The sequence below is a fragment of the Somniosus microcephalus genome, chromosome 3, assembly GCF_052327205.1.
Source record: "Somniosus microcephalus isolate GS21.2 chromosome 3, FLI_Smic_1.0, whole genome shotgun sequence".
Taxonomy (NCBI): domain Eukaryota; kingdom Metazoa; phylum Chordata; class Chondrichthyes; order Squaliformes; family Somniosidae; genus Somniosus; species Somniosus microcephalus.
Window position 1 is genome coordinate 221,075,446 of NC_140989.1, and position 72,089 is coordinate 221,147,534.

Consider the following 72,089-nt stretch of genomic DNA (forward strand, 5'->3'; position numbering starts at 1 on the left):
GTTTTAATTTTAATTAATTGACCACTTACCTTGCAAAAAGCAGGCCTTATGCCTGCTTTTTAAAGTGTAAATCCTGCAGGCTTATCCTCCTGGGAAAACCTGTAAAAAAAACCTAAGTTCAAAGCGCAAGTGCAGCCTCTCCTGCACGCGTTCGACCTCTGAACCTCTTCGTTCAGAGGATCGGAAGTGCAGGTTTCCCGCGCATGCGCAGTGCATGCAGGAAACTGGCAATTCCATTCGGCCTACGTGTGAGTACCCCATGCGTACTCACCCGGGGAGAGCCGAATTTCTGGGCCAGTGGCCCAGAACTTCGGGTCTCCATGGGTGAGAAGAAAGGGTTACTCACCCGTAAGCCCAGTGGAAGTGCCGGTTTTGTGCATGCTCTGCACATGCGCGGGAAACTGGCACTTCTGTTCCCCTGAAAGAAGGGGTTGAGAGGTGGAACGCATACGCAGGAAAACAGAAATAACAACAGAAAATGCTGGAAAAACTCAGCAGGTCAGGCAACATCCGTGGAGAGAAATTTGAGTTGACGTTTCGGGTTTGACCCTTCTTCAAAACTGGAGAGAAAAGGAACTGGATCGAAGGCAGGGCTGCGATCGGACAAAAGAATAAAAGAAGTAAAAGAGATTAGAAGCTAGACGAGATGGTAATAGGCTGGGATTAGGTGTAAAGTGTACTGGCAGGGCAAAAGATAGCTGCCAGGTGTGAGAGAGAAACAAAAGGAAAGGGGGGGGGAGGAAAGGAGTGGAAAAATATAAGTAAAAATGAAATAGGGGCCGAGGTTATGATCTGAAATTGTTGAACTCGATATTGAGACCGGAAGGCTGCAGAGTGCCTAATCGGAAGATGAGGTGCTGTTCCTCGAGTTTACGTTGAGCAGGAAAACAGCGTGTGCGCATCGAACTTACATTTTTTTTGCAGGTTTTTCCGAGAGGGTAAGTCTCCAGCAGTTACACTTTTAAAAAGCAAGCGCAAAGCCTGCTTTTTACAAGGTAAGTGGTGAATTAAGTAAAATTAAAAAACATTTCCACAGATTTATTATTTTTAAATACTTTAAAGAAAGGTAAGTTTATTTTTAGCCCCGTTAGAAAATATAATTCATTTTTTCAAAAATTTAAATTATTGGGCCAGAAATTGGTGAATGGGGCTTGCCGCGCGTGCAAGCCCCGTATATGCACTTACCCCGCGCTACTGCCGATCAGCTCCAGGGACGCCTGGACTTGGTGTTTGAAAAAGAAGAATCCCGGGCAGCGTATGACGTCACGCCGCCCAGGAGTGCAGCCAGCGCGAAGCCAGGAGCGTGCAGTGCAAGTGAGACACGCCCCTTGAGGTCTCAGTTTCACTGGACACGCCCCCAATGTTTCTGTCAAGCTGCTAAGCATTTTTACATGCAAAGCAGCAGTTTAAATAGGTTTTTGGAAGTTTTTTGAAGATTTTGGTAACTTTTATAAACTTTTTTAAATGTTTACATTATTTTGAGTAATCTGAAGTAGTTTTAAAGAGAATTAATGCAATTTAAAGACTTTTAAAAGCCCTAAAAGAATTTTTTTAATTCCATTTATTTATTTAGCAATGTCGTCGTCATACGTGTCTTCACACTGTTCCCTTTGGGGAACTGTATGAAGTGGTGGAAGGATTTATGGCCATGATTAACGCTCATTCCGTGACCGTAACCATCTTTGAACCAGGCATTAGGGCGGTTAGTCCTATGGCGGGAGGGTTTTACGGGCTCCCACAAGCTATACAAGGAGGGGGGGCCACCCACACCCACGGACGCAAATATCCCACTGGATGTCAACCCAGAATTTAGAGCCGGAGCTCCGACTCCACTTGCCGGGACTGTCTGGAGCGGGGTTCGAAACCCTACCCTGATCTGGCCCAGCGGCGGGGATCCTACCGCTATGACAAAGGCCCAATCCGATTAGCAACGTGAAATGGCAGCATAGGGCTCCAGTCACGGGGAGGGAAAAGGCGCAGGAAACGTATGGGTGTCACCTTTTGTGCGGAGTGGGCCTTTTGCGTAGCAGTAAGCATCCCCGCCGCTGGGCCAGAAGGAGTAGGGTTTTGAACCCCACTCCAGACAGTCCCGGCAACTGGAGTCGGAGCTCCAACTTTAAATTCTGGGTGGACATCCAGCGGGATACTTGCGTCCGTGGGTGTTGGTGGCACCCCCCCCTCAGATGGGTTGTGGGAGCCCGTAAAACCCTCCCGCCATAGGACTAACCACACTAATGGCTGGTTCAAAGATGGTTACGGTCACGGAATGAGCGTTAATCACGGCCATAAATCCTTCCACCACTTCATACAGTTCCCCAAAGGGAACAGTGTGAGGATACGTACGATGATGACCTCTTGCGCAATGCACCTCCTTGGACCCTCAGTCGCAGATGCGAGGGGGCAAGTCGTGCAATTGTTAAATTTTTCATTTTATTGACATGTAAAATGTTGGCCCAGTAATTCCCTTCCAAATGCGCGAGTACGGTCGGGGTACTTACGCATCTGGCTGGATGAAATGCCGGTTTTCAGCATGCACAATGCATGTGGGGAAAACCGGCATTTCCTGTCCTCTGAACGAAGGGGTTCAGAGGCAGAACGCATGCGACTGCACAGGCAGCGCGTGCGCAGTATAATTCGCCGCTTTCATTAATGCTTTCAGTGAGGTCAAGTCATTACAACTTACACATGAAAAAAGCATGGGTACAGTTGCTCCAGAGGCTGCGGAGGAAGATATTTATTATCGTGGAGCTTCTGAAAGTATGTATGTCTGTATATATTCCTTTGCGTGTTATGTATATATTCCTTTACTTATGTGTATGAATGTATTATTTAATTATGACTTTCAGAGAAAGTAACTTATTGGAAAATCATAATTAAAAACATACATTCATACACATTAGTAAAGGAATATAAAATATACATACATATACGTAAAGGAATATATGTGGGCATACATACATAACTCATTCTCACATTCCATTCACACAGCCACAATTGCTCCTTCTACCTACCGTTCTGAAAACCCTTAAAAAAAAAAATTTAAACTTTAAAACTTACTTAAAATTTCTTAAAATAACTTCCCTCCCTTTCCCAAACAAAAATATTGCATTTCAGAAGCTCCACGATAAAATATATCTTCCTCCGCAGCCAATGAACAACTTTACACTTGCTTTTTTCAAGTGTAACTTCTAAGGACTTACCCTCACTGAATCCATCATTGAAATCCACAAAGTTCACTGCGCAAGCGCTGCCTGTGCAGTCGCACGCGCTGTGAATAGACCTCGGGTCTGGAAATGCCGGCGTTCCCCGCATGCGCTGTTCCTGCTGAACGCCGGCATTTCCAACGGCCAGATGCGTGAGTACCCCGACCGTACTCACGCTTCTGGCCGCAAATTTCTGGCCCATTGTTTAAAATAGCTATTTCATGTAAATTATAGGTATTTTAAAAATGTGATGTTTTTAAAAAAAAATATTTGAAGATTTAGTGATGTTTTGGGGCTTATAGTATTTATAGGTTTGACAGCTCTTCCTGTCAAATTTATGAATGAAGCATTCCCTGCTACCATTGGCTCTCCATGGCCCACGTGATCCCAGGGGACGCATCGAACTAACTGCGCCCCTGGGATACGCAAACACTGCGCGCCGGCAGTTGGAGGAAGCCCAGGATCGGAATCCCACGTGGGCCCACAGATCAACAGCCGGCACGCTAGGTAAGTGCAGGTCGGGGGCTTGCACCCGCGGGAAGCCCCCGACCCGAATTTCTGGGCAACGTGTGTTTTGGAACAGTGTGCAAACAGTGTGTGTTGGAGCAATGTGTAAACAGTGTGTTTTGGAACAGTGTGTAAACAGTGGGAGAAATTCGGTATCGCCCCGTTTGGGGCGTAAGTATTGGCCGGGCGCAAATTATCGCCACCTACTGGTAAATTGGCCTCCTTCACCCCAGGAGGTGCTTGGAACGCTAAAACAGGCGCTGCACGACTGTCTCAAGGTGCTAAGCCGGATGAGCGAGGCGCTACCTCCGAGGGCGGGTGCAGCGCAGGTGCGGCCAGTTAGCGATTGCACAGAGACACGCTGGCGCTGGTCAGCTCTTAAAGGGGAGGGTCGATCTTGAATTGCAGCCACACCCTGCACATCGGAGCCCTGAATCTCGGCCTGGACAAGACCTGTTGCCACATACTTAAACCAAGGACCATGGAGAGGGCCAGGGTGCGAGCGCAGCGGTTCAGCGAGGGGGCCTTGGAGGTTCTGGTTGGCCCGGTGGAGCGCAGGCGATCTCTCCTGTACCCGGACAGTGGCAGGAGGCCGCTGCCCAGCGATTATCGAAAAGCTTGGAGGGAGGTGGCTCACAGAGTGACCTCCAGCAGCATGGTGCCTAGGACCCCTGTGCAATGCAGAAAGAAGTTCAACGACCTCACTCGGGTCGTCAGGGTGAGTGCCCTTTACAGAATCCTCTTCATCCCTGCATGTCAACCTCACTTTATGGCCAAAGGGTCCTGAAAGCCCCAATGCCCAGCCCTCATCCAACACCTATGGCCCTTTCAGGAAACTCACATGCACATTCAGCACTTTACACACTGTAAGGGCTATTCGATCATGGGAAGCAGTGCAGCCAAGATCAGGGCTGCACACTGTAAGGGCTATTCAATCATGGGAGGCAGTGCAGCCAAGATCAGGGCTGCACACTGTAAGGGCTATTCGACCATGGGAGGCAGTGCAGCCAAGATCAGGGCTTCACACTGTAAGGGCTATTTGACCATGGGAGGCAGTGCAGCCAAGATCAGGACTGCAAACTGTAAGGGCTATTCAACCATGGGAGGCAGTGCAGACAAGATCAGGGCTGCACACTGTAAGGGCTATTCGACCATGGGAGGCATTGCAGCCAAGATCAGGGCTGCACACTGTACTCAGAGCCCGACCTTTCTCTTGCAGGGCAAGCTGGCGCATAACAGGAGGCAGCAGCAATGGACCAGGGGAGGCCGGCCTCACCTTCAAGCCCTGACCGATCTGGAGCAGCGAGTCCAATGGATTATGGCAGGCCGGATGATTGGCCCTGTCGCCACTGGAGATGCCAACCCCGTTATGGACAACAATGGTAAGGTCATCACCTTTTTGACCTCTCTCCTTCCACTTGTTCCTCACACCAGCATCCTTTGCCACTTTCGAGCCAAATCAGTACATTGCAGCACTCATGCCTCCCTCGCTGCCACCCTGTCCTCATGCTAAAGCCACTCTTGTACCTCCCTGCTTTCAGATGCTGATTTGCCAGGTGAGGAGGCGGGCCCTCAAGCTGCCACTGTGAGTGATTCTGAAGGCGACGACGAGGAGGAAGTTGGACCATCAGTGCCACCCTCAGCCGAGGCAGCCCATGGCCATAATGGGGACACGTCTTCCCTGGAGGGGAGCAGGGGGGAATGGTCTGAGGAGGGTGAAGCTCCGGGGCCCAGCGGGCTGCAGCAATGCGAGGGGGGTAGGGAAGCTTGGCGGCACTTCTCCCTGGAGGGAGAGTCTGGCCTCGAGTCCTGCTACAGTGAGCGCAGAAGAGGTTCAGCTCCTCACTGAAATGAGCGCCCAGGCGGAGCACTGGCACACTGAGCTCATGGCTGCAGTGGCAAGGATGCCAGATTCCATTGAGTCACTGGCAAGGAGTGTCCAGGACTTCGGCGCAGCACAGGCAAGGAGTCTCCAGAACTTCGGCGCAGCAGAGGCAAGGATTGTCCAGGACGTCGGCGCAGCTAAGGCGGCTGCCACGCAATTGCTTAGTGCTGCAATGCAGCCAGTACAGAGTGCATAGAAGCAGTGTGTATAGGAACAGACGGCATAGTAACAGAGTTTATAGCAACAGAGTGTATTGGAACAGTGTGCATAGGAAATGAGTGTATAGGAACAGTGTGTATAGTAACAGAGTGTATAGTGACCGAGTGTATATGAACAGTGTGTATAGTAGCATCTTGTATAGGAGCAGAGTGTATAGGAGCAGAGTGTATAGGAGCAGAGTGTATAGGAACTGAGTGTATAGGAACAGAGTGTATAGGAACAGAGTGTATAGGAGCAGTGTTTATAGGAATAGACTGCATAGTAACAGAGTGCATCGCAGCAGAGTGTATCAGAACTGAATGTATAGGAACAGAGTGCATAGGAGCAGTGTTTATAGGAACAGACTGCATAGTAACAGAGTGTATCGGAACAGAGTGCATAGTAACACAGTGTATAGGAACAGCATGTATAGGAATAGTGTGTATAGTAACAGTGGGTATAAGAGCAGAATGTACAGGAAAAGAGTGTGTAGGAACAGTGTGTAAAGGAACAGTGTGTATAGGAACAGTGTGTATAGAAACAGATTGTATAGGAACAGATTGTATAGTAACAGAGTGTATAGGAACAGTGTGTGTAGGAGCAGTGTGTATAGGAACAGTGTGCAATGCAACAGTGTGTATAGGAACAGAGTTTATAGGAACAGTGTGTATAGGAGCAGTGTGTGTAGGAGCAGTGTGTATAGGAACAGTGTGCATCGTAACAGTGTGTATAGGAACAGAGTTTATACGAAAAGTGTGTATAAGAACAGTGTGTATAAGGTGCAGTATGTATAGGAACAGACTGCATAGTAACAGTGTATCGGTAAAGAGTGTATCGGAACAGAGTTTATCAGAACTAGGTGTATAAGAACAGAGTTTAATGGAACAGTGTATATAGGAACAGTGTGTATCGGAACAGTGTGTATAGGAGCAGTGTATATAGTAACAGAGTGTATAGGAACAGTGTAGTTAGGAACAGAGAGTATAGGAACAGTATTTATAGGTACAGTGTGTATAGGAACAGTGTGTAATGTCCGTGTGTAATTGAGACACGGACTGCAGAAGTTGGTTATAACAGGTGTTTACTGAATGGAGACAAAACTGAAACTACTATACAAAGTTACTGCACAGGCTTATATACAGGGGTGGTCACTACTGGTACTGCAGTATACAGGGGCTGCAGAATATAGTTCCTTCTTCAAGGTACATACACTACAATTCCTCCCCTTTTAGCTAAACAGTACATAACATTCGATTAATAATTAAATAACATATTTACAATTACAGTTGCTATATACATTAGCTGAAGTTAATCAATTATAAATTCAGTCTTTGAGGAGCCTTCCTGATTCTGTCCGGATAACGCCTCTTTGGGGTATCAGGTTCTTCTGGCAAAGTTGATTCGGGATCAACGTCATTGTTTGGTTCGTCTGCTTCCAATATCACCGATTCTGAGGTAGATGCAATTGGTACTTTGGTTTCATCACCAGGTGTATAGGATCGTGGTGTAGATTTGATGTTTTCCAGTGACTCTAGAATCTGGTCAGCATGGCGTCTTACAATGCTCTCTCCAACGTCCACGGTATACATTAGAGGTCCTTGCCGTGTGCAGATCATTCCTGGCTGCCATTTCTCTGTGTGGTAGTCCCGGGCCAAAACTGGTTGACCTATCTTGAAACTCCTGGTTGGCCTTTCATTCATATTCTGAAACTGCCTGTTCTCCACATCTCTTCTGATGTTTGGCTTAACCAAATCCAAGCGGCATCTTAGTCTTCGATTGAAGAATATCATGGCTGGAGTTTGGTTGGTAACCGCATGTGTCGCATTCCGGTAGGCAAATAAGAAGTTATCCACCTTGTGTTGTAGGGGTATGTCTTCATTACACATTGCCTTGATAGCCTTCTTGAATGTTTGAACGAACCTCTCAGCCAATCCATTGGTGGCTGGATGATATGGGGCGGATGTGTAATGCTTAACACCATTGTTCTTTAAGAACCTCCGGAACTCTTCAGACACAAACTGTGGTCCATTGTCGGAGCAAATCTGTTCAGGCAGCCCATTTCTGGCGAATATGGTTCGTAAGACTGTGATAGTTTTTTCTGTGGTGGCTGAGGACATTTTCATTACCTCTGCATCCACCGCAATTAAAAACATCGAGTCCATAAATGGACCAGCAAAATCAATGTGTACCCTTTGCCATGGAGATGAGGGCCACTCCTATGGATGTAGAGGGGCTTGTGGTGGGGCGTTTTGGACCTTCTGGCATCCTGTACAGCTCTTGGTCATCTCTTCGATTTCTCTATCGATTCCCGGCCACCACACAAACGCTCTGGCTAAGTTCTTCATTTTTACCCCTCCCAGATGACCCTCATGAAGCTCATTGAGCACTCTATCCTTCAATTTGGGTGGGATTACTACTCTGGATCCACACATCAAGGTTCCTCTGCACACTGACAGCTGTTCTCTTCTCGGTGAGAATGCTGGCAACAGTGGTTCGCCATGTGCTGGCCATCCCTTCACTGTTAAATCATAGACCCTGGAGAGTGTCGGGCCATTTCGTGTTTCCTTTTCTATGTTTGCATTCATCACAGGTAGACATTCGACTATGGTCGAGTGGAATATCTCCACAGGATCCACTGCAGGTGCTTCTTCCACCGTCGGCAACGGTAGGCGCGACAATCCATCAGCATTCCCATGCTGTTTAGTTCCTTTGTTCTCGATGTCATATTGGTGTGCCCCTAGGAAAAGGGACCACCTCTGTAGCCGTTGTGCTGTCATTATCGGGACGCCCTTCTTAGGGTTGAAAATGGAGACAAGAGGTTGATGATCAGTTAGTAGAGTAAATTTCTGTCCGTGCAGGTAGTGATTGAACTTCTTCACCCCCCACACCAGGCTGAGGGCCTCTCTGTCAATCTGGGCGTAGTTACGCTCGGCTGCAGTTAACGAGCGTGACGCAAAAGCTATCGGCCTCTCTGAACCATCAAGGGATTTATGTGACAGTACCGCTCCAACGCCGTAGGGAGACGCATCACACGCCAGTCTTATCGGTAGTGATGGGTTGTAGTGAGCCAATACTTCTCTTGAAGTGATCAGGCCTTTAGTCTTCTGAAAGGCCCGCTTACATTCATCGCTCCATTTCCATGCTACTCCAGTTTGTAGCAGGGCGTTCAGTGGGTGCAGAATTGTGGACAGGTTCGGCAAAAACTTATGGTAGTAATTCACCAATCCAAGGAATGACCTCAGTTGCGACACATTTTCAGGCGTTGGAGCCTTAACTACCGCTTCAATTTTGTCAGGGGACTTATGTAACCCCTCTTCATCAATCACGTGGCCACAATACGATATTTGTTTCTTAAAAAACTCGCACTTGGGGTGATTGGCTCGTAGCCCATGTTCTCTTAGTCCAGTGAGCACCTGCTCTAGGTTGGCAAGGTGTTCACTGTCATTTTCACCTGTCACTAGGATGTCGTCCAAGTAACACTGAGTCCCCGGAATCCCTTGCAGGACTTGTTCCATCACTCTTTGCCATATAGCCGGAGCTGATGCTACTCCGAATACCAGTCGATTATACTGGTAAAGACCTTTGTGAGTGTTTATCAACTAAATGCATACTTTGGGTCAGTCTTTACGAAGGAAGACACAAAAAACCTCCCTGGGATATCGGGAAAAATAGGGACATTGGCAAAGGAGGAACTGACGCAAATCAATATCTCTAAGGATATGGTGTTAAGGAAGCTAAAGGGATTGAAGGTGGACAAATCCCCAGGGCCTGATAACATGCATCCTAGGGTACTGAAGGAGGTGGCCCTAGAGATAGCGGATGCACTAAGGATGATTTTTCAGAATTCATTAGACTCGGGAACAGTGCCGATGGATTGGAGGGTAGCTAACGTTACCCCACTATTCAAAAAGGGGGGTAGGGAAAAAGCAGGTAATTACAGACCTGTAAGCCTTACATCAGTTGTGGGCAAAATGCTGGAGTCCATCATTAAGGATGAAATAGCGGAGCACTTAGCAAATGGGGACAGGATAGGACAGAGTCAACATGGATTTACAAAGGGTAAATCGTGCTTGACTAATCTATTGGAATTTTTTGAGGGAGTAACTGGTAGAATAGATGGGGGAGAGCCAGTAGATGTGGTGTACCTGGACTTCCAAAAGGCCTTCGATAAGGTCCCACATAAAAGATTAGCATGGAAAATTGAGGCTCATGGGATAAAGGGGAAAGTTTTGGCGTGGATAGGGAACTGGCTGTCAGATAGAAAACAGAGAGTTGGAATAAACGGCTCATTTTCTGAATGGCAGGCAGTAACAAGTGGGGTACCACAGGGATCTGTCCTGGGCCCCCAGCTGTTCACAATTTACATTAATGACCTGGATCAGGGAGTCGGATGCAGCATTTCCAAATTTGCAGACGACACTAAACTAGGAGGGGGGGTGGGCTCAGAGGAAGAGACCAGGAAGCTCCAGAGCGATTTGGACAGACTGGGCGATTGGGCGGATAAATGGCAGATGCACTATAATGTGGACAAGTGCGAAGTTATCCACCTTGGGTGCAGGAACGGGAGGGCAAATTATTATTTAAATGGCAATAGATTGGGAGAGGGGGAAGTACAGAGAGACCTGGGTGTTCTTGTACACCAGTCACTGAAGGCGAGCATGCAGGTGCAACAGGCGGTCAAGAAGGCAAACGGTATGCTGGCCTTCATAGCAAAAGGGTTAGAATACAGGAACAGGGATACCTTGCTGCAGCTGTACAGGGCACTGGTGAGACCACACCTCGAGTACTGTGTACAGTTTTGGTCGCCTCATCTGAGGAAGGATGTTCTTGCCATGGAGGGGGTGCAGCGGCGATTCACCAGGCTGATACCAGGAATGGCGGGAATGACCTATGAGGAGAGACTATGTAGTTTAGGGATGTACACACTGGAGTTTAGAAGATTGAGAGGGGACCTCATAGAAGTGTATAAAATTCTGACAGGTCTAGACAGACTGGATGCAGAAGGAATGTTTCCCTTGGCGGGTGAGAACAGAACTAGAGGACATAATTTAAGGATAAGGGCTAAACCATTTAGGACAGAGATGAGGGGGAATTTCTTCACTCAGAGAGTGGTGAACCTGTGGAACTCATTGCCACAGAGGGCAGTGTACGCCAGCTCATTAAATATATTTAAGAGGGAATTAGATATATTTCTACGGGCAAAAGGGGTTAAGGGTTACGGAGAGAAGGCGGGGACGGGATACTGAATTAAAAGATCAGCCATGATCTCATCGAATGGCGGAGCAGGCACGAAGGGCCGAATGGCCTACTCCTGCTCCTATCTTCTATGTATCTATGTATCTATGTATCACTCTTTGCCATATAGCCGGAGCTGATGCTACTCCGAATACCAGTCGATTATACTGGTAAAGACCTTTGTGAGTGTTTATCGTGAGATATTTCCTAGAGGATTCTTCAACCTCCATCTGCAAATATGCTTGCGCTAGGTCAATTTTTGTAAAACGTTTCCCTCCAGATAGTGAGGCGAAAATATCTTCTATCCTCGGGATACTGTACTGTGTGAAGGACTGGGTTCACAGTCACCTTGAAGTCCCCACAGATGCGAACCTTCCTTGGCTCCTCAGACTTATTGTTTAACATTTTCTTCATGACAGGAACGATGGGTGTCGCCCACTCACTCCAGTCTACCTTAGATAACACGCCTGCATTCTCCAGATTCTCCAGCTCTGCCTCGACGGCTGGGCGAATTGCATACGGTACCGGTCTTGCTTTGAAAAACTTGGGAATTGCATTCTCTTCTATTTTTATCGAGGCGGTTATGCCTTTAAGAGTTCCCAGTCCTTGTTGAAATACCTCTTTAGCGTTAGCTAAGATTTTTGACAATCGTCCAGGTGTGACGTCGTCATCCTTTTTACCAGCCACAGTCAGTGCCTGAATGGAGTGCCAGTCTAAACTTATCTTTCTGATCCATTCACGTCCCAATAACGGTGGTCCACCATCTTGCAGTGTGTACAGATACAATTTCTGTATTTCCTTGCCGTTGTATCCGACAGGCACCCTTATTTTCCCTCTGGGGTATACTTTCTGCCCCGTATATGTCTTCAAGACAATGGATGTGTCTTTCAAGGGTATGTGTGAGAATAACCACTCATAGTCTCGTCGATTCATGATGGTCAGGGCTGATCCTGTATCCAATTCCATTTTGACTTGGGACCCTGCTATCGTGAGGGTGACCCAAATGGTTCGGTGATCCTCTTTTGCAATTACATTGTGTAGTTTGAGACAGCTTAGTCTCTTGTTCCGGGATTCACTATCGCTCTTCTGGTCTTCGGAACTACTGTCCGTCATCTTTTGTACTTTCCTGTACTTTTCCTTAGTAGTTTTTTTGTTGTCGTTAGTCTTCTTCCCGGACCTGCAAACTCATGCAATGTGTCCCATCTTTCCACATTGTCTGCATGTTTTGTCCTTGGACCAGCAATCCTTCTGGTCATGGGTTGTTCTACCGCAGCGATAGCATTTTTCAAATCCCCATGTCATTTCATGGGTGCCGTATTCCTGTGGCTTTTGCTGTATTTCTACAACTCCCCTTGCTGCTGCTTCGTACAATACTGCCACGCTGAAAGCCTTATCTAGCGTCAGCTCTTTCTCTGAGAGTAACCTCTTCTGGGTTCCTTCACTCAGGAGTCCACAGACAAATTTGTCCCGTAGGGTATCTGCCAGTCCTGCTCTGAACTGGCAGTGCTTTGATAGCTTGCGTAGTTCCGTAAGGTAATCAGCATTGCTCTCATCTTTATGCTGATTTCTCTTGTGGAATTTATATCTTTCTGCTATCAGCAGCGGTGTAGGATTTAGGTGTTCCTGTAGGATATCAACAATTTCGTTAAAACTCTTCTCCATCGGTTTGACTGGAGTGATCAGGTTCCGCAATAGGCCGTATGTTCTTGCGCCCATTAAGTTTAGTAGTACCGATGCCTTTTTCTCATCGGCTACTTCATTTGCCTTGCAATATACTTCGACTCTTTCCACATACGTGGTCCAGTCTTCTATTGCATTATCGAAGGCAGTGATATTGCCAGTCTTCGGCATCTTGGAGATCTAAGATGGCGCCTCCCGCACTTTGCCTTCTTCCCCGATTGAACAAAATGGCGCCTCCCGCGCTTTGCCTTCTTCCCCGCTGGATTAAGATGGCGCCTCCCACACTTTCTGCCTTTTCCGCTGCTGCCAGCGCTGTTGCTGGCATTTTTATGCCTTGATGGTGACGCCCTATGGTCTTCGCGTGCTTCCCCCTTTGCTGCTGCCAACGCCGCTCTCCGCAGTCCCCGTGGCAAACTGCAGCTCCTCGTGGCTTTCTGCGCTTCTAATTTCTTTTTCTTTTATTTTAATTACTGTTCCCGTCGTCAGAGCAGACCCTATGGGACACTTTCCTCCCTCTTCTCGGGTCTGTATGCTGCCCGGCTTCGTAGCACCGGCCGCGCCCTGTGTGCTCCACCCTCTCTCTCTCTCTCCTCTTCCCGACAACACTGCTCGGCCCCATTGAAAAGCCACCCGATCGAGCTCTAGCCCGCCGCAGCCCAGGAAGGATCAGTGTACTACCTGCCACCAGCCTGATTAGCTGGAACACCATAGACTGGATAACCAAGCCCAGCTCTCGACAGCCTCTCCTGCAAATCTTCGAATTCGATGAATCAGAGGGGGGTTGCCCACGGTCGACGCCTGTTTCTTCTGTTTGTTTTGTTTTTCGTTTTGGATTTCTTCCTTCTGGCTTCGACCTCTAATAACTTCGCTTCAGCGATGGATCCCCGTGAGGTGGTGCAGAACTGTAGGTAAGTTCGGATCTGTTCGTCGCCAATGTAATGTCCGTGTGTAATTGAGACACGGACTGCAGAAGTTGGTTATAACAGGTGTTTACTGAATGGAGACAAAACTGGAACTACTATACAAAGTTACTGCACAGGCTTATATGCAGGGGTGGTCACTACTGGTACTGCAGTATACAGGGGCTGCAGAATATAGTTCCTTCTTCAAGGTACATACACTACACAGTGTGTATAGGAACAGAGTGTATAGGAGCCGTGTTTATAGGAACAGAGTGTATTGGAAGAGAGTGTATAGGAACAGTGTGTGTAGGAACAGAGTGTATAGGAATAGTGTGTATAGGAACATTGTGTATAGGAACAGTGCATATAGGATCAGAGTGTATAGTAGCAGTGTGTATAGTAACAGAGTTTATTGTAACAGTGTGTATAGGAACAGTGTGTATAGGAACAGTGTGTATAGGAACAGTGTTTATAGGAATAGTGTATAGGAGCAGTGTGTATAGGAACAGTGTGTATCGTAACTGCGTGTATGGGAGCAGAGTGTATAGGGACAGAGTATATAGGAAAAGAGTTTACAGGAGAAGTGTGTATAGGAACTGTGAGGGTGCTGGTTAGTTCCCTCAGTAACCCCTAGATGGCACTTTCACTTGTTTGTTTCCTTTTGCTAAATTGTTACGAGTTTACTTAACTGCCTTTTATCAGGTTTATTGGTTTCACCTGTTTTTGCTTGTATTTAAGCTCTGTGGTTTCTTCCCTCTGTGCTCAGTCTTGACAAGCCGTTCACCTAGTGGTAGCTTGTCTTGAGCTCCTATGTTTGTAACTGTTTACCTGTGTTATTCTAGTAAAGTACTTTTATTTAAGACTGCATACCTGCTTCTCGCCTCGTCTGTCTGCACTTGGGTCCAGAACCAGCCTCGCCCTGACAGGAACAGATTCTTTAAGAACAGAGTGTATAGTAACAGAATGTATAGGAACAGTGTGTATAGGAGCAGTGTGTATAGGAAGAGTGTATATTGTAACAGAGTGTATAGGAAAAGTGTGTATAGGAACAGTGTGTACAGGAACAGTGTGTATAGTGAGAGAGTGTATAGGAACAGAGTGTAAAGGATCAGTGTGTATATTAACAGGGTGTATATTAACAGTGTATAGTGACAGAGTGCTGTATAGTGACAGAGTGTATAGGAACGCAGTGTATAGGAACAGAGTGCAGAGTAATAGTTTGTATAGGAACAGTGTGTATAGGAGCAGAGTGCTTAGGAACAGAGAATATAGGATTAGAGTGTTTAGGAGAAGTGTGTATAGGAACAGAGTCTTTAGGAACAGTGTGTATAACAACAGAATGTATAGGAACAGCATGTATAGGAACAGTGTGTATAGGAACAGAGTGTTTTGGAACAGTGTATAGGAACAGAGGGTATAGAAGCAGTGTGTATAAGAACAGTGTGTATAGGGACAGTGTGTATAGGTACAGAGTGTATAGTAACAGTGTGTATAGGAGCAGAGTGTATAGGAACAGATTATATAGGATAAGAGTGTTTAGGAGAAGTGTGTATAGGAACAGAGTCTTTAGGAACAGAGTGTATAGTAACAGAATATATAGGAACAGTGTGTATAGGATGAGTCTGTATAGGAACAGTGTGTATAGTAACTGCGCGTATGGGAGCTGAGTGTATAGGGACAGAGTATACAGGAAAATAGTTTATAGAAGTGTTTATAGGAAACAGGAAAATAGTTTATAGAAGTGTTTATAGGAACATAGTCTTTAGGAACAGAGCGTATATTAATCGAATGTATAGGAACAGTGTGTTTAGGAACAGAGTGTATAGGAAAAGAGTGTATAGGAGCAGTGTGTATATGAAATGTATGTATAGGAACAAATTGTGTAGGAACAGTGGGTATAGGAACTGTGTGTATATTAACAGAGCGTATGGGAACAATGTGTATAGGAACAGTGTGTATAGGAACAAAGTGTACAGTGACAGACTGTATAGGAAACGTGAGTATAGGAGCAGTGTGTATAGGAACAAAGTTTATAGTAACAGACTGTACAGGAAAAGTGTGTATAGGAGCAGTGTGTATAGGAACAGTGTGTATAGTAACAATGTGTATAGGAGCAGAGTGTATAGGAACAGTGGGTATAGGAACAGTGTGTATAGAAACAATGTGTATAGTAACAATGTGTATAGGAGCAGAGTGTATAGGAACAGTGGGTATAGGAACAGTGTGTATAGAAACAGAGTGTATAGGAACAGTGGGTATAGGAACAGAGTTTATAGGAATAGTGTGTATAGGAACAATATTTATAGGAGCAGTGTTTATAGGAACAGTGTGTATAGGAACAGTGTATATTGGAACAGTGTGTATATTAGCAGTATGTATAGGAGCAGAGTGTATAGGAACAGTGTTTATAGTAACAGCGTGTGTAGGTACAGAAGTTATAGTAACAGAATGTATAGAAACAGTTTGTATAGGAACAGTGTGTATAGCAACAGCGTGTATAGAAACAGTGTATAGGAACAGTGTGTATAGGAACAGTGTGTATAGTAACAGAGTGTATAGGAACAGTGTGTACAGGAACAGTGTGTACAGGAACAGTGTGTACAGGAACAGTGTGTAGAGGAACAGTGTGTACAGGAACAGTGTGTATAGGAACAGAGTGTATAGTAAGATAGAGCATAGGAGCAGTGTGTATAGGAGCAGTGTATATAGGAGCAGAGCTCACAGGAACAGTGTGTATAGGAACAGAGTGTATAGTAAGATAGAGCATAGGAGCAGTGTGTATAGGAGCAGTGTATATAGGAGCAGAGCTCATAGGAACAGGGTGTATAGGAACAGTGGGGGAGAAATTGGGTGAGTAGCACCACCTGTTAGCGCCTAAAGAGGCAGTCAGTGGCTGTAGCGCCACTGGCTGCGTCTCCGGCGATATTCAGTAGGGGCGCTAATGGTGGTGTTAGGCATTAGCGCTGCGCCGCCACCGATGACATCATCGGTGTGCGCAGCGCCCCATTCGTGCCCCGTTTGCGATATTTGGTAGCGAACGCTGCAGTTGCACCGCTTGCTACCCGCGCCCGGTTCACGGGGCCTTACTGTGCCGGCAGCGGCGCAAGTTAAGGTGGAGGTGCGGGGCGGCCGCTTTTTCGGCGGCCGCCTGCCAGCACCTCCGTCCCCGGCCTCCAACCCCCCCCCCCCCCCGCGGCATTGCCGGCTGTTTCCCGAGAGCCCGGCACTTCTCCTTGGTGCCGGGCTCATTTGCCGGCACTCGCGAGCGGGGATCGCGCTGTTGCAGGCACCTCCCCCTTAACAGTGTGAGGAAGGCCTGCAGTACCGCAGCGTGCAGTGCCGCAGCGTGTGGCGCTGCGGCACGTTGCGCTGCGATAATCAGTTTCAGCGCCCTAAGAGGGGACGCGGAGCGCCTCGAGCCTCGCCCCGTCTCCCTTGAGGGGCACTGAAACTGAATTTTCTGGCGATCGGTATCACTCCGATCGCTGCGCTAAATCCTGCGCTCAGGCGACTTTTGCGCCACTTTGGCGCCCCAACCCAATTTCTAGGCCAGTGTGTATAGGAACAGAATGTATAGGAATAGGGTGTATAGGAACAGGGTGTATAGGAACAGGGTGTATAGGAACAGTGTGTATTGGAACAGTGTGTAAAGGAACAGATTGTATAGAACAGAAATTATAGTAAGAGAATGTATAGGCACATAGTGTATAGGAGCACTGTGTATTGGAAGCAAGTGTATAGGGACAGAGTTTATCGAACAGAGTGTATCGGAACAGTTTTTATAGGAACAGAGTGTATAGAAAACAGTGTGTATAGGAGCAGTGTGTATAGGAGCAGTGTGTATAGGAACAGAGTGTATAGGAACAGTGTGTATAGGAGCAGTGTGTATAGGAGCAGTGTGTATAGAACAGAGTGTATAGGAACAGTGTGTATAGGAGCAGTGTGTATAGGAACAGAGTGTATAGGAACAGAGTGTATAGGAACAGTGTGTATAGGAACAGTGCGCATAGTAACAGTGTGTATAGTAAGTGTGTATAGTAACAGTGTGTATAGGAACAGTGTGTATAGTAACAGTGTGTATAGGAACAGAGTGTATAGGAACAGAGTGTATAGGAACAGTGTGTATAGGAACAGTGTGTATAGTAACAGTGTGTATAGGAACAGTGTGTATAGTAACAGTGTGTATAGGAATAGAGTGTATAGGAACAGAGTGTATAGGAACAGTGTGTATAGGAGCAGTGTGTATAGGAGCAGTGTGTATAGGAACAGAGTGTATAGGAACAGTGTGTATAGGAGCAGTGTGTATAGGAACAGAGTGTATAGGAACAGAGTGTATAGGAACAGTGTGTATAGGAACAGTGCGCATAGTAACAGTGCGTATAGTAAGTGTGTATAGTAACAGTGTGTATAGGAACAGTGTGTATAGGAACAGAGTGTATAGGAACAGTGTGTATAGGAACAGTGTGTATAGTAACAGTGTGTATAGGAACAGTGTGTATAGGAACAGAGTGTATAGGAACAGTGTGTATAGTAACAGTGTGTATAGGAACAGTGTGTATAGTAACAGTGTGTATGGAACAGAGTGTATAGGAACAGAGTGTATAGGACCAGTGTTTATAGGAGCAGAGTTTATATGAACAGTGTGTACAGGAACTGTGTGTATAGGAGCAGTGTTTATAGGAAAAGTGTGTATAGGAACAGAGTGTGTTGGAAAAGTGGGTATAGGAACTGTGTGTATAGTAACAGAGTGTATATGAACAGTGTTTACAGGAACAGTGTGTATAGGAACAATGGCCCAGAAACTTGGCTCTCCTGGGTGAGTACGCATGGGGTACTCACCTGTAGGCCGAATGGAATTGCCGGTTTCCTGCATGCACTGCGCATGCGCGGGAAGCCGGCACTTCCGATCCTCTGAACGAAGAGATTCAGAGGTCGAACGCGCGTGCAGGCGAGGCTGCGTGTGCGCTTTGAACTTAGTTTTTTTTTTACAGGTTTTCCCAGGAGGGTAAGCCTGCAGGATTTACACATTCAAAAAGCAGGCGTAAGGCCTGCTTTTTGCAAGGTAAGTGTCAATTAATTAAAATTAAAACATTTTTTCCACAGGTTTATTATTTTTAAATACTTTAAAGCAAGGTAAGTGTATTTTTAGCCCTGTTATAATATAAAATTATTTTTTTCAAAATTTAAATTATTGTTTAAAATAGTTACTTAATGTAATTTATAGTTTATTTAAAAAGTGTGATGTTTTTAAAAATTTATTTGAAGGTTTACTGCTATTTTGGGCCCGTAGTATTTATAAGTTTTGACAGGTCTACCTGTCAATCTTATGAATGGGCTTTTCCCATTGGCTGCCCATGGCTCACGTGATCCCAGGGGATGCATCGCACTAACTACGCCCCTGGGACACGCAAGCACAGAGCGCTGGCAGCTGGGCCAGGCCCCGGAGTGGAATTCCATGGGGCCCTACAGCTCAACTGCCGGCGTGCAAGGTAAGTGCATGTCGGGGGCTTACACCCGCGGGAAGCCCCCGACCCGAATTTCTGGGCCAGTGTATATAGTGTGAGCTATGGGGGCAGTTTGTGGTGGATGGACGGTATGTGGCCACCAGATGGAGACAAAGTCCGCCTTTCACTCCAATTCAGGTGAAGGCCACACCCACCTCCAACACACCTGAGGCAAATCTACCCATTAGCTCAGGAGTTCAAAAGGCAAACTAGTGCATCCCTTCAGGGCCAGTACCTGAGGAGAAAGCCAAGACAGCTGTTGAAAACCAGCTTGCAGCTGCCACAGTGAGGTCTACTATTGAACCTGGGTGGAATATTGTTTAGTTCTGAGAGCCTGATATGATCCCTGGACTGGCTGAGAAAGATCCAGTGGTAAAGTAACCCTGGCTTATTGTTTTTTTGGAGGAAATTGATGTAAGGACTGCCTTCCTAACCACCCGGGGCGGGTGATGGTTTTGTTCTTCATTTTTCTTTTTTGAACATCATATGGTTTTTTGGATTTTGCCAGACGTGAAACTTTTTTCCCGTTTTCTAAAAATCAAACACAGCTAACTGCTATTTTTCATTTACCAATCTTGTGACTGTGCTTTTGTCCTCCACCGCTCCCCCCCCCCCCCCCCGCATCAACACAACCTTTGGTCTAGGTGGTGGTTGATCATAGTAGGAACAGAGTGTATATTAACAGTATGTATAGGAGCAGAGTGTATAGGAACAGTGTGTATAATAACAGTGTGTGTAGGAACAGAAATTATAGTAACAGTGTGTGTAGGAAGGGCGTGTGTCACAGCAGCGCGTGTGTGTCGGAGCAACACGTGTGTGTCGGAACTCAAGGACACTTCCTGTGTCCCTGACAACTACGTGTGCAGGAAGTGTATGCAGCTACTGACAGACCGCATTGCGGCGCTGGAGCTGCGATTGGATGCATACTGGAGCGTTCGCGATGCTGAGGACGTCGTGAATAGCATGTTTAGGGAGTTGGACACACTGCAGGTAAAGGTTGGAAAGGCAGAAAGGAAGTGGTGACCAACAGGCAGAGTACTAGGTGTAGGCAGGTAGTGCAGGGGTCCCTGTGGACATCCCCCTCTCAAACAGATACACCACTTTGAGTACTGTTGGGGGGGATGGCTTATCAGAGGAAGGCAGCAGCAGCCAACTTCCTGGCACCAGGAGTGGCTCTGCTGCACAGGACAGGAGGAAAAGGAGGGGTAGAGCTATAGTAATAGGGGGATTCTATTGTAAGGGGAATAGATAGGCGTTTCTGCGGCCGCAACCAAGACTCCAAGATAGTGTGTTGCCTCCTGGTGCAAGGGTCAAGGATGTCTGAGCGGCTGCAGAACATTTTGAAGGGGAGGGTGAACATCCAGTTGTCGTGGTGCATATAGGCACCAACGATATAGGTAAAAAGCGGGATGAGGTCCTAAAAGCTGGAATATAGGGAGTTAGGAGGTAAATTAAAAAACAGGACCTCAAAGGTAGTAATCTCAGGATTGCTACCAGTGCCACGTGCTAGTCTAGAGTAGAAATAGAAAGGATATTTCAGATGAATACTGTGGCTAGAGGAATGGTGCAAGGGGAGGGATTCAAGTTCCTAGGGACATTGGAACCGGTTCTGGGGGAGGTGGGACCATAACAAACCGGACGGTGTGCACCTGGGTAGGGCCTGGACCAGATGTCCTAGGGGGAGTGTTTGCTAGTGCTCTGGGGGAGGGTTTAAACTAAAATGGCAGGGGGTTGGGAACCTGAGCAGGGAGACAGAGGAAAGGGAAACAAGGATAAAAGCAAAAGACAGGAAGGAGAAAAACAAAAGTGGCAGTCAGAGAAATCAACGGTTTAAATCAAACATGGCCACAGTAAATAATAATTCTAATAGGTCTAAGAGCATTAAAAAACAAGCCTGAAGGCTTTGTGTCTTAATGCGAGGAGCATTCGTAATAAGGTGGATGAATTAGCTGCATAAATAGAGGTAAACGAATATGATTTGATTGGGATTACGGAAACATGGCTCCAGGGTGGCCAAGGCTGGGAACTCAACATCCAGGGGTATTCAATATTCAGGAAAGATAGGCAAAAGGAAAGGGAGGTGGGGTAGCATTGCTGGTTAAAGAAGGATTAACATAATTGTAAGGAAGGATATTAGCTCTGATGATGTGGGATCTGTATGGGTAGAACTGAGAAATACCAAGGGGCAGAAAGCGTTCGTGGGAGTGGTATATAGACCTCCAAACAGTAATGCGGAGGTTGGGGATGGCATTAGAAGGGAAATTAGAGAAGCGTGCAATAAGGGCACAGCAGTCATCATGGGTGACTTTAATCTACATATAGATTGGGCTAACCAAATTAGTAACAATACTGTGGAGGAGGAATTCCTGGAGTGTTTACGGGATGGTTTCCTGGACCAATATGTCGAGGAACCAACCAGAGATCAGGCCATCTTAGACTGGGTATTATGTAATGAGAAAGGATTAATTAGCAATCTTGTTGAATGAGGCCCCTTGGGTCGGAGCGATCATAATATGATAGTATTCTTAATTAAGATGGAGAATGAAGTAGTTGACTCAGAGACTAGAGTCCTGAATTTAAATAAAGGAAACTACAATGGTCTGAGGCGCGAGTTGGGTAGGATTGATTGGGGAATGTCACCCAAAGGGTTGACGGTGGATAGGCAATGGCAAACATTCAAAGACCGCATGGATGAACTACAGAATTTGTTCATCCCAGTTTGGCATAAAAATAAAACAAAAAAAGTGACTCAACCGTGGCTAACAAGGGAAATTAGGGATAGCATAAGATCTAAGGAGAGGACATATAAATTGGCCAGAAAAAGCAGTAAACCTGAGGATTGGGAGCAGTTTAGGATTCAACAAAGGAGGACAAAGGGATTAATTAAGAAGGGGAAAATAGAATATGAGAGTAAGCTTGCAGGGAACATAAAAACTGACTGTAAAAGCTTTTATAGATATGTGAAGCGAAAAAGATTGGTGAAGTCAAGCGTAGGTCCCTTGCAGTCAGAATCAGGGGAATTTATAATGGGGAACAAAGAAATGGCAGACCAACTAAATACATATTTTGGTTCTGTCTTCACAAAGGAGGACACAAATAACCTCCCAGAGATGTCGGGGAACATAGGGTCTGATGAAAGGGAGGAACTGAAAGAAATCAGTATTTGTAGGGAAATGGTGTAAGGGAAATTGACGGGATTGAAGGCCAATAAATCTCCAAGGCCTGATAATCTACATCCTAGGGTACTTAAGGAAGTGGCCCTGGAAATAGTAGATGCATTGCTGATCATCTTCTAACATTCGATGGAATCTGGAACAGTACCCATGGATTGGAGGGTAGCTAATGTTACCCCACTATTCAAAAAGGTGGTAGAGAGAAAACGGGGAATTACAGACCGGCAAGCCTGACATCAGTAGTGGGGAAAATGCTAGAGTCCATTATAAAAGATGTAATAGCAGAGCACTTGGAAAACAGTGACAGGATTGGACAAAGTCAACATGGATTTACAAAAGGTAAATCATGCTTGACTAATCTACTGGAATTTTTTGAGGATGTAACTGGTAAAATAGATAAGGGAGAACCAGTGGATGTGGTGTATTTGGACTTTCAGAAGGCTTTTGATAAGGTCCCGCATAAGAGATTAGCGTGTAAAGTTAAGGCACATGGGTTTGGGGGCAAGGTATTGACTTGGATAGAGAACTGGTTGGCAGACAGAAAGCAAAGAGTTGGAATAAACAGCTCTTTTTCCGAGTGGCAGGCAGTGACTAGTGGGGTACCGCAGGGATCAGTCCTTGGACCCCAGCTATTCATATTATATATTAATGATCTAGACAAGGGAACTAGATGTAATATCTCCAAGTTTGCAGACGACACAAAGCTGAGTGGGCGTGTGTGCTGTGAGGAGGATGCCGAGAAACTCCAGGATGATTTGGACAGGTTGGGTGATTGGGCAGAAGCATGGCAGATGCAATATAACGTGGATAAATGCGAGGTTATCCACTTTGGTGGCAAAAACAGGAAGGCAGATTATTATCTAAATGGCAATAGATTGGGAGAAGGGGAAGTGCAACGAGACCTGGGTGTCCTTGTGCACCAGTCGCTGAAGGTAAGCATGCAGGTGCAGCAGGCGGTTAAGAAGGCAAATGGTATGTTGGCCTTCGTAGTGAGAGGGTTTGAGTACAGGAACAAGGATGTCTTGCTGCAGTTGTACAGAGCCTTGGTGAGACCACATCTTGTGTATTGTGTATTGTGTGCAGTTTTGGTTGCCTTATCTGAGGAAGGATGTTCTTGCCATGTAACGTGGATTTACAAAAGGTAAATTGTGCTTGACTAATCTAATGGAATTTGTTGAGGATGTAACTAGTAAAATAGATAAGGGAGAACCAGTGGATGTGGTGTATTTGGACTTTCAGAAGGCTTTCGATAAGGTGCCACATAAGAGATTAGCGTGTAAAGTTAAGGCACATGGGATTGGGGGCAAGGTATTGACTTGGATAGAGAACTGGTTTGGCAGATAGAAAGCAAAGAGTTGGAATAAACGGGTCTTTTTCTGAGTGGCAGGCAGTGACTAGTGGGGTACCGCAGGGATCGGTCCTTGGACCCCAGCTATTCACAATATATATTAATGATCTAGACAAGGGAACTAGATGTAATATCTCCAAATTTGCAGATGACACAAAGCTGGGTGGACGTGTGTGCTGTGAGGAGGATGCCAAGAAACTACAGGATGATTTGGACAGGTTGGGTGATTGGGCAGAAGCATGGCAGATGCAATATAACGTGGATAAATGTGAGGTCAAAAACAGGAAGGCAGATTATTATCTGAATGGCAATAGATTGGGAGAAGGGGAAGTGCAACAAGACCTGGGTGTCCTTGTGCACCAGTCGCTGAAGGTAAGCATGCAGGTGCAGCAGGCGGTTAAGAAGGCAAATGGTATGTTGGCCTTCATAGCGAGAGGGTTTGAGTACAGGAACAAGGATGTCTTGCTACAGTTGTACAGGGCCTTGGTGAGACCACACCTTGAGTATTGTGTGCAGTTTTGGTCGCCTTATCTGAGGAAGGATATTCTTGCCATGGAAGGAGTTCAGCGAAGATTCACCAGACTGATACCTGGGATGGCAGGAATGACGTATGAGGAGAGATTGGGTTGATTGGGCTTGTACTCGCTGGAGTTTAGAAGAATGAGAGGGGATCTCATTGAAACTTATAAAATTCTGGCAGGACTGGACAGACTAGATGCAGGGAGGATGTTCCCGATGGTCGGGGAATCCAGAACCAGGGGTCACAGTCTAAGGATAAGGGGTAGGCCTTTTAGGACAGAAATTAGGAGGAATTTCTTCACCCAGAGAGTGTTGAACCTGTGGAATTCTCTACCACAGAAGGCAGTAGAGGCCGATTCATTAAATATATTCAAGAAGGAGTTGGATATATTTCTTAAGGCTAAAGGGATCAAGGGATATGGGGAGAAAGCAGGTATCGGGTACTGAACTTGGATGATTAGCCATGATCTTATTGAATGGCGGAGCAGGCTCGAGGGGCCGAATGGCCTACTCCTGCTCCTATCTTCTATGTTTCTATGGAAGGAGTTCAGCGAAGATTCACCAGGCTGATACCTGGGATGGCAGGAATGTCGTATGAGGAGAGATTGGGTCGATTGGGCTTATATTCGCTGGAGTTTAGAAGAATGAGAGGGGATCTAATTGAAAGTTATAAAATTCTGACAGGACTGGACAGACTAGATGCAGGAAGGATGTTCCCGATGGTCGGGGAGTCCAGAACCAGGGGGTCACAGTCTAAGAATAAGGGGTAAGCCATTTAGGACAGAAATGAGGAGGAATTTCTTCACCCAGAGAGTGGTGAACCTGTGGAATTCTCTACCACAGAAGGCAGTAGAGGCCAATTCATTAAATATATTCAAGAAGGAGTTGGATATATTTCTTAAGGCTAAAGGGATCAAGGGGTATGGGGAGAACGCAGGGACAGGGTACTGAATTTGGATGATCAGCCATGATCGCTGTTATGTCTGCACACTGGGTTACAGTGCTGCATTAGAGTTACTCTAGCACATGAAGTTTGAAAGTGTTGTTATCGATATATCATGTCTGACATTGGTGATAGGTACTCGATTGCCTTGGCCTGTAAGAGCAGTTGGATCGGCCATTAAAAACGACATGATGTTGAGATACCGCGGCAAACGTGGGAGTCGAGACAGAGCTATTGAAAACACAGCTTCTTTATTCTGACCACATGGCAAACAGGAACTAGAAAAGCCCGCGCATCCACTTAAATACTTCCCAGACAGGAAGTGCTCCCGGCAGCCTGTCCCTGCGGGAAACAAGTTGCTGGAGGAAAGGGCCCCCGGCTGGGGGCTTCTGCTTAGACTGTCTGTGCCGCCGTGAGCGGATTATGTCCAGTGGTGGCGTGTCGCCACAGAGCTCCCCCCAGAATCCGCTTAGGAGGAGTGGACGAGTCGTGACGGTGGTCTAATGGTTCTGCCGCAGCGGCTCTGAGTGGTCGCCGGTCTGGTTGGTTGGGTCGGGCGGTTCACCGCCGGCTGTGCTGGCTTGCCGGGGGGACGGCCTCTGGCTGGAGGCTGGGCCACGGGGACCTGTTCCCCTGGTTCTGTGTGTGCTGGTTTGAGCCGGTCGATGGAGACTGTCTCGACCCTGTCGCCGAGTCGCAGCTTGAATACCTTGTCCCCAGTTTGTAGTACCTCGTACGGACCATCGTACGGGGGTCGCAGGGGCCCGCGGTGCGCGTCGTGTCGCACGAAGACGAAGCGCGCCTGCTGTAAATTTGGCGGGACGTGAGGTGCGAGTTCGCCGTGTCGGTTGACCGGAAGTGGGGCGAACTGCTGAGCGGAAGAGAAAGAGTCGAGCCGCTGCTGTTCGGCCGACCAAGGCTTGGTAGGCTCCGGAAGGAATTCGCCTGGGACGCGCAGCGGTTGTCCGTAGACTAACTCCGCTGCCGAGGACTGGCGGTGCGTAGGCCGAGTAGCACCCACGGTAGGCGGTCAGTCCAGGTACTGTCCTGCCGGCCGGCGCGGAGTGAGGCCTTGAGTGACCTGTGGAAGCGTTCACAAAGTCCGTTGGCCTGCGGGTGGTACGCCGTGGTGCGGTGGAGCGTCACCCCGAGGTTGCGTGCTGTGGCCGTCCAGAGTTCGGAGGTGAACTGGGCGCCTCTGTCGGAGGTTATGTCGGCCGGTACGCCGAACCTCGCAACCCAGGTGTTAACGAACGCCCTGGCGATGTCGGCTGTGGTGGTGGAGGTCAGCGGCACTGCCTCAGGCCAGCGTGTGTAGCGGTCGACTATCGTGAGGAGATAAGTTTGGCCTTACGATGGCGGCAGGGGACCGACGATGTCGACGTGTACGTGGTCGAAGCGGCGGCTGGGTACCTCGAAGTCTCCCAGGGGTGCTTTGGTGTGCAGCTGTACCTTAGCCCGTTGGCGGGCGAGGCAGGAGGTGGCCCAAGTCCGAACATCTCTGCTAAGGCCGCGCCAGACGAAGCGCTTGGAGAGGAGTTTGACGGATGCGCGGGAACCCGGGTGAGAGAGCCCGTGGAGCGCGTCGAAGACGCGGCGGCGCCAGGTCTCGGGGACGACCGGCCTGGGTTGGCCGAGTGAGACGTCGCACGTGACTGCCGTGGCTTCGGGCCCGTGCGCGACCTTGGCTAGGCGTAGCCCTGGCAGGCTGGCAGCCGCCGAGAGGAGGTCTGGGTCCGTGAGTTGGGCCGCTGCTAGTTGTGCGTAGTCGACCGCGAGGTGATTCGCACAGACGGCGGGACGGGAAAGGCAGTCGGCGACCACGTTGTCTCTACCGGAGACGTGCTGAATGTCCGTAGTAAACTCGGAGACGGCCGCGAGCTGGCGTTGCTGCCTAGCGGACCAGGGTTCGGTGTGCTTGGCCATCGCGTATGTGAGTGGCTTGTGGTCCACATACGCGGTGAAGGGGCGGCCTTCCAGGAGGAACCTGAAATGGCGGACCGACAGGTGGAGTGCGAGAAGCTCGCGGTCGAAAGTGGAGTATTTGACCTCCGGGGGGCGCAGTTGGCGGCTGTAGAAGGCAAGTGGCTGCCACGCGCCATTGACCCACTGCTCGAACACGGCCCCGACCGCGTGGTCGGAGGCGTCGGTGGTAAGCGCGACCCGGGCATCGGCCCTCGGGTGCGCGAGCAGAGTGGCGTCGGCGAGCGCGTTTTTGGTGGCGTCGAAGGCGGCTGCCGTGTCAGTGGTCCAGGCTACGTCCATCTTGCCGGATTTCCCTCGGAGGGAGTCGTATAGGGGCTTCATAAGGGCTGCGGCTCTGGGGATGAACCTGTTGTAGAAGTTCACCATCCCGAGGAACTCCTGGAGGCCCTTGATGGTTGTGGGGCGGGGGAATTGCTGGACGGCCTGCACCTTGTTGGGCAGGGGGACGGCCCCGGCAGGGGTGATGTGGTGACCGAGAAAATCGATCTCGGTTAGGCCGAATTGGCACTTCGCCGGGCTGAGGATGAGCCCGTGTTGGGCTAGGCGCCCGAACAGGATGCGAAGGTGTTCGAGGTGTTCCTGTTTGGAGGAGCTGGCCACGAGAATGTCGTCTAGATAGACGAATAGGAAGTTCAGGTCCCGGAGGACTGAGTCCATAAGGCGCTGGAAAGCCTGTGCTGCATTCTTGAGGCCGAAGGGCATCCTCAGGAACTCGAACAGGCCGAATGGGGTGATGACGGCCGTTTTGGGGATGTCCGCGGGGTGTACGGGGACTTGGTGGTAACCGCGCACCAGGTCGACTTTGGAAAAGACGGTTCGTCCGGCCAGTCGGGCCGAGAAGTCCTGGATGTGTGGCACCGGGTACCGATCGGGGGTGGTGGCATCGTTGAGGCGGCGGTAGTCCCCGCAAGGGCGCCAGCCTCCGCCGGGCTTGGGGGCGATGTGGAGGGGCGAGGCCCAAGGGCTGCTGGAGCGGTGGATGATGCCGAGTTGTTCCATGTTGGTAAACTCGGCCCGCGCGATTTCCAGCTTGGCCGGGTTGAGTCTGCGGGCGTGGGCAGAAACTGGGGGGCCGGTGGTGGGGATATAGTGTTCCACACCGTGCTTGGCGGCTTTGGCCGAAAAGGTCGGGTTAGTGAGGGCGGGAAACTCAGCTAGGAGTGCCGAGTAGTCGTCCGTGGCTCTGGCGAGGCAGTAGGTCGTCGGGCCGGCCGAACGGGCCGGGGTAAAGGCGCCGGGGATGGGGGCCATAGTGTTGATGTCGACGAGGCGGTGCCTCGGAATGTCGACAAGGAGGCCGTGGGCGCGTAGGAAGTCGGCGCCGATGAGTGGGCAGAGGACCTTGGCTGTCAGGAACTCCCAGCGGTAGCGGCGGCCCGCGAGGTCGAGCGTGACCATGCGGGTGCCATATGTGCGGATTTCAGAGCCGTTGGCTGCAGCCAGTGTGATACCCCGTGTGCCTCGTTGGATCTCGAGGGCGGAGGCGGGGGTGATGCTGTGCTGGGCCCCTGTGTCGCACAGAAATCGGCGGTTGGTTCTGTCGTCAGTGACGTACAGTAGGGGCTCCTTCTGCCCCGCGGCCATCGCGGGGGCCGGTGCGGGGGGGGGTTTGAAGGAACACGGTGGCGTGCAGCGTTGAGCCCTAGCGCCAAAACGGGTGTGGTAGTAGCAGTGACCCGGAGTGGTAGGGCGGTCGGGCCTAGCAGCCCGGGAAGACCGCGTGGTCGTTGCCGTGAGGTCGGGCGCGACGTCGCGAGCGGCCTGTGCAGAGAGCAGCCGGTCGGCCTTTTCGGCTATCTCATTCAGGTCCGTGGAGTCAGACTCCACAAGGAGCGGGCGGATGCTGGCGGGGAGCTGCCGAATGAAAAGCGTGCGAAAAAGGGCGCCGGGATTTTTGTCGTCTGAGAGGGACAGCATGTGGGAAAGCAGGTCTGATGGTGAAGTGTCACCAAGGCCGGGGAGGTCCAGGAGTTGGCAGTGGCGCTGGTAAGAGGACGTTTGAAATTTTTTAAGTAGCGCAGCCTTCAGATGCTCATACTTGCCCTCCGTTGGTGGATTCTGCAGCACTGCCCAAACCTTGGGGACTGTAGCGTAGGTGAGCGAGGCGACGAGGTAGTCGTACTTCGTGGCGTCGACTGTAATGCCTTTCAGCCGGAATCTGGACTCAGCTTGAACGAACCAGGCTTCGGCGAGGTTCTCCCAAAAGTCAGGTAATTTAACCGTGACTACGTTTATATTCGCCATGCTAGCTTAGGATTCGTCCTGAGCGTCGGGGTCACCAGTGTTGAGATACCGCGGCAAACGTGGGAGTCGAGACAGAGCTATTGAAAACACAGCTTCTTTATTCTGACCACATGGCAAACAGGAACTAGAAAAGCCCGCGCATCCACTTAAATACTTCCCAGACAGGAAGTGCTCCCGGCAGCCTGTCCCTGCGGGAAACAAGTTGCTGGAGGAACGGGCCCCCGGCTGGGGGCTTCTGCTTAGACTGTCTGTGCCGCCGTGAGCGGATTATGTCCAGTGGTGGCGTGTCGCCACAATGAGTTGATTTCTACATGCTGTCTTTGGATTATCTTTGCAAACGCAACAATCGCATTGAATGGCGGAGCAGGCTCGAGGGGCTGAATGGCCTACTCCTGCTCCTATCTTCTATGTTTCTACATCAGTCCATATGCTGCTGAAACACTCATCGTTGCTTTTGTCACCTCCATATTTAACTATTCCAATACTCTCCTGGCTGGTTTCCCTTCCTCCAGAAACTTCAGCTCATCCAAATCTCTGTTGCCTGAATCCTATCCTGCACCAACTCCCGGCTCACCCATCACCAATGTTCCCTGAAATTTTTTTTGACACTTGCGCGGCTGCGCAGATGAGAACATAAGACTTGGGAGCAGGAGTAGGCCATATGGCCCGTCGAGCCTGCTCTGCCATTCAATAAGATCATGGCTGATCTTCAACCTCAACTCCACTTTCCTGCCCTATCCCCATATCCCTTAATTCCTCTGGAGTCCAAAAATCTATCTATCTCAGCCTTGAACATATTCAACGATTGAGCAGCCACAGCACTTTGGGGCAGAGAAATCCAAAGATTCACAACTGTCTGAGTGAAGAAATTCCTCCTCATCTCAGTCTTAAAAGGCCGGCCCCTTATCCTGAGACTAAGCCCCCTAGTTCTAGACTCTCCAGCCAGGGGAAACAATCTCTCAGCATCTACCCTGTCAATCCCCCTCAGAATCTTATATGTTTCAATGAAAGCACCTCTCATTCTTCTAAACTCCATAGAGTATTGGCCCAATCAACTCAATCTCTCCTCATAGGTCAACCCACTCATCCCAGGGATCAATCTAGTGAAATAACAACAGAAAATGCTGGAAAAACTCAGGTCAGGCAACATCCGTGGAGAGAAATTTGAGTTGACGTTTCGGGTCGAAACCCTTTTTCAAAACTGGAAAGAAAAGAAAATAGATCGAAGGCAGGGCTGCGATCGAACAAAAGAAGTAAAAGAGACATTAAAAGGTATTCAAAACCAGACGAGATGGTAATAGGCCAGTGGAGACAAAAGACAGCTGAGATTAGGTGTGAAGTGTACTGGCAGGATGAGTGACAGCTGCCATGTGGGAGAGAGAAAAAAGGAAAGGTGGGGGGGGGGGGGGGCGGAGGAAAGGAGGACCCAAAACAAAGGGGTGGAAAAATATAAAAGTAAAAAAGTAATAGGGGCCGAGGTTATGATCTGAAATTGTTGAACTCGATATTGAGTCCGGAAGGCTGCAAAATGCCTCTTTTACTTCTTTTGTTCGATCGCAGCCCTGCCTTCGATCTATTTTATTTCCTTTCCAGTTTTGAAAAAGGGTTTCAACCCAAAACGTCAACTCAAATTTCTCTCCACGGATGTTGCCTGACCTGCTGAGTTTTTCCAGCATTTTCTGTTGTTATTTCGGATTTCCAGCATCTGCAGTATTTTGCTATCAATCTAGTGAACCTTCATTGCACCACTTCTAAGGCAAGTATATCCTTCCTTAAATAAGGAGACCACAATTGTGCACGGTACTCCAGGTGTGGTCTCACCAAAGCCCTGTACAATTGTAGCAAGACTTCCTTACTCTTGTGCTCCAACCCTCTAGCAATAAAGCCCAACATACCATTTACCTTCCTAATTGCTTGCTGTACTTGCATGCTAACTCTCTGTGTTTCTTGTACTAGGACACCCAAATCTCTCTGAACACCAACATTTGATACGATAGTAAAATACTGCGGATGCTGGAAATCCAAAATAACAACAGAAAACGCTGGAAAAACTCAGCAGGCCAGGCAGCATCCGTGGAGAGAGAAACAGAGTTAACCTTTCAGGTTGAAGACCCTTCATCAGAACTGGAAAAAAGGCAGGAAGAGGGATAGATTTTAAAGCAAGTGGTGGCTGGGAAAAGGGGGAGGGGACGAAAGAACAAAAGGGAAGGTCAGAGATAGGATAGAAAGCAGGAGAGATTAAGAGACATTGAGAGACATTAAGAGATATTCAAGGAATAAAGGATGGCTCTAGATGAAGTGTGAATGGCCCTGGCAGAATGAAGGACAGCTGCCATGTGGGAGGGAAGAAAAAAGCCCAGACGAAAGTGTGGATTAAAAAAAAAGGGAATATATATATATATATATGATAGGGGCCGAGGTTATGATCTGAAATTGTTGAACTCTATGTTGAGTCCAGAGGGCTGTAGAGTGCCTACTCGAAAGATGAGGTGCTGTTCCTCGAGCTTACGCTGAGCTTCCGTGGAACAATGCAAGAGGCCGAGGACGGTGAGGTCTGAGTGGGAATGGGGCGGTGAATTAAAGTGACAGGCCACCGGGAGCTCGGGGTCCCCCTTACGGACTGAACGGAGGTGTTCCGCAAAGCGGTCACCCAATCTACATTTGGTCTCCCCAATGTAGAGGAGACCACATTGTGAGCAGCGAGTACAGTATACTAAATTGCAGGAAGTACAAGTAAATCGCTGTTTCACCTGGAAGGCGTGTTTGGGGCCCTGGACAGTGGGAAAGGGGGAGGTATAAGGACATGTGTTGCATCTCCTGCACTTGCACGGGAAGCTGCCGGGCGAAGGGGAAGGGGTGCCGGGGGTGGTAGAGGAGTGGACTAGGGTGTTGCGGAGGGAGCGGTCCCTACGGAATGCTGAAAGGGGAGGTGAGGGGAAGATGCATTTGGTGGTAGGATCACGCTGGAGGTGGCGGAAATGGCGGAGGATGATCCGTTGAATGTGGAGGCTGGTGGGGTGAAAGGTGAGGACAAGGGGAACACTATTGTGGTTCCGGGAGTGAGGGACAGGGGTGCGGGCAGAAGTGCGGGAGATAGAACGGACACGGTCGAGGGCCGTGTCAACCACAGTAGAGGGGAATCCTCGGTTGAGGAAAAAGGAAGACATGTCAGAAGCACTGGTATGGAAGGTAGCATCGTCAGAGCACATGCGGCGGAGACGGAGAAACTGGGAGAATGGAATAGAGTCCTTACAGGAGGTGGGGTGGGAGGAAGTGTAGTCCAGGTAGCTGTGGGAGTCAGTGGACTTGTAGTGAATGTTTGTCAATAACCTATCCCCAGAGATGGAGACGGAGAAGTCGAGGAAGGGAAGGGAAGAGTCGGAGATGGACCATGTGAAGGTGAGGGAAGAGTGGAAATTGGAAGCAAAGTGAATGAAATTTTCTAGTTCGGGGCGAGAGCAGGAGATGGCACCGATACAGTCATCAATGTACCGGAAAAAGAGGTGAGGGAGGGGACCCGAGTAGGACTGGAACAAAGAGTGTTCCACATATCCCACGAAAAGGCAGGCACAGCTAGGACCCATGCTGTAAAGTCCGCGCCTCAATAATACACGGACTTCGGGAGAACAGTTTAACAGGTACTTTACTGAACAGGAGGGTAACGTCAGGCTGAAATACAGAAGCCTGCTAGGGCCTTTTATACAGGGGTGGTCACTGCCGGTACTGCAGTCTAAAACCAGTTCTTCCCTTAAAAGGTACATACACAACAATTCCTCCCCTTTTAGATAAACAGTACATAACATTCATTTAACAACTAAATAATAACTAATTACAATTTTCTGGGTACTATATACATCAACTGAAATAATCATTTATAAGTTCAGTCTTTGAGGAGGCTTCCTGATCCTGACTGGATAGTGCCTTTCTCGAGTATCCTGTTCTTGCGGCGGAGTTGATTCTGGTTCATTCTCATTGGTTGGTTCGTCAGCTTCCAATACCACTGCTTCTGAGGTAGACGCAATCTGTACTTCGGGTTGATTACCAGGTGCACCTGCTCGTGGTATGGGTTTGGCTTGTTCCTGTGACTCTAGAATCTGGTCAGCATGGCGTCTCACGATGCTCTCTCCAACGTCCACTGTGTACATTAGTGGTCCCTGCTGTGTGCATATCGTTCCTGGCTGCCATTTTTCTGTTCGGTAGTCGCGGGCCAAGACTGGTTGCCCTATCTTGAAGCTCCTGGTTGGCTTCTCATTTATGTGCTGGAATTGCTTATCCTCAACATCTCGTCTTATGTTTCGTTTGAGCAAATCCAGGCGACATCTTAGCCTTCGGTTGAAGAACAGTACGGCTGGAGCTTGGTTGGTGACTGCATGTGTCGCAAACATGTAGGCAAACAAGAAATTATCCACCTTGTGTTGTAGTGGTATGTCGTCATTATACATTGCCTTTATGGCCTTTTTAAAGGTCTGAACAAACCTCTCAGCCAATCCATTTGTGGCTGGATGATATGGGGCAGATGTGTAATGTTTCACCCCATTATTCCTCAGAAACCTCCGGAAATCCTCAGACACAAACTGTGGCCCATTGTCGGAGCAAATCTGTTCTGGCAACCCATTCCTGGCGAAGATGGTCCTTAGGACTGCAATAGTTTTCTCCGTGGTGGTGGAGGACATTTTAATGACCTCTGGCCATTTCGAATGGGCGTCCACAGCGATTAGAAACATTGAGTCCATAAATGGACCAGCAAAATCAATGTGTACCCGTTGCCATGGAGATGAGGGCCACTCCCATGGATGTAGTGGGGCCTGTGGTGGAGCGTTTTGGACCTTCTGGCATCCTGTGCATCTCTTGGTCATATCCTCGATTTCTTTATCGATTCCCGGCCACCACACAAATGCCCTGGCTAGGCTCTTCATTTTTACCCCTCCCAGATGACCCTCATGAAGCTCATTGAGCACTCTATCTCTCAACTTGGGTGGAATTACCACTCGGGATCCACACATCAAGGTCCCCCGGCACACTGACAGCTGTTCGCTCCTTGGCGAGAATGCTGGCAACAGTGAGTCGCCATATGCTGGCCATCCCTTCACCGTCAAATCATAGACCCGAGAGAGTGTCGGGTCATTTCGGGTTTCCTTCTCTATACTTGAGTTTGTAACAGGCAAACATTCGACTATGGTCGCATGGAATATCTCAACAGGGTCCACTGCAGGTGCTTCTTCTACCGTAGGCAACGGTAGGCGCGACAGCCCATCAGCGTTTCCATGCTGTTTCGTACCCTTGTACTCTATGTCGTACTGATGTGCCCCTAGAAAAAGTGACCATCTTTGCAGCCGTTGCGCCGTCATCGCCGGAACGCCCTTCTTTGGGTTAAAAATGGAGACCAGGGGCTGATGATCAGTCAGTAGGGTGAATTTCTGCCCGTGCAGATAGTGATTGAACTTCTTCACCCCCCACACCAGACTGAGGGCCTCCCTGTCAATCTGGGTGTAGTTACGCTCGGCTTAGGTTAGCGAGCGCGACGCAAAGGCTATTGGCCTCTCTGAACCGTCAAGGAATTTGTGTGACAGCACCACTCCAATGCCGTAGGGTGACGCATCACATGCCAACCGAATCGGTAGTGTTGGATTGTAGTGGGCCAATACTTCTTTTGAAGTGATTAGGCATTTACATTCCTGAAAGGCACGCTTACACTCATCACTCCATTTCCATGATACTCCAGTTTGCAGCAGGGCGTTCAGTGGGTGCAGAATTGTAGATAAATTCGGCAAGAACGTATGGTAGTAGTTCACCAACCCGAGGAACGACCTCAGTTGCGACACATTTTCCAGTGCTGGAGCCTTGACTACAGCCTCAATCTTGTCCGGCGACTTATGCAACCCTTCCTCATCAATCATGTGGCCACAATACGAGATTTGTCTCCTGAAGAACTCGCACTTGGGGCGGTTGGCTCGTAGCCCATATTCCTGTAATCTCGTGAGCACCTGCTCCAGGTTGGCAAGGTGTTCACTGTCATTTTCGCCCGTAACCAGGATGTCGTCCAAATAACACTGGGTCCCCGGGATCCCTTGCAGGACTTGTTCCATCGCCCTCCGCCAAATAGCCGGGGCTGATGCTACCCTGAATACCAGTCGATTGTACTGGTAAAGGCCTTTGTGAGTGTTTATCGTGAGGTATTTCCTAGATGCTTCTTCCACCTCCATTTGTAGATACGCTTGGGCCAGATCAATCTTTGTAAAACGTATCCCTCCAGATAGTGAGGCGAAAATATCTTCTATCCGTGGAAGTGGATATTGTACTGTGTGCAGGACTGGGTTCACAGTCACCTTGAAGTCCCCACAGATGCGAACCTTCTTCGGCTCCCCAGGCGTGCTGCTCAATGCTTTCTTCATTACAGGAACGATGGGTGTGGCCCACTCACTCCAGTCCACCTTGGACAGCACACCCGAACGCTCCAGACTCTCCAGTTCAGCTTCAACGGCTGGGCGGATCGCGTATGGCACCGGTCTGGCCTTAAAAAATTTTGGGTTTGCGTTATCTTCAATCTTTATCGTTGCCTTTACTCCTTTTAGAGTCCCAAGTCCTTGTTGGAACACCTCTTCCGCGTCAGATAGGATTTGTGACAGACGTCCAGGTGCGACGTCATCATCCTTTTTGTCAGTCACAGTTAGCGCCTGAATGGAATGCCAATCCAATTGTATTTTTCGGATCCACTCACGTCCCAATAATGGTGGTCCTCCATCTCGTAGTATATACATATATAGTTTTTGTGTTTCCTTGCCGTTATATTTAACTGGCACCCTTATTTTTCCTCTGGGGTAGACCTTTTGCCCCGTGTATGTCTTCAATACAATGGACGTGTCCTTTAAGGGTATGTGTGAGAATAGCTGCTCATAGTCTCATCGATTCATGACAGTTAGGGCTGATCCTGTGTCCAATTCCATCTTTACTGGGGACCCTGCTATCATGAGGGTGACCCAAATGGTTCGGTGATCCTCCTTTGCGATCACGTTGTATAACTTTAGACAACTTAGTCTCCTGCTCCCGCAGTCCTTATCACTCTCCTGATCTTCCGAACTACTGTCTGTCAATTTCTTTACTTTCTTGTACTGTTCCTTAGTAGTTCTTGTAGTGTTGGTTTTCTTTCCCGACCTGCAGACTCTTGCTATATGTCCCATTTTTCCGCATTGCCTGCGTACTTTGTCCTTAAACCAGCAGTCCTTCTGCTCATGGGTTGTTCTGCCGCAGCGATAGCACTTTTCTGCTCCATACGCCATTTCGTTAGCGCTGTATTCTTGTGGTTTCTGTTGTATTTCCGCAGCTCCCCGTGCTGCTGCTTCGTAGGATACTGCCATGCTGAAAGCCTGTTCTAGCGTCAGGTCCTTTTTCAAAAGTCGTCGTTTCTGGGTTCCTTCACTCTGGAGCCCGCAGACAAACTTATCCCGTAAGGTGTCTGCCAGTCCTGCTCCAAACTGGCAGTGCTTCGATAACTTGCGTAGTTCCGTAAGATAGTCAGCATTGCTCTCATCTTTGTGCTGGTTTCTTTTATGGAACTTGAATCTTTCTGCTATCAGCAGCGGTGTAGGGTTTAGGTGTTCCTGTAAGTTATTAACAATCTCCTCAAAACTTTTCTCCATTGGTTTAGCTGGGGTAATTAAATTCCGCAATAGGCCGTACATACTCACGCCCATCAAATTCAATAATACCGACGCCCTCTTTCCATCGGCCACCTCATTTGCCTTGCAGTACACTTCAATTCTCTCCACATACGTGGACCAGTCTTCTACCTCGTTGTCGAAAGCAGTGATACTGCCACTTTTCGGCATCTTGGGTGATTTAAAATGGCGCCTCCCGCGCTTTTTCTTCTTCCCCAATGGAATAAAATGGCGCCTCCCGTGCTTTTCCTTCTTCCCCAACGGGATAAAATGGCGCCTCCCGCGCTTTTCCTTCTTCCCCTTGCTGCCACGCTGCTCCTAGCGTTCTACAGGGTAATGGCGGCGACCCGCGGCTTCGGCGCGTCTCGCTTTCCTTCCCCCCATTTATTTTCTCTCCGCTGCCCGGTTCTTGAGCACCGACCGCGCCCTGTGCGCTCCACCCACTCTCTCTCTCTTGTTTTCTTTTCCCGGCGACGCTGCGCGGCCCGTTTTGTAGAGCCGCTCGATCGAGCTTGAGCCCGCCGCAGTCCGGAAGGGTCAGCGCACTACCTGCTACCAGCACGATTTGCTGGAACACCTTAACTGGGGAGCCAAGCTCAGCTCTCCACAGCCTCTCCCGCAATTCTCCAAACACCGATGAATCCTTTGGGCAGTTGCCCGTGGTCGACGCCCGTTGCTCAGACTACGACCTCCAAGAAACCTCCTCTCAGGGTGAGATCCCCGTGAGATGATGCAACACTGCAGGTGAGTTCGAACTTACTCGTCGCCACTGTAAAGTCCGCGCCTCAATAATACACGGACTTCGGGAGAACAGTTTAACAGGTACTTTACTGAACAGGAGGGTAACGTCAGACTGAAATACAGAAGCCTCCTAGGGCCTTTTATACAGGGGTGGTCACTGCCGGTACTGCAGTCTAAAACCAGTTCTTCCCTTAAAGGTACATACACAACACATGCGGGTACCCAAAGCAGCACCTTTGATTTGGAGGAAATGAGTGGAGTCAAAGGAGAACTTGTTCAATTTGAGAACAAGTTCAGCCAGGCGGAGGAGGGTGGTGGAGGATGGGGACTGGTTGGGCCTCTGTTCAAGGAAAAAGCGGAGTGCCCTTAGGCCATCCTGGTGGGGGATGGAGGTGTAGAGGGATGGTACGTCCATAGTGAAAATGAGGCGGTTGGGGCTGGGAAACTGGAAACTGTTAAAGTGGCGGAGGTCGTCGGAAGAGTCGCGGATGTAGGTGGGAAGAGACTGGACAAGGGGAGAAAAAATAGAGTTGAGATAGGAAGAGCTAAGTTCCGTGGGGCAAGAACAGGCTGAAACGATGGGTCTACCAGGGCAGTCCTGTTTGTGGATCTTGGGAAAGAGGTAGAAGTGGGCTGTGCGGGGTTGGGGAACTATGAGGTTGGTGGCTGATATACCTATCGATTCATCCAATGAAAAGCGACGAGTTAAGAAAGTAACTATAGGTTTTTATTGGCTAAATAACAGAGCCGACCCTCGTGGGTGATCGGATACAACAAGGAGGAATGCCAGCCAGTCGACTACCTTTATACCTGGGCAGGTAGGTGGAGTCATGGGCGGAGTCAGCAGTGGTCAGCCCAGGTATAGCAGCGTGACAAGAGGCGACCTCGTATAGTGATACAACAGTGTGAACAGTGATAACCATAGAGTAACGATATAACAGTGATAACTATAGTGTAACGATAGTGAACGATAAAAGTGGTTTACCACAGTGGCCATGGGGGGGAAGATCTCCAGAGGAGATGAGGTCAGTGACAGTCTTGAAAACGGTGGCTTGATGTTCGGTAGTGGGGTCATGGTCCAGGTGGAGGTAGGAGGAGGTATCGGAGAGTTGGCGTGCAGCTTCCGCTAGGCAGAGGTCGGTTCGCCAAACAACAACAGCACCACCCTTGTCAGCAGGTTTAATGACAATGTCGGGGTTCGATCTGAGAGAATGGAGTGCTGCAAGTTCAGAGGGAGGTAGGTTGGAGTGAGAGAGGGGAGCAGAGAAATGGAGACGGCCGATGTCACGGCAGCAGTTAGCGATGAAAAGATCTAGAGAGGGTAAGAGGCCAGAGGGAAGGGTCCAGGTAGAACAGGAATTCAGAAAGCGGGAGAAAGGGTCAGCCGTGTGGGGGGAAGACTCCTGGCCAAAGAAGTGGGCACGGAGACGAAGGCGGTGGAAAAAGAGCTTAGCATCGTGCCGAGCTTGAAATTCATTGAGGTGGGGGCGTAAGGGGATGAAGCTCAGGCCTTTGCTGAGGACTGATCGTTCGGGGTCAGAGAGGGGAAGGTCAGAGGGGATAGTGAAAACGCGGCAGGGGGTAAGATGGGGAGAAGGGGGGTCAGAGGAAAGTGAAGGGGAAGAAGGTTCCGGAGGGGCTTTGGTGTTCAAGAGTTGATGAAACTTGAGATCCTTGACATCAGACCAACATTTAATAGTTTCTCACCATTTAAAAATTATTCTGTTTTTCTATTCTTCCTAACAAAGTGAATAACCTCACATTATACTCCATCTGCCACCTTATTGCCCACTCACTTAACTTATCTATAACCCTTTGCAGGCTCTTTGTGTCCTCCTCACATCTTACTTTTCCACCTAGCTTTGTATCGTCAGCAAACTTGGATACATTGCACTCAGTCCCTTAATCTAAGTCATTAACATAGATTGTAAATAGCTGAGACCCAAGCACTGATCCTTGCGGCACCCACTTGTTACAGCCTGTCAATCTGAAAATTACCCGTTTATCCCTACTCTCTGTTTACCAATCCTTTATCCATGCTAATACCTTACCCCCAACCCCATGTGCCCTTATCTTGCTTAACATCCTTTTATGTGGCACCTTATCGAAAGCCTTTTGGAAATCCAAATATACCACATCCTCTGGTTTCCCTTTATCTGCCCTGCTAGTTACATCCTCAAAAAACTCTAATAAATTTGTCAAACATGATTTACCTTTCCTAAAACCATGCTGACTCTGCCTAATCATATTATGATTTTCTAAGTATCCTGTTACCACTTCCTTAATAATGGATTCCAGCATTTGCTTGATGACTGATGTCAGGCTAACTGGCCTGTAGTTCCCAGTTTACTCTCTCCCTCATTTCTTGAATAGCGGGGTTACATTTGCTACCTTCCAATCCGCTGGGACCGTTCCTGAATCTAGGGAATTTTATAAGATCACAATCAATCTTCTTCTTCTTAGGCAGTCCCTCGGGACCGAGGATGACTTGCTTCCACGTTAAAAATGAGTTCGCAGGCGATAGATGATTCCAATGCGGGACCTACAGTCTCCGTCACAGGTGGGGCAGACGGTGATTAAAGGGGCGGGTGCGTGGGATGCTTGGGTTGACGTGCGCTCCTTCCGCTGTTTGCACTTGGCTTCCGCTTGCTCCCGGCGAAGAGACTCGAGGTGTTCGGCGCCTTCCCGGATGTTTCTCCTCCACTTTGTGCGGTCTTGGGCCAGGGATTCCCAGGTGTCGGTGGGGATGTTACACTTTTTCAAGGAGGCTTTGAGGGTGTCCTTGAAGCGTTTCCTCTGCCCACCTGGGGCTCTATTGCCGTGCCGGAGCTCCGAGTAGAGCGCTTGTTTTGGGAGTCTCGTATCGGGCATGCGGACAATGTGACCTGTCCATCGGAGCTGATTGAGTGTGGTCAAAGCTTTGATGCTGGGGATGTTGGCCTGAGCAAGAACACTGACGTTGGTGCGCCTATCCTGCCAATGCATTTACAGGATCTTGCGGAGGCAGCGTTGGTGGTACCTCTCCAGTCAAACAATGCATCCACTATCACTGCAGCCAACTCTTTTGGAACCCTAGGATGTAGGCCATCGGGTCCAGGGGATTTGTCCCATTAGTTTCTCAAGTACTTTTTCTCTACTGATATTAATTACTTTAAGTTCCTCGCTCTTATTAGCCCTTTGGTTCCCCACTATTTTTGGTATACTTTTAGTGTCTTCTACTGTGAAGACATATACAAAATATTTGTTTAAAGCCTCTGCCATTTCCTTGTTCCCCAATATAATTTCTCCTGTCTTAGCCTCTAAGGAACCAATGCTTACTTTTGCTACTCTCTTCCTTTTTACATACTTGTAGAAGCTCTTACAATCTGTTTTTATATTTCTTGCTAAATTACTCTTGTATTCCATTTTTTCTCTTTTTATCAATTTTTTGGTCATCCTTTGCTGGTTTCTAAAGCTCTCCCAATCCTCAGGCTTACTACTATTCTTTGCAACATTATAAGCCTCTTATTTTAATCTAATACTATCCTTAACTTCTTTAGTTAGCCACGGATGGCTCACTTTTCCCATGGAGTTTTTATTTCTCAATGGAATATATATTCGTTGAGAATTTTGGAATATTTTTTTTTAAACGATTGCGACTGCTTATCTACTGTCATACCTTTTAATCTAATTTCCCAAACTACCTTTGCCAACTTGCCACTCATACCTATGTAATTGGCTTTGTTTAAGTTTAAGACTCTGGAATATTTAGTTCCCAACACTGGCCACCTTGCAACCATGTCTCTGTAATGGCTATAACATCATACCCATTTAATACTATTTGTGCCACTAATTAATCTATCTTGTTACGAATGCTTTGTGCATTCAGGTAAAGAGCCTTTAGTTTTAAGCTTTTACCATTATTTCCTGCTTTCATCTTATTCGCTGATGCACGATTACCTTTAAACTTTCTGTCCCTTCCTGTCACACACTGCTTATCTTTACTCAAATCGCTACACTGCTTCATTGCCTTGACTTTTCTCTTTAGCTTTCTAAATTTCCCTTCACCTGATGGCTCCCCCACCCCCCTTTTTAGTTTAAAACCCTATCTACAGCCCTAGTTATTCGATTCGCCAGGACTCTGGTCCCAGCCCAGTTTAAGTGGAGACCATCCCAACAGAACAGCTCCCTCTTTCCCCAGTACTGGTGCCAGTGCCCCATGAATTGAAACCCCTTCCTCCCACACCATTCTTTGAGCCACGTATTTAACTCTCTGATCTGCTTGTCCCTATGCCAATTTGCACGTGACTCAATCCAGAGATTATTACCTTTGAGGTTCTGCTTTTTAACTTGGTTCCTAGCTCCTCAAACTCTCTCAGCAGAACCTCATTCCTAGTTCTACTTCTATTGTTCGTTCCTACGTGGACCACGACAACTGGACCCTCCCCCTCCAAATTCTTCTCCAGTTGTGAGGAGATGTCCTTAACTCTGGCACCGGGCAGGCAACACAGCCTTCGGAGCTCCCAATCGTGGCTGAAGAGAACAGTATCTATCCCCCTGACTATACTGTCCTCTGCCACTATAACATTCCTTTTCACACCCCCCCTCCCCACTTGAATGGCCTCCTCTATCATGGTGCCATGGTCAGCTTGCTCATCCACCCTGAAGACTTTGCCCTCATCCACACAGGCAGAAAGAACCTCATACTTGTTGGATAAGGGCAAAGGCTGAGGCTCCTCCAGCTCTGTACCTGGGGTCCCCTTACCTGCCTGAGTTGCAGTCACACCCTCCTGTCCCTGACTACTAACCAGACCTGTACTACTACCTAACCTAAGGGCTGTGACTGCCTCCTGGATCAAAGTGTCCAGATAACTCTCCCCCTCCCTGATGCCCCACAATGTCTGTACCTCAGTCTCCAGCTCAACAACTCTGAGCTGAAGCTCCTTGAGTTGCAGACACTTACTGCAGGCATGGTCGTCTGGGATCGCAATGCTCTCCACAAACTCCCACATGCTGCAGTTACGGCACACCACCTGCACTGCCATCCCTTTATAACCTTGTTTTAATTATTTAGGTAATTAAAGTTTATGTATTTAGCTTAAAGGGAACATTGCCCTTCTCTTCACTGGCCTACAGTGGCTCTCAGACCCCGAACACCTCAAATTTAACATTTTCAACTTTGTGTTGAAATCCCTTCATCGCCCCCACCCTCCATCTTCCTGTAACTCATCTACCCTCACAATACCTGCCCCCTCCCCCCACCACAACTCTCCATTCCTCGGATTCTGGCCGCTTGTGCCTCCCCCTTCCTTTCACCCAACCATAGGCAGCTATGTCTTCAGTCATCTAGGCCCTATGCTCTGAAATTCCCTCTCTAAACTCCTCTCCTCGGCACCCAATTCTTTGACCATGCTAATATCTCCTTTGGCTCGGGCCCATTTTTCTGATTGCACCTCTGTGAATTGCCTCAGACCATTTTATGTTAAAGATGCCATATCGATGTGGAGAAATGTGAAATTATCCACTTTGGTAGGAAAAATAGAAAGCAGAGTATTTTTTAAATGGTGAGAGATTGGGAAATGTTGGTGGTCAGAGAGACCTAGGTGTCCTTGTACATGAATCACTGAAAGTTAACATGCAGGTACAGCAAGCAATTGGGAAAGCAAATGGTATAGTGGCCTTTATTACAAGAGGATTTGAGTATAAGAGTAAAGACGTCTTACTGCAATTATATAGGGCCCTGGTGAGACCACACCTGGGGTATTGTGTACAGTTTTGGTCTCCTTATCTAAGGAAGGATATACTTGCCATAGAGGGAGTACAACGAAGGTTCACCAGACTGGTTCCTGGAATGGGGGGACTGTCCTATGAGGAGAGATTGAGTAGACTAGGCCTATATTCTCTAGAATTTAGAAGAATGAGAGGTGATCTCATTGAAACATACAAAATTCTTCCAGGGCTTGACAGGGTAGATGTAGGGAGGATGTTTCCCCTGGCTGGGGAGTCTAGAACCAGGGGTCACAGTCTCAGAATAAGGAGTCAGCCATTTAGGACTGAGATGAGGAGAAATTTCTTCACTCAGAGGGTGGTGAGGCTTTGGAATTCTCTACCCCAGAGGGCTGTGGAGGCTCAGTCGTTGAGTATATTCAAGATAGAGATCGATAGACTTTTGAATATTAAAGTGAATCAAGGGATATGGGGATAGTGCAGGAAAGTAGAGTTGAGGTAGAAGATCAGCCTGATCTTATTGAATGGCAGAGCAGGCTCGAGGGGCCAAATGGCCTACTCCTGCTCCTATTTCTTGTTATGTTTTTAAGTTGTGGAAGGGGAGGCGGGAGAGGGTTTATGTGAGGAAGAAAAAGGAATAGACCTTGGATTTATAAAGTGCCTATCCTGTCCTCGTGACATCTCAAAACAATTCACAGCCAATTACTGTTGATGTGTAGCCATATATTTGCTGCCAAATATTTGTAGCCACGTGCAGCAAGCAATTTGATCCCAAGGTCCCAGCAATATCAATGAGATAACCAGTTAATCTAAAGAAAGTTAATACACCAACAAAGTAGAGGTGATGGGTGCATTGCATACAAGGCAAACACCAAAGATGCACAACTTGGTAGGGCTAAGAAGGTACAGTGGCAAGTGATCCGCAAACTTGAAATACATTGTCAGCGCTACCCCTACTCAAGATCCACCCTGCCCTATTCCCAGCTCAAAATAAGAGAGAAGTACAGGTTAACACAACGCTTTAGAGGAGATGGAGATATAGACACACACCACAGGCTATCAACTAGTCTATAAATTATCCATGAAATACAAGTACTACTTTGTGACACGTCCCCTTCAAATAGCAGATTGAGATTGTCACCCATTTAAACGATGTAATTTATATATTCTTGGAGACCCACCAATGCCTGGTTGTTTCATAATCTAACTTTGATAGTTTGGTTGTTTCATTTAAAACAAGCTCCGCTTCCTCGTCGAGTCCTAATGTAACCAGACTCCTGGAACAGGAGTACGATAGCAAAATACTGCAGATGCTGGAAATCCGAAATAACAACAGAAAATGCTGGAAAAACTCAGCAGGCCAGGCAACATCCGTGGAGAGAGAAATAGAGTCAACGTTTCCGGTCTTGTTGAAGGGTTTCCACTTGAAACGTTGACTCTATTTCTCTCTCCACGGATGTTGCCTGGCCTGTTGAGTTTTTCCAGCATTTTCTGTTGTTATCCTGGAACAGGAGAGCAGCTCCTCACATTGCCGCCGGGACAGGAGTGCAATGTGGCCGCGCTCTGCTCGTGCCCGGCGGCGCCGCCCCAAGGGAGGAAACTTTTCGAGGGCTGGGAAACGAGCGGGAAGCGCGACCAATTGTGAGCAAACTAATCGGGGCAGGACTGCTCGCGCGGGAAACCGCCCAGCTCTTCCACAACCGCTGGCACCGCAGCGGCTGGAGTGGACACTCGGTCTCGTTTGACAAGTTTGCGTTTGCTCTGGTATTGATTGTGCCCCTTGCACATTTATTATTTGGTTTTTAGTTGATGTCACTGGGGCAACCCAGTGAATCCTTACTGGTTAAAATTATAACAAGCGACTGTCCCAGCGAGTCAATCGTGTCGATCTCGAGCGAGCACGAGTCAGGTACAATACGAGTGCTTTTAGCAAATACTCGCTGGCACTTCAAATATGGAATCCTACTAAACGGAACTTTAAAAACCTGCTAACTTATTTGTTCCAGTTTTCAGTCATATGTGGTCCCCGCCCCGCCTCCCTTTTTATTACCTTTAAGGCTGGTGCAATGACTGAAGAACAAGTTGGCACGAACGTTCCCACATCCAGTGTGCGTGCTGAAGACGAGCGAATAGATTTTATAAAGGAGCAGGCGTTTAAATCGTTAAAAGTAAAATCTGAAAGGTGGAATAGATTCATTGCTGTGGATGAAAACAAAAAACTCTTGCTAGACTTTCTCGATAAGACGCAGCATGGAAGACTGCTGTTATTTACTGGAGCAGGAGGAGCCTTGCATGCTGACGTACAGGTACAAAAAAACTGAATAAAAAGGTACTGTATTTGTATGTAAATGTTTAAATGGTGGGTTATAAGGACCTTTTATGGTAGTTTTTATTGTCAACTTAAAAACCCGTTTTTCCCCTCTTTTTAAAATAGAAAATCAGCAAGGGAAAATGGATTTTTACTGATTCACCACCCAAAAGAAAATCAGGAATTTTATCAGAGGAATTTAGTTTAAAATCTTATTTTAAAGGTCCCTAGTTAGGAAGGCAATGTATTAATTGTTATCTGGTATATAATAAATTGAATTAAAAATAAGCATGCTTTAATTTTGTATAGTGATCTCAATGTGTGAAAGTGAAATCAGCCCATTTTTTCTGACAACTGTAATTTTAATCATTTTCTATGTTTCTATAGCTATCCTTCCCATCAAAAAGCAAAATGCTTTATATATTCAAAAACTGTAGTGGAAAATTGTCGAGTAATGACCACAAAAATGAACTGGTGCTTGGAGAGATCTTGCAGCACCCTGTGGAACACCTTACAGTTTTAATCAATGAGGTAAAGCAACCCAATAACACACTCATAACAGATTAGATAGTATATTTTTTCCTCCTTTTAAGAAGCATAAGTATAAAGTTTCCACTGGTGAACAACATCTGTCCATCAGACTAGTGGGTGCATCTTGATTTCCTCCAGTCACATAATTTGGGAGAATTTTTTGGGGGGAAATCAGGAATCCAGGAGATCAATCAGGCCCTGAATTCCCTGATGTACCTACCTTTTCTACCAGAAACAGGTCCAGCTCTCGCTTGAAGGAATTCAGCGAGTTGGTGTCCACTGCATGAGACGGTAGCCTGTTCCAGAGGTCCAGTATTCTCTGGGAAAAGAACCACCTCCTGACATCTAGCCTAGATCTGGCGTTATACAACTTAAAATTGTGACCCCTTGTCCTCCATAACCTATTTAATTGGAACAAACTGTCAACTGGAACATACTCTATTCCCTTCATTGTCTTATAAACCTCAATCAGATCCCCCCCCCCAAGTCTACACTTCTCTAAAGTGTAGAGTCCCAACTTTTTTAGCCAATCTTGATAACTAAGATGCTTTATACTGGGAACTAGCCTAGTGGCGCTCCTCTGTACCTTTTCCAAAGCCTCAATATCACCCACCATGTGAGACCACCAAAACTGGACACCATATTCCAAGTGAGGCCTGACCAAGGTCTTGTACAAGGACAAAATAGTATGCCTTGTCTTGAACTCAATTGTCATATGTATACCTCCCTACACCCTATTTGCTGTAGCTATCGCTTCACGACATTGTTCATGTACCTTTAAAGATGTATGCACTAGAATGTTTAGCTCTCTTTCTTTCTCCACCTTCTTTAATGCTTTTCTGGGAAGGGTGTATGAATGCTGAGCATTCACCCTGCCCACATGCATACCACTGCACTTAATCTAAGTTAAACATCATTTGCCAGCCATGAGCCCAATCTTCCAAAACATTAAGATCCGCCTGAAGCAGATGAGCATCGTCTACAGTCCAAGCACACCCACAGATCTTAGTATCTTCTGCAAATTTGCAGATCGTGCCCATATCGCCTGCATCCAGATCATTAATAAAAAAAGTCAGCATTGAGCTGCACCCGTGGTCATTTGTGCACCTAAAATGGACAGCCTGAGCAGTTTTAAAAGGTGCTGTGCACTGAGATGGCGCCCATAGCAAAGTCACACTAATGTGAGACAACGGCTGAAGGAATCCCATACTTGGCTTTAGTGTGCTTGGGAGTCACCGTGGAAACTGGCCCCTGATTTATACTGCCACTTTTGTATTGATGTGCAGGACACAAAAATGTAAGTGCACCCTAAGACTTGCAATATAACTCTGCTGAGATGATATTCTGAGATGATGGCTGTTGGGACATCACTTGCAAAAGGTGATACTGCCATGTTTGTATTGTGTGACAACTATGGTATAAACTGCAAACATTTTACAGTGGTTGTAGTTTTTTTTTAAATATAAACTTATATAATCTGTTCTGCTACCTTTCCAATTCTAATGATCAAAAAGAACTGTCTACCTTATCTGCTTTTTTCAATCTTTTAGAAATTTCATCCAGCCAGGGAGCAGCGATTAGAACTCCATGGATTTGTTGACGTATACTTGCATGGAGCTCTGCAATATGAGTGAATGCTACTTAATTGCACTGCTGATGTAAATAATCTTAGTATGGCTTTCCTTTGTGCAGTGTAACTGGGGTATTCATATGGTGGTTTTTTTTGATGGACTGCTGTATACTCAGTATTGTGTTTAACTGTGATCAGGTCTCCACGTGAAGTAAACTTAACATTTTACCATTGTGTTACCGTTTGCAATAGCACTGCATAACACCCCTAATAACTTGTGTGTATATATAGGGTAAATTTAGTGATCCTGTCATATTATGTAAGGCAAATTTGAGCGAACTAAGTATCAAAATTAATTTGGTAATAATTTACATACAAGAACATTATGAGGAATTTATAAATATTAAATTTACACTTGTGACACCAGCACAAAGGTTGAAATGGTGAACAAGCTGAGCTACTTTCATGTCGGTCATTTGTCAAAAGGAATAACCAATTATAAGATTGCATTGCAAAGTAATCTAATATGACTCTTATCAAATAACAGTGAATAATGTATATTGTGATACAATTGCCTTAACCAGCAAACAGGCTTCATTAAAAAGTTGCATCTCTTTTTACACACCGTGCTTGCAGGACAATACATCAGATAATCATTTTTTTTTCAAATTGCATGTCTTGTGTTACTCTAAAGAAAAAGTACACATTAATAATAACAAATGGAATTAGAGAGGAATTTCAGGTTAGGGGATAGATTAAAGAACAGGACCTCAAGGGTAGCAATCTCAATTACTTCTCTTGTCATGCATTAGTTAATAAAGGAATACAACAGGAGAATAAATATGTAACTGGAGAAATGGTGTAGCAGGGAATGGGATACTCAGTTTTGAGCAAAGGTAGTCTGTACAAAACAGGCAGACTTTACTTAAACAATGTCCTTGCTGGAAGAATAACTCGAGTTTTTGGGGGAGTGTTTAACCTAATATGAAAGGGAGATGGGGAGAAGCAGAAAATAAAACAAAAAGGACAAGCGGTGTAGGAAAGATAATAAAATAAAGCAGGAAAGTAACTTTTTAAAAATTTGTCCTTCAGATGTAGGCAACCGTGGCAAGATGCATTTATTGCCCATCCTCAGTTGCCCTGTAAAGGTGGGGTGAGCGTTATCCATAAACTGCTGCAGTCCTTATGGTAATAGTGTTGGGTAGGGAGTTCCAGGATTTAGACCCAGTGATGATGAAGGAACAGCAGTATATATCCAATCCAGAATGGTGTGTGACTTGGAGGTGATCGTGCTCCCTAAACATTACTGCTCTTGTCCTTCTCGGTGGCTGAAGTCATGGGACTAGGAAATACTGCTGAAATAAGTTTAGTAAGTTACTGCAGTGCAATGTAGATACGTAGTACATATTGTACCCACAGTGTGTTGAGGTGGATATCAAGTTCAGGGGTGCTGATCAAGAGAACTGCTTTCTCCTGGATGATGTTGAGTTTCTTGCTTGTTACAGCAGCTCCAGGTGAATGGTGAGTATTCCATCACACTCCTGATTTGAATCGTGTAGCTCGTGGGAGAGATTTTGAGGGGTTGGGAGGTGAGCCATCTGTTGCAGAGTAACCAGTCTCTACCCTGCTTGTGCAGCCATGTTATTGATATGGCTAGTCCAGTTCAACTCTGGTCAATGGCGAACCCCAGGATGTTGATGGTGGTGCCATTGAAGGTCGGGGGAGGGGGTTGGGCCTTAACTTGTTCGAAATGGTCATTGCCTGACACTTCAGTTAACATTTGTGTCACATTTCGACTCGAGCCTGGATGTCGTCTAGGTCTTGATGTAAGGTTAAGCGGGTCATTTCACTACCCAAGAAGTTGTGAATGGAGCTGAACAGTGCTGAATTGTCAGCCAACAGGCCCACTCCTGATCTTATAACAGATGGAAGGTCATTGATAAAGCATCTGAACATTGTTGGGCCAAGAATGCTGACTTGCGGAACACTGCCAGTGATCTCCTGGAATAGTCATAGGGGGAGAAATTCAGTTGGTTGCGCCAGCGATTAGCGCCTAAAGAGGCCGAGCAGTGGGGCGTTAGCCAATCTTCGCCCGTGCGCAGTGAACCCAGCGCCTCTTGCTATATTGAGTGGGTTTTAGCACCGGCGCTAAATCTTATCGCCCGCTCGCGGGCGCAGGCAGATCATGATGCCTTTTTGGCGCCCCGGACCGGAAATTGAGTGGCGCCCGCCTCCGTTCCACCTGGCGCTAATAGTGACCGCTTGCTGGAACGTTCCCAAGTCCTTCTCGGGCTAGGGGGGCGCTATTTAAAGGGGACTGCACTAGTATAAAAGCGGCAGCCATTTTGGGTGGGCATCTTGCTGGTTGTTGGAGAGAGTTGCTGACCTTCAGTGGGAGAGCGTACTTTTCATTGAGCCAGCGGTGCCTTTGGACCTTCAGCCCTGTCCACAACAGTTTGCTGGTGAGATATTACTGCGTCTTACTTCTTTCACATTATAATGGGAGCTGCTTTGGAGGGGAACGTCCTGCTGGCTGAACATATGGCAAGGGCACAGAGGCGGAGGGAGAGAGGGCCGGGAATGGCCAGAAGGAGGAGGGGCAATGGACGTCGCCAAATGCGAGCGTACGCTGCCAGGGTTTTCAGGCAGCAGGTGTCATACATTGCCATGTCGGAGGAGCAGTGTATGCGAAGGCTCCGATTCGGAAAGGATGTGGTGACTGAGCTGTGCCACCTGCTTGCTGAAGATCTGCAGCCGTGGTTACGGTGCAGGACCTCTGTCGGTGGCCGTCAAAGTCACTTGCCCTAAACTTTTTCGCCAGCGGCTCGTTTCAGGCAGCAACTGGGGACATTGCAAATATTTCTCAATTTGCGGTGCATTGCTGCATCCGGCAAGTTACAGCTGCCCTATATAGGAGGCGGGAATTAATCACCTTCCCTTTGACCCTGGAGAAGCAGGGGGAGCGCGCACAGGGCTTCGCGGCTATAGCGGACTTCCCCATGGTGCAGGGCGCCATTGATTGCACACACGCGGCTTTGCGGGCACCATTACAGAATCCCGAAGAGTTCCGCAACCGCAAGGGGTTCCACTCCCTCAATGTGCAGCTGGTCTGTGACCACCGGCAGATGATCATCGCGGCCAACGTCCAATTCCCTGGCAGCAGCCACGACGCGTTCATCCTGCGGCAGACCTCTGGCTGACCTTTTCCAACGCCCTGGCTCACCCACGAGGCTGGCTTCTTGGCGACAAGGGCTATCCTATCTGCCCATGGCTCATGAGCCCGCTACGTTTTCCCAGCACCCCGGCAGAAGAGCATTACAACACCAGTGTCCAGGTCCTCCTCCTCCACCACCACCAGTAAAGCGCTCCGCTCTCTGCCTCACCCTCTCCATCTTCTCAAAGTTTGAGGCCTACAAGGCGCAGAGTGTGGCTGCTGATCCTTACTGACCCACCCCTTTAAGAGCTGGCCGGCGCCTCAAAGTCTTGTGGTCATCAGTAATTGACAGCACCTGCGCCCGCCCGCCCCGATATTGAGTAGCGCCGCCAGGTTAGCGCCTTAGGAGTCCCGTGTAACACCCGATTTTGCGCCTCAATCACCTTTAGGGGGGGCGCTGCAACCCAATATCGCGCGAGGTGGCGATAAGTTGCGTCTGGCCATAAAATTTGCGCAGCGCCAATTCTAACGCCCCAAGCGGGGCTATACCCAATTTCTAGGCCATAGAGTTATACAGCGCAGAAAGAGGCCCTTTGGCCCATCATGTCTGCGCCGGCCATCAAGCCCTGTCTATTCTAATCCCATTTTCCAGCACTTGGTCCGTAGCCTTGTGTGCTATGGCGTTTCAAGTGCTCATCTAAATGCTTCTTGAATGTTGAGGGTTCCTGCCTCTACCACCCTTTCAGGCAGTGAGTTCCAGATTACTGTTATGTTCATTAATAACTAGTCATTTTCATTACGAACAGCTAGCTTCTAGCTAGTCACTTTATTCATGCCATGTGGACTTGTACAGCATCCATCTTGACTACTGCCTTGTGGGTAGCCTACTCTTATATACATACAGCTCTACAGCTCCACCTAGTGTACCATTCTAGAATGACATGTTACTGATCATTACATCCCCCTTTCAGGTTAAACAAAATCAATATCAATCAACTTTCAAGAAAAACGATAAAGATGATATCAGTAACACTTTTGTTAGTGCTCTATAAACATAAACATTTTCACAACAGTCAACACATTTTCAAAGCTTTACTTTATACTCAAAGATTAAGTCTATCAGGCTTTTTTACTTCACGTGTGGATCTTCTCAGCACAGGTAAGTCTGATGTGTTTTCATGAGAGCCTGTATGTGTATTTGTGTTAGATTGTTCTGGTGGTGAGTGACAAGATTCAGTTGCGGCATTGTCATCGATTTGCTCTTCGATAGTCTCTTGTGTTTTTAGGAGGGAACGGCGGTTCCTCCTGAGAATCTGGCCTTCCTCAGTTCTAACAGTGTATGACCTTGGTCCTACTTCCTCAAGAACTGTAGCTTTCCTGTTCCATGCATCTGGATCCTCAATCCTGACAACATCATCCCTTGTCAATGGTTTCAAAGTTTTGGATGACTTGTCATAGTATGATTTCTGTTTCAGCTTTAACAGTTGAAGTCTCTGTCTCAGTTCCTTACTCTGCTTTTCTTTTGCACAGCAGGGTAGCGTGGTGCGCAACTTGCGACCCATTAGGAGTTCAGCAGGTGAAGAACCAGAGTCTAAAGGTGAGGCTCGGTAGCTCAGCAGGGCGAGATAAGGATCAGACTTGCTTTCTTCAGTAGCTGTTTGAGAACTTGAATGCCTTTTTCTGCCTTACCATTCGACTGAGCATACAAAGGACTGGATGTGATGTGCTGAAAGTCATACTGTGCTGCAAACTGTTGCCACTCCTTACAGTTGAAGCGCGGACCATTGTTGCTAACGGCAATCCTAGGAATTCCATGTCTGGCGAAGATGGATTTAGCATGCATTATGACACTGCTTGCTGATGTGCTTGAGAGCAGCGCCATCTCAGGATAGTTAGAATAGTAGTCAATCACTATTAGATAGTCTTTACCATTCAAATGAAAGAGGTCCATACCAACCTTTTGCCATGGTGCTGTTGGTCTGTCAGCTACTATCATTGGTTCCTTTGTTTGTTTTGGTGTTTTTGACATGTCTCACATTTGCCTATCATGTTCTCAATGTCCTTATTTATGCCAGGCCAATAAACAGTGTCTCTTGCTCTCCTTTTGCATTTTTCAATTCCGAGGTGTCCCTCATGAATCCTTTTGAGCATGTCTTGACGTAGAGCCTGTGGAATGACTATTCTGTTCTGTTTTAGTAATAGTCCACTTGCGACACTCAACTCTGACCTGATGTGAAAGTATTTTGGACAGGAACCTTTTGGCCAACCATGATGAATGTTCTCTCTTACTGTTTGTAACACTGTATCTTTTACTGTTTCTTCTGCTATTTGCTTTGATTTTTTGTCTGACACGGGCAGCGCAGCAGTGACCATACTCACATGAACATCCATGTCTTCTTCAGTAGAGCTCACATGACTCATTGTGGGTGCTCGGGATAGTGCATCTGCTAACACTGTGTTTGCCTGGTTCAAAGTCATATCTTTGCAGCTTCATCATGAGTCGTATCCTTGGAGACATCTCATTAAGATTTTTTTTTATGACGGCAACCAGTGGGCAGTGGTCTGTCTCAACTGTGAAGGTGGGAAGTCCATATATGTAGCCATGGAACACTTCTAGTCCAACTACCAAGCCTAGACATTCCTTTTCAATCTGGGCGTATCGACACTCCGAGTCAGTCATAGACCTGGAGGCATAGGCAACAGGCTTCCAATCTTCACCCTCTGCTTGTAGCAAGACCGCGCCTAGGCCATCTTTTGATGCATCCGTTGACACTTTGATTCTCTTTGTTGGGTCAAAGAAGGTGAGTACAGGTGTGGTTGTCAGCACTGTTTTGAGGATCATCCACTCTTGTTCATGTCTTTCTGTCCATGCAAACTCATTTGTTTTACGTAGCAGGTCTCGCAGACAGGCTGTCTTGGCTGACAAGTTAGGAATGAACTTTCCAATGAAGTTTATCATCCCCATGATGCGTAGCACTCTTTTTTGTCAGTGGGTCGGGGCATGTTGAGTATGGGGTTTACTTTTTCCATATCTGGCTCTATTCCTTTACCAGATAGATTATCTCCTAGGAAAGTGACTTCCTGGACGCCAAACTGACACTTGGCTTTGTTGAGCTTCAGCCCATTCCGGCGTATGCTCTGTAGCACTTTAGTCAGTCTCTCATTGTGTTCTTTCAGTGTGGAGCCCCAGATGATGATGTCATCAACATAGACCCGAACACCTTCCAGACCTTCAATTATGTGTTCCATCGCTCTATGAAAGATTTCAGATGCAGATATTATCCCGAAAGGCATTCTGAGGAAATGATACCTGCCAAATGGTGTGTTGAAGGTACAGTATTTGGTCCTCTCTTCATCAAGTTTTAGTTGCCAAAATCCTTGTGAGGCATCAAGCTTTGTGAAGTATCTGGCACCTGACATTTCACTGGTGATTTCTTCTCGCTTGGGAATTGATATACCTATCAATTCGTCCAATAAAAAGCGACGAGTTAGGAACGTAACTAAAGGTTTTTATTGACTAAATAACAGAGCCCACCCTCGTGGGTGATCGGGTCCAACAAGGAGGAATACCAGCCAGTCGACTACCTTTATACCTGGGCAGGTAGGTGGAGCCATGGGCGGAGTCGGAGGTGGTCAGCCCAGGTATAACAGCGCGACAAGAGGCGACCTCGTATAGTGATACAACAGTGAGAACGGTGATAACAATACAACAGTGATAACTATAGTGTAACGATAGTGAACGATAAAAGTGGTTTACCACATTCACCCCTTGTTGAGATTTGAGTCCGGCGGGGTGAAGTGTACTACCAGTTCTGGTATGTCAGTCTGTCCGGAGGCCTCGTAAGCCTCTCCGATCGTCGCAGCGGCAGTGCTGCATTATCCGGTGTTAATGCTGGTGTCTGCGTGGTCGGCGAAGGCTCGTGGGGTTCCGGCATGCCGTCTACCTGGGCTGGAAGTGGTGGGGGGGGGTAAAGGTGGTGTCTCCGGAGTGCCCGAGGGTGCGAGGTCTCGTAAGGAGACAGTGTCCTCCCGCCCGTCTGGGTAAGCCACGCAGGCGTACTGGGGGTTGGCGTGCAGGAGGTTCACCCTCTCGACCAGGGGGTCCATTTTATGGGCCCTCACGTGTTTTCGCAGCAAGACGGGCCCCGGAGAGGTCAGCCAGGTTGGTAGAGTGGTTCCCGTAGTCGACTTCCTGGGGAAAACAAACATTCGTTCATGGGGGGTGGCGTTAACAGCAGTGCAAAGTAGTGACCGGATGGAGTGCAGCGCTGTCGGGAGGACTTCCTGCCAGCGGGAGGTTGGGAGGCCCTTAGACTTTAAGGCTAAGAGGACGGCCTTCCATACCGTCGCGTTCTCTCTTTCCACCTGGCCGTTCCCTCGGGGGTTGTAGCTGGTGGTCCTATTTGCTGCAATACCTCTCGCTAGTAGGAACTGACGGAGTTCCTCGCTCATGAAGGAGGAGCCCCGGTCACTATGTATATAGTTCGGGAACCCGAACAAGGCGAAGAGGTCGTTCAGGCACTTGATGACCGTGGTACTGGTCATGTCTGGGCAGGGGAAGGCAAAAGGGAAACGGGAGTACTCATCAACGATGTTGAGGAAGTACACATTGCGGTCAGATGACGGTAGAGGCCCCTTAAAGTCGATGCTCAGGCGCTCGAAGGGGCGGGTGGCCTTGATCAGGCTTGCTCTGTCCGGCCTATAGAAGTGCGGTTTGCACTCGGCGCAGGTCTGGCAGTTCCTGGTCATGGTCCTGACCTCCTCGATGGAGTAGGTCAGGTTGCGGGCCTTAATGAAATGGTAAAGTCTGGTGACCCCGGGGTGGCAGAGGTCGTTGTGGAGGGTCTGAAGTCTATCAATATGCGCGCTGGCGCATGTAATTCGTGAAAGAGCATCAGGGGGTTCGTTCAGCTTACCTGGCCGGTACAAGATATCATAATCGTAGGTGGATAGCTCGATTCTCCACCTCAAGATCTTGTCATTCTTGATTTTGCCCCTCAGCTTGTTATTAAACATGAAAGCAACTGAACGTTGGTCGGTGAGGAGGGTAAATCGTTTGCCTGCCAGGTAATGCCTCCAGCGCCGTACCGCCTCCACAATTGCCTGGGCTTCCTTCTTGACCGACGAGTGTCGGATCTCGGGGCCCTGTAGGGTCCTTGAGAAGAAGGCCACCGGCCTCCCCTCCTGGTTAAGGGTAGCGGCTAGGGCGAAGTCGGATGCATCGCTCTCCACTTGGAAGGGGATGGACTCATCCACTGCGTCCATTGTGGCCTTGGCTATGTCTCCCTTGATGAGGGAGAAGGCCGCGCACGCTTCCTCCGTGAGGGGGAAGGATGTGGACTTCATGAGGGGTCTGGCTTTGTCCGCATAATTGGGCACCCATTGGGCATAGTAGGCGAAGAGCCCCAGGGTTCTCTTAAGTGCCTTAGGGCAGTGGGGGAGGGGTAGCTCCATGAGGGGGCGCATTCTTTCGGGGTCGGGGCCGATGACTCCGTTCTCTACTACACAGCCAAGGATGGCAAGGCGCGAGGTGTTAAACACACATTTCTCCTTATTGTAGGTGAGGTTCAGCCGTTGGGCCGTACGGAGGAATTTCTCCAGATTCACGTCATGGTCCTGCCGGTCGCGGCCGCAGATGGTGACGTTATCTAGATAGGGGAATGTGGCCTGCAGTCCGTTCTGGTCAACCATCCGGTCCATCTCCCTTTGGAAGACCGAGACCCCGTTGGTGACACCGAAGGGGACCCTAAGGAAGTGGTATAGGCGCCCATTCGCCTCGAAGGCGGTGTACTGGCGGTCCTCGGGGTGGATAGGGAGTTGGTGGTAGGCCGACTTAAGGTCGATGGTCGAGAATACGCGGTATTGTGCAATCTGATTGACCATGTCAGATATGCGGGGAAGGGGGTATGCGTCCAGCTGGGTGTATCTGTTTATGGTCTGGCTGTAGTCGATGACCAGGCGATTTTTATCGCCGGTCTTAACGACCACGACCTGGGCACGCCAGGGGCTGTTGCTCCCCTCGATAATGCCCTCTTTCAGGAGGCGCCGCACCTCAGAGCTAATGACGGCTCTGTCCCTAGCGCTGTACCGCCTGCTCTTGGTAGCGACGGGTTTGCAGTCGGGGGTGAGGTTAGCGAACAGGGAAGGTGGCGGCACCTTGAGGGTGGATAGGCTGCAGGTGTTACGCGGTGGGCGGTTTAACATTCGCTGGTTGTCGACTGTGAGTGGGGGGAGGGGTCCACCGTATGCTAGGGTTACACTTTGGAGGTGGGATTGGAAGTCCAGCCCTAGTAGGACGGCAGCGCAGAGCTGGGGGAGGACGAGGAGTTTAAAATTTTTATACTCCGTACCCTTAACCGACAAGGTCACAACACAGTAGCCGCTAATGTCCGTGGCGTGGGACCTCGATGCCATCGAGATTCGGTTGCGCGTTGGCAGGACAGGGAGGGAGTAGTGGCTCACCGTGTCTGGGTGGATGAAGCTCTCCGTGCTTCCGCTGTCGAACAGGCAGGTCGTGGCGTGGCCGTTTACTTTGATGTCCATCATCGACTTGGACAGGTGGTGTGGGCGGGCTTGATCCAGAGTGACGGAGGCTAGTGTGTAGGTGAGCGAGTCGTTGTCGTCTGCGGGCGAGGCGGTCGTCGGGTCCGGGGGCCCGGTGGCAGTCGGGCGTGGTGGGTAAAATGGCGCCTCCCACGAGGTAGGACAAAATGGCGGAGAAGATGGCTGCCCCCATAACTCACATGAGGCACTATTGGGGTCGGTTGCCTTGATCAAAGATGGCCGCCCCCATGACTCACGTGTGGGGATGCTGGCCTCAGTTGCCTTGAAAGAAGATGGCTGCCCCCACAGTTCGCATGAGGCACTGCTGGCCTCTGAAGATCCGCTCCTGCAGGCCTTAGAGAAGTGGCCTTTCTTCCTGCAGGTTGAGCAGGTAGAGTTCCTGGCTGGGCAGCGCGACCTCGGGTGCTTCTCCTGGCCGCAAAAGAAGCAGCCGGCGGCCCGATCGCGGGTGCCCGATGTCGGAGCCGGTACCGGGGGTGGCGGTCCCGGTCGGGTCCGGGACGCCGACGCTGAGGTAGGTCCCGGGGGCGGCGCTGCGAAGGGTATTGCGGTAGGGGTCAGGCCCGAGTCCCAGGGTCGCGAGCAGTACCTGGAAAACGCCTCCTGGTCCTGATGGGCCACCTCTAGGGAGAGAGCGAGGGCTTCAGCTTTGTCCAGGTCGAGGTCTTTAGCTTCAAGCAGTCTTTGCCGTGAGTAGTCGGACCGTAGGCCTTTCACAAAGGCATCGCGGATATTATCTTCCGTATTTTCAACAGCCGTCACCGCTTTAAAGTCACAGTTCCTGCCGAGTGCTCTTAGCGCCCGTAAAAATTCAGCTACAGACTCTCCTGGCTGTTGCGGGCGGGATCTTAGGAGGTGCCTGGTGTACATGTAATTTACTGGGCTCCGGTACTGCTGTTTCAGTAGGTTGATAGCGGCCTCGTATGTAGTCGTGTCCTGGATGAGTGCGTATACTCTCGGGCTCGCTTGGGCGTTCAGAACTCTTAGTTTGGATCTCTGAGGGACGCCGGATTCTTCCAGGTAGGATTCGAAGCAGTCCAGCCAGTGTTTGAAGTTGAGGGCTGAGTTTGCTGCCTGTGGGTTTAGATCCAGGTACGGTGGTTTGAGGGCTTGCAGCCAAGCCGGCTGGCGTAGCCCGGTGTCTGAAAGCTGCTGTGGCTGTGCTTCTGGGAGGGCTTCTGGCTGGCCAGTAGTAGACATCTTTAAAATTTAGTCAATAAAATTGATATACCTATCAATTCGTCCAATAAAAAGCGACGAGTTAGGAACGTAACTAAAGGTTTTTATTGACTAAATAACAGAGCCCACCCTCGTGGGTGATCGGGTCCAACAAGGAGGAATACCAGCCAGTCGACTACCTTTATACCTGGGCAGGTAGGTGGAGCCATGGGCGGAGTCGGAGGTGGTCAGCCCAGGTATAACAGCGCGACAAGAGGCGACCTCGTATAGTGATACAACAGTGAGAACAGTGATAACAATACAACAGTGATAACTATAGTGTAACGATAGTGAACGATAAAAGTGGTTTACCACAGGAATCTGGTAGTGTTCACGTTTTATGTTTGCATTTAAGTCCTTTGGATCCATGCATACTCTTAGATCATTGTTCTTTTTCTTTACATATACCATGGAGTTAACCCAGTCTGTTGGCTCTTCGACTTTCCTGATGACTCCTAGTGTGGTCATTCTGTCCAGTTCTTTCTTGAGCCAGTCACGCAGGGGTGCTGGAACTCTCCGTGGAGCATGTACCACTGGCTGAGCATCCTCCTTTAGCTGGATCTTGTAAGTGAATGGTAGAACTCCAAATCCTTTGAACACATCCTGAAAATTAACTCACTACCGAATCCACCGAGTCATCTGGTCTGCTTATGGCACAGTTTATACGGTAGACTCTCTTGACCAATTCTAAGTCCTCACAAGCTTTGTCACCTAGTAGTGAATCAAGTCCTTCAGCCACAACAGAAAACATGAGACGATGCACTTTGTCTTTGACTGTCACTTTAAGTGTGCATACACCTAAGCTATCTATTTTCTGTCCATCATAGTCCTTCAGTAGTACTGACTTTTTCTGTATTTTGGGCTTTTCTTTCATGTTTTTAATGTCACTCATACTGATTAAGTTTGCTTTTGCCCCAGTGTCTAGTTTCAATGTAACATTTACCTGCAGTGGGATCATCCATTTGTCCTCTTTTACTGCATTAACTTTATATTCAGCATTGCCCATTCCTGAGGGCTGCACATTTTCTGTATCCTTTTCTATATTGTCACATGACACCATTCTTATAAAAAATGTGTCACTTAAATCAGTGTCCTCAATTATATTGACTTGGACTTGTTGCCCTTTCTTTGTTTTTACTTTTGAAAAGCATTGTTTGGCAAAGTGATTCTTTCCATGACATTTTGTGCACATTTTTCCAAACGCTGGGCATTGTCGTGACTGGTGTTTGTACCCACAGCGTGTACAATTAAAAATTCCTTTCTCCGATTGCTTTTCATTTCTGTTCTGCCCACGTTTCTTCCCCTTGTAGGACACAGCAGCACTATCACTTACTACAATCGCATTATTATTAATTTCACTGAAAGTCTTCGCGTGCTGTTGAGCTAGCTCACTGGCTTGGCATATTTTCACAGCATTTTCCAATGTTAGTTCGGTTTCTCTCAACAGACGTTCCCTGACCTTTTTTATCATGAATACCAAACACAATCTGGTCACGAATCATGGATGATTTCAGGTCAGAGAAATTACATGTCTGTGCTTTCAGTTTCAGATCGGTCACAAAGCTATCAAAAGTCTGATTTTGCTGCTGTGTCCGTGAACAGAACACGTATCTCTCATAGGTCTCATTCTTTTTGGGAGAACAATGTGTATCAAATTTCTTTAGCACATTTTCCAATTTTTCTCTGTCCTGCTCTGGATCAAATACAAACGTGTTAAATACCTCTATCGCCTGCGGGCCTGCAACTGTGAGCAGCAACGCTATTTTCCTTGCGTCTGGCTTCGCACCGAATCCGATGGCAGCAATGTAGAGTTCGAATTGTTGTTTGAAAGTCCGCCAATTGCAGTCGACATTCCCTGTGAGTTTCAAACCCTCCGGTGGCTTCAAAGTCTCCATGTTGCGTTTCACAATTTTCAGCAGATTTGACCAATCCTGGTACCATGTTATGTTCATTAATAACTAGTCGTTTTCATTATGAACAGCTAGCTTCTAGCTAGTCACTTTATTCATGCCATGTGGACTTGTACAGCATCCATCTTGACTACTGCCTTGTGGGTAGCCTACTCTTATATACATACAGCTCCACCTAGTGTACCATTCTAGAATGACATGTTACTGATCATTACAATTATAACCACTCTCTGGGTGAAAAAGTTTTTCCTCAAATCCCCTCTAAACCTCCTTGAAACTATGCCCCCCTGGTTATTGACCCCTCTACTAAGGGGAAAAGTTCCTTTCTATCTACCCTATCTATGCCCTTATAATTTTGTACACCCCAGCCTTCTCTGCTCTAAGGAAAACAAACCCAGCCTGTCCAGTCTCTCTTCATAGCTGAAGCGGTCCAGCCCAAGTAACATCCTGGTGAATCTCCTCTGCACTCTCTCCAATGCAATCACATCCCTCCTGTGGCGACCAGAACTGCACGCAGTATTCCAGCTGTGGCCTAAAACTGCCAGTTATATCCTGGGGTTGAGATGATTGGCTCTGATTACCACAACCATCTTCCTGTATGCCAAGTATAACTCCAGCCACTGAAGTGTTTTCCATATGACCCCCTATTGACCAGATTTGCCAGCTGAATGCTGACTGGAATGCATCCAGCTCAAGTTTACATATCTGGATCAAGGCTATAATGAGGTCCAATGCTGAGTGGTTCTGGCAGAACCTGAACTGACTGACGAGCATGTTATTGGTGAGTAGATGTCATGTGATGACACTATTGACTATTTCTTCCATCACTTTAGTTATGATTGGGAGGAGACTGCTAGCATGGTTATTGGCTGGGTTAGATTTATCCTGATTTTTTTGGGGTAGGACATACTGATATACCTATCAATTCCTCCAATAAAAGGCGAAGAGTTACGAAGGTGACTAAAGGTTTTTATTGACTAAATAACAGAGCCCACTCTCGTGGGTGATCCGATCCAAGCAGGAGGAATACCAGCCAGTCGCTCACCTTTATACCTGGCCTGGTGGGTGGAGCCAAGGCGGAGTCGGCAGTGGTCATCCCAGGTATAGCAGTGTGGCAAGAGGCGACCTCGTACCGTGATACAATAGTGGTCAGTGATACAGTTATAACGAACAGTGGTGAACAGTGCTAACTACTAACAGTGATACAATAGTGAACGTGGTTTACCACATTCACCCCTTGTTTAGAATTAAGTCCGGCGGGGTGAAGTGTACTACCAATTCTGGTAGGTCAGTCTGTCCGGAGGCTTCGTAAGCCTCTCCGATCGCCGCAGCGGTGGTGTTGCCTTATCCGGTGCTGGTGCCTTATCCGGTGTTGATGCTGGTGTTTGCGTGGTCGGCGAGGGCTCGTGGGGTTCCGGCATGCCGTCTACCTGGACTGAGGTTGGGGGGGGTGGTGGCGGTGTTTCCGGATCGGCTGAGGGTGCGAGGTCTCGTAGGGAGACAGTGTCCTCCCGCCCGTCTGGGTACGCCACGTAGGCGTACTGGGGGTTGGCGTGCAGGAGGTTCACCCTCTCGACCAGGGGGTCCGTTTTATGGGTCCTCACGTGTTTCCGCAGCCAGACCGGCCCCGGGGCGGTCAGCCAGGTTGGTAGAGTGGTTCCCGTAGTCGACTTCCTGGGGAAAACGAACATTCGTTCATGGGGGGTGGTGTTAGTGGCCGTGCAAAGTAATGACCGGATGGAGTGCAGCGCTGTCGGGAGGACTTCTTGCCAGCGGGAGGTTGGGAGGCCCTTAGACTTTAAGGCTAAGAGGACGGCCTTCCATACCGTCGCGTTCTCTCTTTCCACCTGACCGTTACCTCTGGGGTTGTAGCTGGTGGTCCTGCTTGCTGCAATACCTCTCTCTAGGAGGAATTGCCGGAGTTCCTCGCTCATGAAGGAGGAGCCCCGGTCGCTGTGTATATAGTTCGGGAACCCGAACAAGGCGAAGAGGGCATTCAGGCACTTAATGACCGTGCTACTGGTCATGTCGGGGCAGGGGAAGGCAAAGGGGAAACGGGAGTACTCATCAACGATGTTGAGGAAGTACACATTACGGTCAGAGGACGGGAGGGGCCCCTTAAAGTCGATGCTCAGGCGCTCGAAGGGGCGGGTGGCCTTGATCAGGCTTGCTCGGTCCGGCCTATAGAAGTGCGGTTTGCACTCCGCACAGGTCTGGCAGTTCCTGGTCATGGTCCTGACCTCCTCGATGGAGTAGGTCAGGTTGCGGGCCTTAATGAAATGGTAGAGTCTGGTGACTCCGGGGTGGCAGAGCTGGTCGTGGAGGGTCTGAAGCCTATCGATATGCGCGCTGGCGCATGTCATTCGTGAAAGGGCATCAGGGGATTCGTTCAGCTTGCCTGGCCGGTACAAGATCTCATAATCGTAGGTGGAGAGCTCGATTCTCCATCTCAAAATCTTGTCATTCTTGATTTTGCCCTTCAGCTTGTTATTAAACATGAAAGCCACCGAACGCTGGTCGGTGAGGAGGGTAAATCGTTTGCCTGCCAGGTAGTGCCTCCAGCGCCGTACTGCCTCCACGATCGCCTGGGCCTCTTTCTCGACCGACGAATGTCGGATCTCGGGGCCCTGTAGGGTCCTTGAGAAGAAGGCCACTGGCCTCCCCTCCTGGTTTAGGGTGGCGGCTAAGGCGAAGTCGGATGCGTCGCTCTCCACCTGAAAGGGGATGGACTCGTCCACTGCGTGCATCGTGGCCTTGGCTATGTCTCCCTTAATGAGGGAGAAGGCCGCGCACGCCTCCTCCGTGAGGGGGAAGGAAGTGGCTTTCAGGAGGGGTCTGGCTTTGTCCGCGTAATTGGGTACCCATTGGGCATAGTAGGCGAAAAGCCCCAGGGTTCTCCTAAGTGCTTTAGGGCAGTGGGGGAGGGGTAGCTCCATGAGGGGGCGCATTCTTTCTGGGTCGGGGCCGATGATTCCGTTCTCCACTACGCAGCCGAGGATGGCAAGGCGCGTGGTGTTAAACACGCATTTCTCCTTATTGTAGGTGAGGTTCAGCCGTTGGGCCGTACGGAGGAATTTCTCCAGATTCGCGTCATGTTCCTGCCGGTCGCGGCCGCAGATAGTGACGTTATCTAGGTAGGGGAATGTAGCCTGCAGTTCGTTCTGGTCAACCATCTGGTCCATCTCCCTTTGGAAGACCGAGACCCCATTAGTGACACCGAAGGGGACCCTAAGGAAGTGGTATAGGCGCCCATTCGCCTCGAAGGCGGTATACTGGCGGTCCTCAGGGTGGATAGGGAGTTGGTGGTAGGCCGACTTCAGGTCGATGGTCGAGAATACTTTATACTGTGCAATCTGATTGACCATGTCAGATATGCGGGGGAGTGGGTATGCGTCCAGCTGGGTATATCTGTTTATGGTCTGGCTGTAGTCGATGACCAGGCGGTTTTTATCGCCGGTCTTTACGACTACGACCTGGGCACGCCAGGGGCTGCTGCTCCCCTCGATAATGCCCTCTTTCAGGAGGCGCCGCACCTCAGAGCTAATGAAGGCTCTGTCCCCGGCGCTATACCGCCTGCTTTTGGTAGCGACGGGTTTGCAGTCAGGGGTAAGGTTAGCAAACAGAGAGGGTGGCGGGACCTTGAGGGTGGAGAGGCTGCAGGTGTTACGCGGTGGGCGGTTTAACGTTTGCTGGTTGTTGACTGTGAGTGGGGGGAGGGGTCCACCGTATGCTAGGGTTACGCTTTGGAGGTGGGATTGGAAGTCCAGCCCTAGTAGGACGGCAGCGCAGAGATGGGGGAGGACGAGGAGTTTAAAGTTTTTATACTCCGTGCCCTTAACCGACAGGGTCACGACACAGTAGCCGCTGATGTCCGTGGCGTGGGACCTCGATGCCATCGAGATTCGGCTGCGCGTTGGTAGGACAGAGAGGGAGTAGTGGCTCACCGTGTCTGGGTGGATGAAGCTCTCCGTGCTTCCGCTGTCGAACAGGCAGGTCGTGGCGTGGCCGTTCACTTTGATGTCCATCATTGACTTGGACAGATGGTGCGGGCGGGCTTGGTCCAGGGTGACGGAAGCTAGTGTGTAGCTGAGCGAGTCGTTGTCATCTGCGGGCGAGGCGGTCGGGCGTGGTGAGTAAAATGGCGTCTCCCACGAGGTAGGGCCCCATGAGGCACTATTGGGGTCGGTTGCCTTAATCAAAGATGGCCGCCCCCATGACTCATGTGTGGGGATGCTGGCCTCAGTTGCCCTAAACAAAGATGGCCGCCCCCATGACTCATGTGTGGGGATGCTGGCCTCAGTTGCCCTAAACGAAGATGGCCGCCCCCATAGTTCGCATGCGGCACTGCTGGCCTCTGAGGATCCGCTCCTGCAGGCCTTGGAGAAGTGGCCTTTCTTCAGGCAGGTTTTACATATGGAGTTCTTGGCTGGGCAGCGCGACCTCGGGTGCTTCTCCTGGCCACAAAAAAAACAGCCGGCGGCCCGATCGCGGATGCCCGATGTCGGGGCCGGTGCCGGGGGTGGCGGGGCCGGTCGGGTCCGGGACGCCGACGCAGAGGTAGGTCCCGGGGGCGGCGCTGGGAAGGGTGCTGTGGTAGGGGTCGGGCCCGAGTCCCAGGGTCGCGAGCAGTACCTGGTGAATGCTTCCTGATCTTGGTGGGCCACTTCCAGGGAGATAGCGAGGGCTTCAGCTTTTTCCATGCTGAGGTCTTTAGCTTCCAGCAGTCTTTGCCGTGAGTACTCGGACCGTAGGCCTTTCAGGAATGCGTCGCGGATATTATCTTCAGTATTTTCGGCTGCCGACACCGATTTAAACTCACAGTTCCTGGCGAGTGCATATAGCGCCTGTGAGAATTCGGCTACTGATTCTCCTGGCTGTTGCGGCCGTGATCTTAGGAGGTGCCTAGCGTACATGTAGTTTACCGGGGTCCGGTACTTCTGTTTCAGCAGGTTGATGGCGGTCTCGTAGGTAGTCATGTCCTCGATGAGAGTGTATACTCTCGGGCTCAGTTGTGCCTGCAGGACACTTAGTTTGGATGCCTGAGGGACGCTGGATTCTCTCAGGTATGATTCGAAGCAGACCAGCCAGTGTTTAAAGTCTGCGGCTGAGTTTGCTGCTCGTGGGTTCAGGTCCAGGTACGGCGGTCTGAGGGCTCGCAGCCAAGCTGGCTGGTGTGGCTGTGCTCCTGGGAGCTGCGCTGGTGGCTCCTCCGCCGGTTGTGACTCGTTGTCGGACATCATTAAATTTAGTCAATAAAATTGATATACCTATCAATTCCTCCAATAAAAGGCGAAGAGTTACGAAGGTGACTAAAGGTTTTTATTGACTAAATAACAGAGCCCACTCTCGTGGGTGATCCGATCCAAGCAGGAGGAATACCAGCCAGTCGCTCACCTTTATACCTGGCCTGGTGGGTGGAGCCAAGGCGGAGTCGGCAGTGGTCATCCCAGGTATAGCAGTGTGGCAAGAGGCGACCTCGTACCGTGATACAATAGTGGTCAGTGATACAGTTATAACGAACAGTGGTGAACAGTGCTAACTACTAACAGTGATACAATAGTGAACGTGGTTTACCACACATACCTACGCAATTTTCCACATTGTCGGGTAGATGCAAGTGTCATAGTTGCACTGGGGTAGCGTGGCTCGAAAAATAATTGATTAGTTTTGTTCTACAGGACTACAGCCAGGGCCATAAGTTTTGTTGTGTCCAGTGTACTCAGCTGCTTCTCAATGTTACATATGTTAATTTAATGTTGATCTCTAGTTAGTTCGACTTTGTGTTTTACCATATATTCTTTTTGTTGTTTTTGCTTACTTAAGTAATTCATGCATTTCCAGGTTCTGGTTCCTGTTTTATCCAATACAAATAATCACTTGGGGTGGCCACAAGCTGTATCCCATGATGTCAGAAAACATATGGAAATGATAAAAAGCAAAATATTTGTTGTTCATGGCCAAATGGAAGGGAAAACTATTTTGCCATTGCCTCTGGTTCCTGAAAGTATCTTTGAAAACCAAGAAATGGAAATTCCAGATAAGTATGTTCTTTCACTTCCACATTCTGACACTTTTTCCCCCCAAACTTACTGATTTCCCATAAGTAGTCATTAGCAACTGTTGCATGTTCTTTGTTTGCTTTTGGAAAAAGTTATTCATGACTTCATAAGGTGATGGTAATCCTGCCTATTACAATTTTTTGAAGGTCTTCTATGTTAAATATTGATATTGTGATGGGTTACATCAGAAACTTAATTATTTTAATATTTATAATAAACCTTGAGGAAATTAAGGGAGAAGATTGATGAGCAGTTTTTAATCCATCTAAAGTTACAGAACCTGATAATGGTAGTTATAAATATGATTGCACACCTCTGATGCATTGCATTCTGATAATGTGAAATTGATAATGGTCTTTTTCTTTTCAAGATGCATTATATCAACATTATGTTGAATCACCACCTGAGAGAGTGTAACCTTATTAGTAATCAACCATCACATGGAATATGAATCCCAGAAGCTCTGCTCTTGCTTTCTGATAAATTATCACTGACATTTGAGAAACTTGACATTTGAGAAACTGATTGTTCAGATCAGCATTTCCAATTTGTTGTGCATATCACATAGGTGAAGAGATACTACAGTGGTTTTTTTATTCGTTTGTGGGATGTGGGCGTCGCTGGCAAGTCCTGCATTTATTGCCCATCCCTAATTGCCCTTGAGAAGTTGGTGGTGAGCCGCCGCCTTGAACCGCTGCAGTCCGTGTGGTAAAGGTACTCCCACAGTGCTGTTAGATAGGGAGTTCTAGGATTTTGACCCAGTGACGATGAAGGAACGGCGATATACTTCCAAGTCCGGATGGTGTGTGACTTGGAGGGGAACTTGGAGATGGTGGTGTTCTCATGCGCCTGCTGTCCTTGTCCTTCCAGGTGGAAGAGGTCACGGGTTTGGGAGGTGCTGCAGTGCATCTTGTAGATGGTACACACTGCAGCCACAGTACGCCGGTGGTGGAGGGAGTGAATGTTTAAGGTGGTGGATTGGGTGCCAATCAAGCGAGCTGCTTTTTCCTGGATGGTGTTGAGCTGTTTGTGTTGTTGGAGCTGCACTCATCCAGGCAAGTGGAGAGTATTCCATCACACTCCTTACTTGTGCCTTGTAGATGGTGGAAAGGCTTTGGAGAGTCGGGAGGTGAGACACTTGCTGCAGAATACCTAGCCTCTGACCTGCTCTTGTTGCCACAGTATTTATGTGGCTGGTCCAGTTAAGTTTCTGGTCAATGGTGACCCCCAGGATGCTGATGGCGGGGGATTCGGCAATGGTAATGCCGTTGAATGTCAAGGGGCGGTGGTTAGACTCTCGCTTGTAGCTATCTCGCTTGGAGATAGTCCTTGTGTGGCGTGAACATTACCTGCCACTTATCAGCCCAAGCCTGAACGTCGCCCAGGTCATGTTACATGTGGGCATGGACTGCTTCATTACCCGAGGAGTTGTGAATGGCACTGAACATCCCCATTTCTGACCTTATGTTGGAGAGAAGGTCATTAATGAAGCAGCTGAAGATGGTTGGGCGTAGGACACTGCCCTGAGGAACTCCTGCAGCAATGTCCTGGGGCTGTGATGATTAACCTCCAACCGCCACAACCATCTTCCTTTGTGCTAGGTATGACTCCAGCCAGTGGAGTGTTTTCCGCCCCCCCCACCCCCCCCCCCCCCACCCGATCCCCTTTGAGTTCAATTTTACTCGGGCTCCTTGATGCCACACACGGTCAAACGCTGCCTTGATGTCAAGGGCAGTCACTGTCCCCTCACCTCTGGAATTCAGCTCCTTTGTCCATGTTTGGACCAAGGATGTAATGAGGTTGGGAGCTGAGTGGTCTTGGCAGAACCCAAACTGGGCATCAGTGAGCAGGTTATTGGTGAGTAAGTGCAGCTTGATAGCACTGACGATGACCCCTTCCATCACTTTGCTGATGATTGAGAGTAGACTGATGTGGCGGTAATTGGCCGGATTGGATTTGTCCTGCTTTTTGTAAACGGGACATACCTGGGCAGTTTTCCACATTGTCGGATAGATGTGAGTGTTGTAGCTGTACTGAACAGCTTGGCTAGAGGCGCGGCTAGTTCTGGAGCACAAGTCTTCAGCACGACAGCCGGGATGTTGTCGGGACCCATAGCCTTTGCTGTATCCAGTGCGCTCAGCCGTTTCTTGATCTCTCGTGGAGTGAATCGAATTGGCTGAAAACTGGCTTCTGTGATGGTGGGGGCCTCAGGAGGAGGCCGATACGGATCATCCACTCAGCACTTCTGGCTGATGATGGTTGCATGCGCTTTAGCTTTGTCTTTTGCCCTCACGTGCTGGGCTCCACCATCATTGAGGATGGGGATATTCATGGAGCCTCCTCCTCCTGCTAGTTGTTTAATGGTCCACCACCATTCACGACTGGATGTGGCAGGACTGCAGAGCTTTGAGCTGATCCGTTGATTGTGAGGTCGCTTAGCCCAATCTATAGTGTTGTCTGAAGTGTAACTATATTTTAATTTATTGCAAGAAAGAATAGATATGTTTTTTTTGGAGCCTACAGTCTATGAAAAATCAATAAAGCTTTTACAAGAATTTATAGATGTAGTCAAATCCAGATGCCTGCCTTGGGTTTTGCACGTCAAGGCTATTGCTGAAAAAAAAGTACTGGATATGGCAAAAATAATGCTGCATTACTGCTTATGTTCTATGAATGTCCAATCCTCTTTCAGTTCTGGTGGGAAATAGTAAATTGGTTGTGGAAGATTTTTGGAAGTCTGGACTACTTCATAGTTGGAGGGGGACAGAATATTATTTATAATATATTTAAAATCTTGCATACATGCACTTGCCAACTTTTCCCATTATTTGGGGGTGGCAAGGGGTCCAGGCGAATAGGACCTAAACTGCTCTAGGCCCTTTTCAGACTAGTTGGTGTCACCTTCCGTCACCATATTCATGTCAGTTAGCCTCCGCCTTGACCGATTCACAGTCCCTTTTTGCCTCCACTGGTTTCTCTCCACCATTTTACCTGTCATCAGCTGGTTCCTGTCTTTACATTCCTGTCTTAAAGGGTAAATGTTCTGCTTCTGTGGTCCAAGAACGTCCACCCTGTAACTTTCCATCTATTTAAATTAATGGATACAAAGTCATGGACTAGGGGGCTATAATTTCTTGATGCATGCACACAGTATGCGCCAAGAGCACAGAAGCAGGAAATTTATCTTTTAAGCACACTATTAGTGAGTTTGATAACTTGTATAATCTTTCATAAACCTAATTATTCATGAACAAAAAATACTCCTAAAATACTCAAAAGGTTTATTATTTATGCAGTTTACAAGCTTATATATTTATTTCCTTAAGACTCAAATTGGTTTAGAAGAGAGATTTTTAACTTGACTTTTCAACTAAAAAAAGAAATATATTCTTGATAAATGATCTTTGTTTTCTATCATTCAACAAAGAAATCACACCTGCTCTAATCCACAGGTATTGTCAGTCCATGAGCAGTTCATAATAGAAAAGCTTCTGTTAATAAGTTTAAATGATAGACTTGCTTGAAAGGTTTGAAAATTCAATCACCAGCTTGGTCAATTTTTGAGAAAACAGGAACACTCACTCTTCACGACTATGAGACACCGCAACTTTCTACAACAACTCATGTGGATGCACAGATTACAAGTTGGGAAAATCTGCAAACTGTGGAATCTCCAAATGCACAGATGTGGTTAAAAGCTCTCTCCAACTGTCAATATTATTCCCTCACTAGCTGAAGCCCAGGCTTTTGAGACTATAGTAAAAACTTTAAGGAAGACATTAAAAGATGATCCAGTGGCTAAATCTAATTATGTTAATGTCAAATATGTAATTATTTGGCATTTTTATTTTTTACGAAACCTTATTTTGGACAAAAGAAGGACATAAGAAGGGATTAGGCCATTCGGCCCTTCGAGCCTACTCCGCCATTCAATGAGATCATGGCTGATGATCTGCCTCAACTCCATTCACGGCCCTATCGCCATACCCCTTGATGCCTTTACTAGTCAGAAATCTATCGACTTCTATTTTGAATATACCCAATGACTGAGCCTCCACCGCCCTCTGGGGTACAGAATTCCAAAGATTCACCACCCTCTGTGTGAAGAAATTCCTTCTCGTAGTCCTGAATGGCCCACCCTTTATCCTTACGCTGTGGCCCCTGATTCTAGACTCCCCAGCCAAGGGAAACATTCTCCCAGCATCCACCCTATCGAGCCCTGTAATAATTTTGTATGCTTCAATAAGAGCCCCTCTCATTCTTCTGAATTCAAGAGAATACAGGCCTAGTTTTCTCAATCTCTTCTCATATGACAGCCCCGCCATCCCAGGAATCAATCTCGTGAACCTTCGTTGCACTCCCTCTATAGCAAGTATATCCTTCCTTAGGTAAGGAGACCAAAATTGTACACAGTACTCCAGGTGTGGTCTCACCAAGGCCCTATATAATTGGTGTAAGACTTCTTTACTCCTGTACGCAAATCCTCTTGTAATGAAGGCCAGCATACCATTTGCCTTCCTAATGGCTTGCTGCACCTGCACATTCACTTTCAGTGACTCATGTACAAGGACACCCAGGTCCCTTTGAGCATCTGCATTCCCCAATCTTTCACCATTTAGGAAATACTCTGCCTTTCTGTTTTTCTACCAAAGTGGATAACTTCACATCCACATTATATTCCATCTGCCATGTTCTCGCCCACTCACTGAGCCTGTCGAGACCCCCTTGAAGCCTCTTCACATCCTCTTCGCAACTGACACTGCCACCTAGCTTTGTATCATCAGCAAATTTGGAAATGTTACATTTAGTCCCCTCATCCAAATCATTGATATAGATTGTGAATAGCTGGGGCCCAAGTACCGATCCTTATGGTACCCCACTAGTCACAGCCTGCCATCCTGAAAAAGACCCGTTTATCCCTACTCTTTGTTTTCTGTCTGTTAACCAATTCTCAGTCCATGCTAGTATATTATCCCCAATTCCATGTGCCCTAACTTTGTTCACCAACCTCTTGTGTGGGACCTTATCGAAGGCCTTCTGAAAATCCAAATACACCACATCTACTGGTTCTCTTTTGTCTACTCCACTAGTTACATCTTCAAAGAACTCCAATAGGTTTGTCAAACTGGACTTCCCTTTCATAAATCCATGTTGACTCTGCCCAATCTTACTATTAGTTTCTAAGTGTCCAGTTATTGCATCCTTTATAATAGATTCCAGCATTTTTCCAACTACTGATGTGAGGCTAACAGGTCTGTAGTTCCCCGTTTTCTCTCTCCTCCTTTCTTAAATAGCGGGGTTACATTTGCTATCCTCCAATCTGCAGGAACCGTTCCAGAATCTATA

At 48.2% G+C, this 72,089-nt stretch overlaps 1 long non-coding RNA gene across 1 annotated transcript; it reads left to right on the plus strand.

Moving 5' to 3' along the window:
* Positions 1–44,861: 44,861 nt before the first annotated feature.
* LOC147121724 (uncharacterized) lies at positions 44,862–48,460 on the plus strand. Its single transcript, XR_015075406.1, has 3 exons — positions 44,862–45,735; positions 46,125–46,268; positions 47,819–48,460. It is a non-coding gene; the product is annotated as an uncharacterized LOC147121724 (long non-coding RNA).
* The last annotated feature ends 23,629 nt before the right edge of the window (positions 48,461–72,089 follow it).